General features: G+C 39.4%; 2 protein-coding genes across 2 annotated transcripts; one reads left to right on the forward strand and one right to left on the reverse strand.

Moving 5' to 3' along the window:
• Positions 1-26,204: 26,204 nt before the first annotated feature.
• On the reverse strand, positions 26,205-59,834 carry LOC112995354 (vesicular inhibitory amino acid transporter-like). Its single transcript, XM_026120261.2, has 2 exons — positions 59,526-59,834; positions 26,205-27,356 (listed from the first exon to the last, which is right to left on the reverse strand). The coding sequence occupies exons 1-2, from the start codon at positions 59,832-59,834 to the stop codon at positions 26,205-26,207; spliced, it is 1,461 nt and encodes a 486-aa protein (XP_025976046.2).
• On the forward strand, positions 29,207-37,666 carry LOC135327731 (endogenous retrovirus group 3 member 1 Env polyprotein-like). Its single transcript, XM_064508078.1, has 3 exons — positions 29,207-30,087; positions 34,217-35,788; positions 37,589-37,666. Exons 2-3 carry the CDS (start codon positions 34,235-34,237, stop codon positions 37,664-37,666), a joined length of 1,632 nt encoding a protein of 543 aa, XP_064364148.1. The 5' UTR covers positions 29,207-30,087; positions 34,217-34,234.
• Positions 59,835-66,769: the final 6,935 nt, after the last annotated feature.

Genomic DNA, 66,769 nt, shown 5'->3' on the forward strand with positions numbered 1-66,769 from the left:
ATGAATATGGAAAGAGGATCTAAATATTTCTCATCACAACCTCCATATATCTTGGGAGAGGAGAATGGTACCAATTAAAAAAGGGGAAAAGGTCTCTGAATTCTAGACTTCTCAAAGTTAAATATTGATGTAAGCTGGAGTCCAGTTCAAGAATCTCATTGCCCCTGCTGTAACCATTAAACTAAATCCTGCACCCATTCCAAGAGAAAGTTAATGTATTTAGAAACCTAGTGTACAATGGCGTTAGCTGCTTTCATGTACACCCATGCGTAGCCCTTTTGCAAACAAGGCAGCTTTAAACAAGGCAAGATATAGCTGCCAGGAAGTACAAAGTATTCTGCCCTGTGAGTTTCCTCACTTCCTATTGCCTTTGAGACAGGCGAAAGCATTTGCAGCCCTGCACCTCCCTCACCTCCTCCCTCAGTGTCTTGGCAGGAAACACAAAAATCGAAAGCTTTAATTGCCTCTTTTTAGGAGGAGTTTTGGTGTCCCTCCTGAGCAAGCAATCAACACAAGGTGATTGAATTTGTTGTGCTTGTTCCGGAGAGAGCCGTTAGGGACAGGGCTCTTTTTTGTACGCTCCTGAGCACTCTGGTACACCACAGTGGGAAACAGAATACTTTAACATAGCATTCCTGATCCTCCTCCTCCAACACAGTGAGACCCATTGCAGCCATACCAGGCTCACTGCCATGTACAGTCATATCCCTGTTATCAGGGATTCCTGGAACTGGAGTAACTTAAAATAACCAAGACTGGCATCTTTTAGTCAATAGCATCTTTGCAGATCCTGTATTATAGCAAATTCGCTGTTTATCTTGTTGGTTCATGTGACCTTGTTTAAGTTAAATATCTAGATTGTCAGTCACTGTCAAAATGTCACTAAGTCTATTGAACTGAAATCACAAAAGTCTTTACTCACTTGGAGTATGTTACTCCATGAGCACACCTTGACTGTGGCCCTTCAAAAAGTACAGTAGCAGAAACCAGACATCCTTGTTCCCATACATGGCTGCCTTTGAGTACAAAGTCTAGATTCAAATAGCTGACTGCCTTGCTCACTGGCTGCGCTGACACATTAAATACTTGTAGTTCTCAGTCTGGGGAAAGAGAAAGAGGAAGCAAGAGGGGCAAATTTCACTTTCTGTTTGCTGGAGAGAGGGCTGTTTTTAGGGGTGGTGTTTTGGTATCTGCAGAGTTTGGCAAGAACGGCAGAGATGTGGGAATAAGTATGGTAAGATTTTTTTGTAAACTGAGAGAGAATTATTTGAGGTTAGTTATTATGAAAAGAAAATTCTCTTTGGACAACAATAAAAGAAATGAGAGGAGACAAAAGGGGATTTTTTCTGTAAGGAATTCTCCTCAGTTTAATGACTAAGAATTTGCTATTAATTAACCTGAGTTAATCTGGAAAACAAGGAAGTTGAGTTCCCCATGTAAAGTTATTTGCTAAAAGAAGGAAGCCTGGATTTTCTCTCAGGTAGACAGACGGGAGAAAGGGCACATGTCATTTTCACATTAATTATAACTGAGGCAAAAATCACATGGCGAAAGCATCAGAGAGAAATTTAGACCAGCGATGACTCAGATATATTCCACCAAGGCTTTCCCGAGGTCCTGAGGAGTGTACTTCAAGGACTCCAGGGCTCTCAAAAGAGCTTGTAACCTGGCTTGTGGAGAAATAGCAGATTGCTCTTGCAGCCTCACCCATCCTCTGCCAGAAAGATTATTCACATTAGGAACTGCTGGAGCGGTGATACTGCTCTTGAACCTCAAATTGGGCCTCACCAAAGAGCAGCACGTCTCTATCTGTACTCCTTCCCTTGAGCATCTCAGGTAACTCCTCTGAATCCTTTCTTCCAAAGTAGATATTGCCTCTTTTTTATTAGAGAACATGGAAAATACAACATCTTTGTTATTGCTACTCAGTTTTGGCTCCCAAAGGTTTTGCTTATGATGAGCAACATGACATCCAAAACATTTCATAACTTCCTGAAGAAATTTGAAGTCAGTAATTTTTAGTGACATCTAACATAGCATGGAATTGAGCTGATTGAGAGCCCAGCTCACCAAGGGACTTGAGAAGCATACCACTGAGCTGTGCTCAGGGGAGACTACACTAAAGACTACATGCCTGTAACCTAGCTCTAAGATGCCTTGGCTCTTTATGCACTCACAGAACTTAGCCAGAAGGGAATACCACAGAGAGAAATAGGATGACTTCTTTTCTCCTTTCACAGAGATGAGCATTTTTCCCAGCTGCAAATCCCAGCCACGAATCCTCCCCAATATTAGGTACCTGAGAACCAAGTACTTCCTTTTCTGATGAAGTCAGGAAAAGAAGAGACATGCCTTTTGCTGCTTTACTACTTCTGATAGCTAATGATACGATGGTAAAAATAATCACTGGGGGTAGAATACAGAATACAGCAAATCTATTCTTTGCCTGAGCTGAAGCAGGAATTTGGAGGTCTTTTCAGTATCTCAGATAAACATGTTAAACACAGGCTATAGTGCAATCCAGAAAGTATTTAGAAGCCTTTTAGAAAAGGAGAAGCCAGCTCTGCCACGCAGCTGCTGTGGCTGGCTGGATGCAGGTCACATGCTCTGCCCCAACCCATTTCCACATCTGTGCACAAGAGAAAAATAAAGCCTCAAAGAAAGCAAGAGAGAACAGCTTCAGAAAACACGACAGCCTGGTGAGAAGCATGCTTATTGACAAATTGAGAGACCAACAGTCAAGTGAGAATGGAAGTTCTCTGTGCACATGGTGATCAAGTGGGCGTAAGAGAAGGAGTTAACAGTGAAAAATGCTTCTCCCTTTACTGCCAGAGGGTGTGGTACACACTGCAGAATGACCCAGTGCAGTCACAGCTGCCAATTCCCTCTTCAAATCAAGCTTGTATCCAAGCCTGCTCCTATGTTCCAAGTAAATGCTCTATCAGCTATAATGATCACAAAATCACAGAATGGTCGAGGTTGGAAGGGACCTCTGGAGATCATCTAGTCCAACCCTCCTGCTCAAGCAGGGTCACCTAGAGCATGTTGCACAGGATCGCATCCAGGCAGGTTTTGAATATCTCCAGAGAAGGAGACTCCACAGCCTCTCTGGGCAACCTGTTCCAGTGCTTTGTCACCCTCACAGCAAATAAGTTTTTCCTTATATTATTATTATTGTGATGATGATGATGATGATATAATGAGAGGGATTGCTCCTGTCTCTTCATTGCATTTTGCTTGAATCAGATGTGTTTCCAGGAAATCAACATGACCAGGCTTTGCAAAAGCAATAGTTAGGGCAAGGAAATACCTCACATACAAATTCTACTGAGTTTTGTGGAAACCTTTAACAGTTTTTCCAAAGACTTTGAGTGGATAATGTGAGACAGTTTGGGAGATCTTGGTGCTTAGAGGTTGAAATAAGGTGTCACCCTCTGGTCTTAAACTCAGTGCAAAATTAAGGTCCAAAATGTGGACACAAAAACACATAAAAAAAGTGCTTTTTCGAAAGGAAAATATCCCTAATTAATTAATTTCCCACTCAAAATTTAAAGAAATTTAATTTACCCTCATAATTAATCAAATTGTTCAAAAAAATAGAAACAATGAGTTACAGTGGTGTGAGGAAATACAAGGACTGACAAGGCAAGGCATGAAAAAGGCAGGAATGAAGTTCTGCAAAGTTAGACTATTTCTGGATGTAAATTATTTTATTAAGGCACACAAGAGAGAGAACCTGCTTCCAATAAAATTGTTGAAAGTTCCTGCTAAGCTTACTCTGTTTACTACAGTTGCAGGCTACTAAAAGGTTTTGAGTTTTTTGGGCCAAATTTTGTTCTCGTCAAAATCTCAGATAATCTCAACAGGAGAGTCATTGCTTCAAGCAAAGTTTATAAACAATGGGCCTGCAAAAGCAAGATTTCTAATTTCAGAAAGAGAAATCCTTAGGTCAACTTCACGTTTCCAAAGATGACAGGAGGATTAAAGGAGAGCCTGTATGCCATGGAACTGCAAAGGCAGCAATACTTCATACAATTTTTTATTTTATGTGCAACAGTAGAAAAAGTGGTCAATCTTCGTGCACACATATGCACATACGGCAGTTGCTCTGTTAGTGAGATGACACATACCATACATCAGATGCAGCAGCAACAATTCTAGTAATATTGGACAAAACTTAGCAAAACTAACAGGAAAAAAAATCCTACTTTGCAATGACGAAGCTATCAAAGGAAGGAGCACTTATACCATTTAAACTATACTGGCTATTTTTCTTCCCACACAGGATCTCTCTCTATATATGCATAAATAATTAGGTTACAGTTAGAAAATGGATTTTAGATACAGATCTTCACCTTAGAAAGTTGGGCAGTTTATACAGCAAACACCAAAATTCCATTAACCCAGAGTTACTATTAAAAGTTGCACAGATCTGCAAAAAACTTTAAGAGCTAAGACTATATGGATAGAAGCCAAGTTTCTCTCTACTGTTGGATCACTTTGGTCATCAGGGGCAGGGGACCTTCACTTTGTGAGTGGTGCTTGTAGCTGGATAAGGAGCTGTTTCCTGCAGGACATCTTATTGAAAGCCTGAACTTTCCCTATGGATAATTTTTGTACAGAGAGGAAATACTTTACAGGCCATTGTACACTAGTTTGCCAAATTCTTTCCTTTTCCTAACTGAGAGAGATATAAAGGTATCTGCGGTTGTAGCCCTTTTTCTCCCCGCACAGTCAACGCTAGGAATTTTTCACTTATATTTTCATTTTCTCCAGACACCTGGAGGTTGGAGGTAGATCATGTCCAGAGCAAGAGAGAACTGTGTGTTGTCTAGCAGACAGAACTGGCTACCTAATTACCTTCCTAAATTATTGAAAAAAAATACCTGTTGGAGTTTAGTTCCAGCATAACAATCTGCACAGTTGTTGGAAGACCAAATGGAGCAGCAGTGGACAAAAGCAAGGTCTGCTTCCTCTCAGTGGTTACAATCTCTCTTGCATAGCATACGCATCATGGTCAAGGACCAGAAACCATGCTGATGTTGTGTGCTACCAGGTGAGGTTACCACAGTGCATGTAGCATAGCTCAGAGTTAGCCATAATTGAGGTCTAGTGCTAGATCTCTAGTAAAGTCTAAAAGAACTTGGTTACAAAATGAAAAAGAAGTGTTTGTCTCAGAATCCAGATGCAAAAACTATTCATTCTGTGATGGCCTGCAGGTTCATAGGCAGCCTGCTTCAGAGCTATCTTCACCTTTGTCCTCCAAAATTCAAAGAATTATGATAAAAGTGTAAAATCTGATGTGTCCATTATCTTTTCAGTAAAAGTATATACACAACAGACACTCTCAGCTGAAGCCTAATGGCTGAACCTTGAAATGAGGGGAAAAAAAAGAACATGGGAAGACATGTTCTGCAGAGAAAGAAGGATCTTTTATAAGGAGGAAACAGAAATGATGCATACACTAAGCAAACAGATAAAAGCTGCTCTTTGGGCTTGGCCACAGACCAACTTCAAGTGGTTGTGAAATGCAGGATTAATTAGGCATTGCAGAGATTAAATAGATATATCCAGTGGTGAAGACTGCATTTTCAGGTATGAAAGTCAGTCTCTTTAATGCTAATAGACCAGACTTGGAACTTCTTATACCCTTTCTGAAAATTGAGATTTAGCAGGGAAAAGCAAGAGATGAGCCAAAAGGCCCATGACACCTCTGTTAGCATCAGAGTACAGGATTGAGGCTCAGCATCTCATGACAGCAGCACCCTCCTCACCAAACACCCTCCCTTCACTCTTCTCACTGATCTTTCTTCCAGCTCTCTGCTTGTCAAGCACAAGTCATAGATCAACAGCTGAGTCCAAAAATACCGAGTGTTTATTTCGTGTGCACTAACAGATATTTCCAGATGTAGTGCAGATAATTCCCATTGTTCTGCATTAATTAAAGCTCTTGCTTAATGAGCACTTGTTTGCAATTATGGAAATATCTTGGTTTTTCATTAGTGCAAAATAATAAGAAATAAGCATGTGCACTTTTGACACATTTCATATTAGGAAGTCAGAGCACTTTGCAAATATTAATTAATCTAACACCCCACTTATTTATTGGAAGCAGTTCTCAAAAGTCATAAATGGTGTGTACTGTCTCTGCAGCCTGAGTTGGTGATCTCAGCCACCGCACCTCTGATTAATCATTCTCTTCTAAACAGGCCATGACAGATAATTTCTTCTAATTTATATGTTTGATAAAGATGACATAAATTAATACTATTAATTATTTCAAATGGCTTTAGATCTCATGAATGTAAGAAGCTCCCTTGTAGATTTTTTTAAATTTTTTTTAATAGTGAAATTGTATTAAAGAAATTGAGGGTACAAGTATATTTTTCATACTATACCTTGTACCTCCACATGTAAGTAAGAAGTTCCATGAGTTTCTAAGGAGCTATTCTAGAGTTAAACACATCAGTTTTTTATTTTTTTTTATTCTCAAACCAATGAGTTTAACAGCCTAATCCAACAGGCACTGAAGTTGATGGTGTCTTTTTATACTGGCTTCAGCCAGATCTGGATAGGATCTGATGCAGTGTATCCTCTTCAGCAAGCCAGTTATTATTATTACTAATGTATGCTGGAACCTTATTGCTTCACACTACCTCTGAAAAGAGATTGCCTTGAGAGCAGCCTTAATGTTCAACATGTGCTCAAGCACTTTGATGAACTTTAGTACTTTGAATAATTTACAACATTTTGGACAGGAATCCATATATTAGAAGCATTCAAGCATTAATTAATTATGTTTGAGAAATGGCTTTCTAATGTAACAAGTGCAGGTCAAGAAAAAATAAAAAATGGATTCTTCTATAGAATCATGGCACCAGGATTGGTTAGACTGTGTGTGATGAACAAAGAATAATCTTTAATTTAGATCACAAAACAAGCCTTTCAGCCCCCAGTTCCACAGAGGTATCTGGATAAAAAAACAGAGATGCCTATGGACCATGAGTAAGATTCAGAATCAGAAAGCTCAAAGTTGAAAATTCAAAAAAAAAAAAAAATCCCCATGCAGATTGCCTCCTAATCCCCAAGGGACCCAATATACTGGGCCTTCCCATCTTTCTCTTAGAATTGGAATAGTGGAGAGTCCTGTATTTCTGCCCTGGAGTACCTGGGCTCTATACAGAGCCTGCCAGGGCCCAGGGCAGAGGCTGCCTGGAGGCAATTCAATGTTCAGGCTATGATATTTTTTGATAAACATTTGGGGTGTATAATGATCCCGTGTACTGTATAGGGAGCCTAACTCTGAGTATGTGTCATCTGTAGACACCTAAATCTTTTATTCGATCTGTTTCTAAGTGTCTGAAGTAACCTTCTTAACGTGGCAAATAAAATTCAAGTTGTTATCACAGAAATTGAAGAGAAAAAGATCAACAAAAGTAACTGTTAGAATAAGCGGAAGAAAAAGTAGGAAACCACTCATTGGAAATTTGGGGCATATCAAGATAATACATTGCTGAAGGAACTGAAACCATTTTATAAGAAATGCTTTGATGTGTCTTTGAAACACCATTTCACACAGAGATAGCAGTCTTGGTTCTCAGCTGGTGTAAACTGTCAGAGCTACATTGAAGCCAATTTCCTCCAGCTTCTGTTCTGGCCCGGAGATATCATCTACTGCTATCTATCCTAGTATCATCTATACGGGCATCAGTGCCAAGTGCACGTCTGCACATAGCTCTGTAGCTGACAAAGACTCCGAAGTAAGCTAATAGAGAAGAGAAAGTTAACCAGTACAGAATAAAATGAACATTGACAGCTGAATAGTTGTGTACACTTGATCTTGCACTGGTTGTTCTTTAGTTTCTGCTTTTATGTCTTTAAGAAGTGCTTTTCTTCAAGCAGACTGTTAATCATATTAGCTACACTTACAGACTTTTTCAGCATGATACAAAAGCATATTCCCCATTACCGAATGCAGATGTTGTAGCAACACATCTAATGTACTGCTGCTGTCTCAAGTAGAAGGAATACGTGATGCAGTCAGGAAACTGATGGTCAAGTGGGGTCATCATTGCATTGTTTTTGTCAACAAATAGTGTTGTGCTTTTCCTTCATTTTTACACTTGGACAAAAAAGGTGCAGTTCAGAAATCCAAAAATGTGCAATCTAGCAGTCTGATTTTAAAGACTAATTTGGACCACCTACTGAGGTTAATACAGTTAGGTTAATAAATTAGCCTTAAAAATATATATATAATATACATATATAAAAAATATATAAACATATGTATACATATATACATATAACATATATATAACATTTTATTAAGAGTGTTACAGAGCCTCACAGCCCTCAAACAGGTTTTGTATTGGTGTCTTCCTCTCACAGAAAGCACGTGTGGATATGCGGATGCATGCCTGTACTCCTAAGGAAGTTTTAAAAGATGTTAACATACAGATGGAAGTGATGCCAGCCCGCAAGAATGCAGGTTTGGAGATGTGGGGTAGGATGGTACAAGCTGCATGCCTAGCGCCTGAGGCGAAAGACTCCAGTAATTTTCCTTGCTGTTACGGGAAATGTATTCATATGTCATGCATACTTCCAGTTTTGACAGGTTTTCCTGTAAATGGTATTTGGCTATTGGATGTACCTTTTGCTGGAACAAGGCGCTGCCTCTCCAGCCCTGCTCCGCCAGTCTGCAGCAGCACTGCTGCTTCTGCAGGTGTGCTAGCACTGGTGCTGCGTGGCTCCGTGCTGCAACAGAGTTGGCCTAAAAAGAAAAAAAAATCAAACACCTATTATTATAGCTGGATCAGTTCCCTGCACTGGCTGCATGAATGGCTGTACGAATACTTGCACCAGCAGCATGGTGGGAGAGTGTGAGGGCCGGGAGCACACGTCAGGGAGAGAAGGGCTGGCAGCGTCCTGGAGCGACTCCGCTGCTGCAAAGTGCCCATTGCCCGGCCCAAGCACTGCTGTTCACACTTACGCAGCTGCTGTTCTCATTCAGCTTTGTGCTCAGCTGAGCAGACTAAAAAGACTGCATAAGGTGCCAGGCAAGGGCGAAGTGCGCCTTTTCTTGTGCTCTTAACCTGGGAGGAGACATCAGTGCAGCCCGACAGTGCAGCCGGACGGCAAAGCCCAGGCAAAGTTTTGGTGTGCCACATGCAAAACCAATGACTTACCTCTGGTACCGACTCACTTATCTCCTCTGACTAGCAGCACTAAACACGATTTGCCTACTGTGTACACAGGACCATATTTTTTAACATCTCTGCTATGATTCTGTACATGAAGTGTGTTCTGGCCAACGTCTTTTAAGTGGCTGTATTATCACTGCATTAGCTGGCAGGCAGTTTGAAATAATGTTTGAGAGACCTGTAAACAGACAGACTCTAAAATTTGAAACTTATTTGGATTGTATCGATTTGGCCTGGAGATGGGTGGAAATCTGAGCTCTACCATTCAAACTGTAGGTCAGCATTAGCTCCACAGGTACTTGAGGTCATGTTTGACTACGTTCTGGCACTGAGCAACCTCCTCTCCTGTACCTGAGATACAAGGGCGAGATGTGTGTCAGTAGTTCCTTAGTTTGATCTGTCTCTTCTTAAAAGGAAGATTATAACAGAAGAGATTTTCATTAGATACATGTGTCGGAAATTTGATTCTTAAGACCACGTTTTCAGGCAGTCCACTGTAGTGCCATGGAAGCAGGAGAGCATTGTTTTATATGACACGGTGGTTTAGTTTCAACATATATCCTAACAATCTATGCTATTCTGTATGGCATAAAAAAGTGATGAATACAAACAAAACAATGAAGGCTGGAAAACCTCAAAAATTATTTGTACTTGACCTTTAGAGCTGTAGAAAATACATTTGCAGTAAGAATTCCATTTTCTTTGCTTGTGCTTTGATAGTAGGCAGCACAAGCCTATCCACCAAGCTCTGGCCTAGCAAATGGCTAGAGGATGGACATTTTATCTGTTTGTTAATATACGGCTAAACCCTGAAGTCCATATTCATTTTTTATTCCAGCACAATTCTCACTAAAGTCAAAATAATTTTTCTAAATATGACTTATTAAACACGTGAGGAATTAGACCTGTATTTGTTTAGTGCCAACAGTGTGTTCAGTACTGTCAAATATGTAATTGTTTCTATCTCAGGCATTTAAAATGCTTTATATACTCTAGCATCTACAGACTAACTCAGACAACTCCAGGTTTTTTGATGAAAGACTTATTCAGATTTTCCATAGGACCATACCAATAACCATAATTTCAGGAAGGATTTCAAAAACATTGTGAACAAGTGATCTCTTTTTTTCTCGCCCTGCAATGAAACCCAGTGTGGGATTTCCTTTTTTCTGATTGTGGAATTAAATTATTGCCAAGGCAAGGGAAATAGAAGCTGAAATTCTGGACCTACTGAATCGCTAATTCAGTGCTGCACTCCCCCAACTCTGCCTTTAGGCACATGGAGCCAGGGGGCCTGAGTGCAGACCACGCCGGTAAAGACAGATGCACCAAACTGCTGAGGGCCTCAGCCCCAGGGTGTAGAAAAGACGGAGCTAGACCAACTTTGTATCTGACTTCAGAGTTGGCCCTGCTTTGAGCAGGAGATTGGACCAGATGACCAAACTAAGTTCTTCCTTGGCTCTGTTTTTTATAAAATACTTTTTATGCAAGATGATTCATTTGGAAAACACTAGCATTTTTTCTTGTAGCATCTATTTACAGTTTTTAGATGTCCTCAATACTTAAAAGAGATATTAGAACATTTCTACCACATAGTTCTTCAGCCTTGGATTAATGGCAAATATTTCTGTTTTGGATTTACCTCTGAAAATTTTCTTACTGTATTGATATATGGAAATCTGTTCCTGATGTCAGATTAAAAGGGAGTATGAGAGTCCTTGATCAAGACCACTGGGCTCCTGAGTCACTTGTGTAACTTCGGAGCCATATTTTCCATTGTGCCACTAGCTGAACATATGGGACCAATAAAGCTATACCAAAGTGCTACAATTTCTGAATTAATTGTTGCAGTTGAATGCTAAGACTAACATTAAAGAGGTGTTTACTCTATAGCAGAGATATAACAAGTAAGTGGTAACAAGTATATATGGTAAAATGCATATGATAGATAATCAAAGAAATCAAATAGCTGACAATTAGTATATTAATAATATATTAGTATAGTAAATTTAATGAGTGAAATTGAGTCCTGAAATAAGAAGAATTGACTCAGTTTGTCCTTTGAACTGAATGTAGTTTAATAATAGAGAAAAAAATAGCTGAGCAGAGAAAGCAACGTATTGACTAAATTGTGATACCTTTACTTTCATAACGCTTTTTATTCCACAGATAGTTCTATTAGTTTGGTATAACAAATACGAGAGTGTCACAGTTAAGCCATGCAGCCTTCAGGATTGTCAATGGAGACTTGAGACAAGGTTAGAATTAGTATTGCAAGTTCTTCTATTAAGTCACAAATAAACAGTGTCTCCTCTCAACAGAAATACTGAGGACAGCAGGATGTTAAGTTTTATTGTGTGCCCTGTTTTTAGTCAGGTTAATATTACCTTTAAAACCTTGCAGAGTCTTCTGTGGGCTTTGTGTGAACAGAGAATAGTCACAGGCAGCTATTCTTTCGCTTGTTGAAAATTAGTATCAAGCACTTCTACAATACAGTCTAGACAGGAAATTGCCTTGTCCTTCAGTAGAAAATTGATTAGGTAATTCATTACTTCAATCATCTAAGACATTCCTTTGAAAATTTGTTTTCTGTGGCTCTGATAAAGGTAAGGTCTCCTCTTCTAAGGAGGTGAGTCATCTTAGACTGTACTTTTCGCACATGTTTTCTGAGGATGGCAATTCTCTGTGGCTAAGGCAATTGAAAAAAAAAACACATGAAAGTTATCTGATGCTTATCTGTAGGGTGCTCAGGAAGGATCTGGGATAGAATAAGCATCCTGTGAAGAACTTGGTGAACTTCTGCTCCTCTCCAACTCCCAAGCAATGGCTTTTGTTCGTGTCTGAAATGTTTGTGCTCCCCTAGGAGAATACTCTCTGTAAAACCGAAATCTCCCCAAGAGATTTTCCTTCCGTTACCATCTATTGATTTTCGTTTATATGCATAGATTGCAGCATAGATGTTAACTGTGTAGATCAGCTCAGAAAAATTCTTCCCTATGTGCTGCTCCTGATACATTGGTATTTGCATATTAACCACAGCTATCTGACTTCTGGCATTTACAGTCAGCATGTAACCTAGGTGAACCTAAATACCAGCCACAGAATAAATCACTGAGTAAATAAATGCAGAAAATTATACCAAGCTATGACCAGGAAGAATTCAGACAGCAGGAAAGCATGAACACAACAGTAAATAAGCTGAGTGTGAGTATATAGCAAAAATGAAAACAATGAATAAAACAGTCTTTAAAAAGTGGTGAAGCAAAGCAAGAAAGTAAAAGACACAGTTTAAAAAGAGAACAGAGTTTTTAGCAGTGATTCCCAGAAGGGTTTTGTCCTTTTCTTTCCTGAGTACATAGTTTTACAAACTTGATTTGGACAGAAAGCAATCCTAAAAAATGCTGTAAAAACTTCTGAAGAAAATATCATTAATGATAAACATATCCTTCTAATGTTCTAGCACCAAAAAAGCAGTAAACTGGAAATGAAACCAACAGAAATATAAAAGGAAACAAACTCGTTGCATTTCATTGTTTAAAACAATTAAGAGTCTAGGACAAACATTCAGTGTAAGTAATTAAAAGGAAATTATATTTTGTAAATGATTTATAATGGGAAAAACATGACATGACTGACAGTTAGCATTTTATCACTAGTGAAATCTAGCTTGTTTAGATTAGTAGTTTACATTTTTGCTTATCATAGTTATTGATTAGTCCACACTTCAACTCAGTATAAAAATCAAAGTCTAGTTGCTTTAAAATAGACTTTGAAGTCAGACACTTACTATTAAGTGACAGAATAATGAGATGGAAATGAAACAGAAAAAAATCATCAGCTTGGGAAAACAAAGCAACAAACAATGTGAATAAGTAAAACCACCTCTGCACAAGTTGTGATAGTAGTTTCTTAAAGCAGAATGACTCTTATGGGGTGTTTTACAAGCAATGTCTCTTCACCTTAGCAATTGTTAAAAATGATTTTGTATATTTACATGTTTCTCAGTCCTGGGGTGAAGTTATATTTGTGTTGTGGGAAGGCAACAATGAAAGCACTGCTGAAAGAACTGTGGTTAGAAAGTACTTGTAAATGAAGCTCTCCCTATAGCCATATTTTCACCTATTCACAACAAGCAAAAGCAAGAAGCACTTTTCCACTTGGGGATTTTGCAGGGAAGCAGCTCTTCTCCCTGCTCACTGGCAGGAAGGAGCAGGGACCTTCTCATCCATCCAAGCTCTTGGTCACCACTTTCTCGCCAATCCAGAGAGATGCCTTCTGTGATTAATTGTCACCATTTGGGGCTGAAGTTGCACATGCTAGCACCAAACAAGCCAGAAAAGTTTGTCTAAGAAAAATTTCCACTGTGACTTGATTTTCCTAACTCTAAGATAAGGGAGAAAATCAGCTTTTCATTAGGGATGAATTCAACTTTTTCGTAGTTCAGGAGCTGAACAGCTCAGGGATGTCTTTGATAGGCCTTTCATCTGAGGAACATGCTTCTCAATACCAATCCATTTTCTTCATTTCAGCAGCAAAGTGTATACTGGAAAGAAGAGCACAGCTGTGGTTCTTTCCTTTCCACTCCGTCTTAGCTGAGCTTTCAAGGCAGCACCACACACACAACATCTGCTTAATGGGGTAGGCAGGAATGAAAGTATCTTTCTGAAAAACTTCAGCCATGTCCAAACAAGCGAAAGAGAAGTGAATGTGCACAGCGGCAAGCTAAGCATAATAATACAAATCACAGGCCAACAATAAATGTTTTAGGGGCTACTTGCTAAGGGCATAAAAACTAATAGCAAGCTCTTCCTCAGAGCCATTGCGGGCAGAGAGCCTGGAGTCATTAAGGCCAATTATCATATAAACGAGAGGATAAGATATAGCAGAAAAAAGTGAATTCTTGCATGTTTATTTACACTGGAGGATCTGAGGAGATTCACACTCCAGAACTCTTTTCTACCAGGGACACGTCAGAGGATCTGTTTTAAACTGAAATGTCTGTGGAGGAGGTTATAGAACAAATTTGCAAAATGAACAGTAGCAAACTGCCAGGACCATATGGTATTTACCCAGGAGTTCTAAAGGAAATTGAGGATGAAATAGCTGAATTACAAACTGTGGTGTATAACCTCTTCCTGCCTCTCTCTGAAAGAAATGGAAGGTGGTGAATGTGACGGTAATTTTTTGAAGTGTCTCAATAAGGGATTTTGGGATTGCAGACCAGTGATTTTTATTTCTGGACTGTAACACACAGGGTGGAAAAAACAATCCTAACTTTGCATGCAGCGTGATAAGCTCTGTAATAACTACTACCATTCAGAAGGAAAAGGTCTTGGAAATGTAACACATAGTTCTGTGAAAAAAATCAGTTTCATGTTCGGTAACAGTCATAGAAACAACTACAGACTAAGACAAGATTTTTAAGTAGGTTATTAAGTATTTCCGCTACACTTATTTTGGGGCACATGAACCCCTTCTCAAAATGTGTGCCAAAAGTTTATTTATTTTTTCAGTTGGTCCAATAAACATAATACCTCTATTTCCAAGCTGCTTGCTTTGCATCACTGCAGTGAGAACAATGCTGCCAATAAAAAAGCAGGAAATTATTACTGCAGGAATAGAGACCAAAACAGTGCGTCATGCTATGTCTACTTCTTAAATATTGTGCTGCATTTCTGGTCTACCCTCCCATCTTTCATCCACAGAAGGGATAGGGCAGAACTACAAAAGGTTCAAAGAAGGACAAATAACAGTGATCAAAGAGATGAAATAGCTTCTGTGAGGAACAACTGAATCGGTTAGGGCTGTTCGGGCAGGGAAAGAGACAACTTAATTTTTTACCATTCGCATGGCCTGCAGAAGGTGAACAATGACTTTTTCTCCTAACACAGAAGCTAGTGAGAGATGAACTGATATTTTGTGGAAGTAGATTGAGAATAAACAAAATCAGTTATACTGTGGAACTCTTTCACACAGGATAGCTTAATGTTGAAAGTTTATACGAGTTCAAAAACTTCTGGACAAATTAAGAGAGGAAAAATCTGCCAGAGCCTCTAAGCAAAAAGATAGTAACTCGCATTCAGGAATTGGCTGAGCCACAAATTGCTGGAGATCGGAAATGTATGGTGCAAAAGAAACTGACCCTGAGTATTCTGACCCTGTTTTCACACGATTCCCAAGATACCTGCTATCAGCCACTGTCAAAGACACGCTGCTTTTCTGGATAGACTTTTGATCTTCTGCAGTATAGCCATAATTAGAGTCCCTCATTTGTGTATAAGGATATCTCATACAAGGTTAAGGGATCACTTTTGTTCATCAGCTCTTGAGTAAAACTATGTAAATACAAACAAAAGTGTTTATCTGAAATAGTAAATTATTGTTTTGTACTTATTACACAAATACATTGTGCCTCTGTTGAAGTGTTTGAAATTCTGGGTGATCATCTTAAAGAGACAACAGGGCAAAAATAAAACAAGCCAAGACGCCCATAAAGAAATTCTGGGCCCAAGAGAGACAGCTGTTCAGCACCCAGCATCATCAGAATGTGGGTGAAAAGTAAAAAAGGAGAAAAAAAATCTAAAATCTTTCTTGGGGTTGGATTTCATTTCAACATGCACCAAAATGATATCTCCTCTAAGGCTTAATATCTGTAGACATTGCACAGTTGTAAATTCCATCAGGAAAGGGATGTATCAGTGCAACTCTATTGCCAAGTTAAAGTCAAAAGTTTTATTTAGAGAGAGGTCCTCATGTGTCTTAAGTGTGGTGATTTTCCACACAGAGTTCCTGATGAAGGTGGTAGGAAAAAATTGCTCCTTGACAGTTTGCACTGTAACTGCTGATGAGTTTCACTTTCATGACAACTCTTACTTTCTAAAGGTAAAAATGGATGTAAACTACTACCTTTTGCTTGTTGCTTGGGATCTAACAGGAACTAATTGCAGCCTTTTTGATTTCTAGAATCAACATTCAAACAAACAAACAAAAAAACTATCACTGCCTGGCAACTTTGCCCGAAGCCTCCAATTGCTATGGATCAAATGACTTCAGTCTGATCTCTCCTTTTCTCCTTGCAGACAGCCCCTATGAAAAGTAGCATGGACCCATAGCTAGAGACCTATATACATTTTAAAATTTGCCATTATAGGAAGAATGGGCAGAATATTTGGATGGGTTTTCTTTCTCCAGCCTTGGGCAATTCACTTAGCTGTTCCTCTCTTTTCCTCTTACCTTTTGTCTGCTTTATATATTTACATTGCCAGGAAAGTGCTTTTCTGTTCGCACTGCAAAAATTCCTGATAACCGTCAGGACCCAGTGGCTCTAAATTAATACAATAATCAGTTTTGGTGTAAGTGGACCTGACTGATTTAGGGGGATTTGACTTTACTTAGCGCTGAGACACTAACTGGTTACAACTTTGTAGTTCACTATAGCCTCAGAGGTGGAAGACTTCATATCTTTGCTTGAGATATGATCCAGTGTGCATCAGTGGGGTAATGGGGAGAAAAATCTTCATTTCTTTTTGCTGGACTCCATGTCAAAGCTGGGTAGCATTTGCTCCTGAGACTTGTCTGGGTCTTTCCAGGTGGTTGGTTGGTAGATACTCCGGAGTTTCTGAAGAGTCCCCACAGGTGAATTTCCTTTTTATCCATAAGCACAACCCTCACTCAGCAAACTTACTTAGGAGAAGGCAAACAATAGCGACACCAGCTCGCTTTTCCTGGGGAAAGTACCTCTGTGAAGCAAGGGGCGAAGCTAATGAAGAGAAATTCAGTTTACATTTTTTTCTGCCAACTAATGCACGGGTAATAAGGACAGTACTTCAGTACTAGAACTAATCCAGGAGGACTTAATTTCACAGTGATGTTATTTTGACTCATGTCATGACAACTGGCTTTTAAAATTGCTTTTAAAAGATGAACAATTCTGTGAAAGATGCACAGCTCCAGCAACAAGCTAATAGAGAACAGCTCAAAGTATACAAGCCCTAACTTGCCAATCAACAACAGTCATTCCCAGTTGGTATGATTGGATTATTTCATTGGATTATTTCCCAGATGGGCATTAATGTGTTTGTAGGGCACATTCAGTTAAAGGGTCAATGTTTATTAAAGCTGCAGATAGTGCATTTGCTCCGAGCAAGTAATTAAACCAGCAGATTGCTCTCTGTTTTGCCTTTCATATAGTAGGCTGTATCACAAAACAGCTCTGGATAATTTTGCCACCTGCTTTTGTCAAGAGCTTTAAAGCAGCACATGTTACAGGCTTCTTATATAAAATGAAATAGTGTTTTTCCATAAAGCTAAGATTTTCAAAGATTAGGATTTACACTGTAGGCAAGGAAATTCCATATTCCCTTGAAGACCTCTGTCTTGGTTTTTGGATTGTACCTTCCTCTCTCCAGAGCTCACTGCTTCTGGTATTTTGTTTAGGGGTGAGATCTTCACTGAAATAAATATGGCTTATGCCTATAACGTCTAAATAGATGATACTGTACATACCCATTCTTGCACATCAGCACAATACTGATCATACTGTGATTCTATCATACCTTTTTAAGTGACCAGTATTAGTAGTACTCATTGTCTTACAATTATCCTCCCTAAAATGTCGTGTGCCTGTTGTCAGAAAGATACAAAATTCTTTTCCCTTCCCTATCCTATCTTATCCAATTCCATTCTGTATTTTACGTTATATATTCTAAGATCGTTTCAGTTCAATGGCAAATGAAATTATGCTTCCTTTACGTAACATACTATGTATTATGTATTAGAAATTAATCATTGAGATGAAGCAATCTTTCATCAGTAATTTTAATAGCATTAAGCAGTAAAATACAGTAGTTCCAAGCATTAAAATGTTATGTTCACTGCTCCAATGCACCATTTCTATCACACAAAGTCAGTATTCAAAGGCTTTGTGTCCCTTATTCTGTCTTAAGAGATGTGGTCTCAGAACCACATCCCTAGGTTCAGCCAGGAGGAAATTTGCAGAGCCGAATAACTAAGGCAGAAAGACTTCTTGGTTTTCAAAGTAACCTTTGACCAGATGTCATTAAGATGCTAGTCTCCCCTAAGAGCCCCTTCCAATTTTACTGGCTTAGAGTTATTCCAGAAGCTTACCGTGTCCAATCACTCTAAAAGAATCCTAATTAGTCCTTAGGCTAAAAAGCTGCATTGACAGAAGAGCTGGATAATAAGTAAGAGGTTCCATTTGCTTCAGCTAATGGCTTTGTCAAATAACTGCGTTTCCAATTTTTAAAGTTAAAATAGATGAAGTGTCATTGAAAAGTAAGGTCAATATTTTCTTCCTGCATGGGCAAACAAGTCAGGCATGCAGGTAAGTCTTAAATGGTAGCCTTGAATCATATAAGAGGGTTTGGGGTTTGCAGGATGAGACTGGATGGACAACATTTGGGGACGGTGTTGTGCATTAAGTGCTTATTTAAGAAGTGTGCTTCAGAGCTGCCCATGTTGTCCTAGAGGATGGAAATTCTTCAGGACTTTGTATCCAAGCCCTTTCCTCACTGAGGTCCATGGCCTTAACAACTCTCAAGAGTCCTGTAGTTTGTCTCCTCTTGCCCTGCTTCACAACACTGCAAATACCCATGTTGTATGCCTGACTCCAGCAATACATTAGACACTGGCCTGAAGTTCTCTATTTGGCCAGATTATGGCAAGATTGGTAAGAAGACTTTTATGATGTTGATTTTTTTTCATTTGGGTGAAAGCTTGAGAGCATAAGAAAGCATGATGTTTAGCTGACTGGAATTCATATTCCAGGGCCTGATTGTGTCCTCTGTTTTGCGCACACAGCCATGGTGAAAGGTAAGTTACACAGTAGCTGATCAGAGAGGCAGGAAAGTTCACAGAGTGCAGACTGCTCTGTGCTCTGTGCCCACAGCTGAGTGCGCAGGGCTTCACTGCAAAGAAGCTGTGTGAATACAGATAGCAATGACTTCTATCCAGAAAGAGGATGTCTGTAGGATCCCAAGATAGTTGCTAGTAATGATATAGCAAAGTGATAGTTTGCTTCAAAGGACACATGAAAAAAAAGCACAGAAGGGGGCATACTCACTATGGAAAATATTTTCCCTATCTTATGGTGACTAGTGCACAGATGATAATATAATGCTGGACCTAGATGGCTGCTCGGCTGGTATTGCAATGGCGAATATAGGTAAACCTCAGACCTACCTGCACAAATCAGCTCCTGGCTGGAAGCCCCACAGCCAAACTGCTAAGGCTGCCTCAAGCTTGGGTTGGGTTTACCTGCTATAACTCAAGCAGATACATTTCCTTTGGTAGAAACTTCTCTTGTTTTACATGACTTCTGTTCCTAAAGAACAAAAGTTGATCCCACAGTGGCAAAGCATATGATTAATATGATGAGAAAGATGATGTAAGGATTGACTTCTGGTTTTTCATTCAAATGATAAGCCAGTCTCTAAGTTTTATTTGCCTGTTTGCAGTTCATAATGTAAAAGTAACACATAATCCATTATATAGCCAGGAGAGAAGGTTGCCCATTTAAGTTTCCCTTGCCCTGGCTACTGCACATGGTTAAAAGAGGCATGGGAAGGTTGTTTTTTTCCCCGAGAGCTGTTGAACATGCACAGGGGAGCATCACCTGCAACGTGTGAAAGAGAGGCAAGCAGTCAGCAGCACAAGCTGACAATAAGGGACTTCGAAGAAAAGGAAGGAGCAGACACCTCACTGGGCCTTAACTGTGATGAAAAGTAGTCTTCTTCTGGGGACCAAGGAGAGACTGAGGAATCTAATGTGACCCAGGAAGTCTCTGATTTGCAGGATGGAGCAAGACTGAAAGAAGGGGTCTGCCCTAAAATGGCCTCTGGGACCAAGGAGAAATTTGTTTACAAATCTTCTATATCTGTTCCACTTCATGTGGTTTTTTTTTTTCCTTTTTTATGTGTTTGTTTAAGTTCCTGTGCTCTGATAAAATAGCTTTTAGAAATTGGTGCTTTGAGGAGTTCTGGGAACACTCACAATAAGGAAAGAATTTAAGTTGACCTACCTTTAAATTCAACCCAGTTCAGGATCCCATCACACCATTCTTAATAAACTTTCTCCTGAAGTGTAATTAGCAAGTCTGAGCAGATGAGATTAGTGTTGACTAATAAAACTGATAACTTAATGGCTGCTCTGTGTTCCCATCTGATGCCTCAGCTGGCAACCCGTTCTTCTCTATAGCCATCCCTGTTCAGACTCCTGGGATTAGTTACCAGCTGATTAAACCTTGGGAAAGCCCGTGTATTCAATGGGTTGGGTGCTAGCCATGCCCCTTGCAAGCAGGTGTGGGAGAAAATATTTTCTGTAGATGGATGTTATGCGTCTGCAACCGTGCAGTTTGTTGTGGGTGGTAGGACCAGAGATACAAGCCACAGATGGCAGCAGTGGGATGCAGCTGTCTACTTGAGGCTTACTGTCCCTGAAGCAGCTGCCCTGGGAGTTTGGTAGATGTAGCATGGCTTATGTGTGCTGAGCGCTCTCTGTTAATCCCTCTGCCTTCACCTTATCTTTGCTCATTACATTATTATTGCGAATTGTGAGCATTGCTAAGCACTAACTGTATATGGCAACCTGTTGACATAGCTCTCGGTCTTGTGTTCTCCGGGTTCCCCTTTCCTGGTGCTGGGGAACTGAGGTTAATGTGCTGCCTATTGCCACGTGAAGGAGCTCGCAAGGGCACTTTAATTTGTATCCTGTAGAAATATTGCCTTTTAACGTGTTGTGTCATCTGAGGAACAACAGAGCAACTTTACAGTACTATCTCAGTATTATCTTTTACCAGCTCCACCCTAAATGGGGTTTACCAATAGACACCCAGACCGATCCAGACCATTTCCAAATTGGGAATTCTGCAGGGATAACTGGTTTTGGCCCAAGGTGCAAAAGGTCCTTTGTAGTGGTCGTTGCAAGAGGACTTTTTCCATTTTAGAATCTTTTTTTCACTGGCTTTCAGGCTGCAAGGCAGTGACTGTTTAGGCCCAGTGCATAGCTCTGAATTAATGCTGTAGAAGAGGTCAGAGGAAGGGGAATAGACAATGACATACAGAGAAGTCAAATTTTCTTAGAATATCATTTATTTAGCAGTTTTTCAAATTCTTTTGGAAAGTAGAAAGCATTAAACACAGAGATAATCCCACAGAAATAATAAGGATTTTGTTTTAAATAATTTGAATTCATGAGAGGTTTGGGTAAGTCAGAGAAATGAAAACTGATCACATACAGACTATATCAACTTGCATCAACCAGAAAAGCTTGAATTACTGCTTGCATGAAACTGTAGAAAATATTTGCAGGCAATGGTATTCTTACAGACGGGTTTCTCCTTTTTCTTTTCTCTTCTCTCCTTTTGAACCTTTTCCTCTCTATGATCTTCCTTTTGCTTGTTTTGTACCTTCCTTGCTCTCAGTTTCTCACTTTTTGCTAGTTGCCAGTTCACCCTTCCAGTCTCTTATCTCCCTTTTTTGTTACATTTGCTTCATCTTAATTTCTCTCCCACCTGCCTACTTCTTTTCTCATCACTTCCTAATTCCCTACGTATATAAATACTTAGCTGTTTCATTTCCCCTAATCTCTATATATTTTATATTTTTTTGAAGACAAAAAAGTTAAGTGGGAAAGGCAGCTCCCAGTTAAATATTTAAACTGTATAATGGGCTGCTCACTGTATTATGTACTTTCACGGTATCCTGATACAAACTGGCAGGGAAAGTAAGGATGAAGGAGAAAAATAAAGAAGCACTGACTGTCAGGATCTCTATGAAGGCATGGTGTAGCAAAAAGAGTATTAACCTGGAGCTTCCCAGATTCTCTTAGGACTCCCTTTTGGGTGAGTATACTCTCTGAGCATTGGCCTCACAACTGTAAAATAGAGGTTTTGGTATTTTCCTCCTTCAGAGAGGCAATGTGCAGAAAAATATATTAGAAATTTGAGGGGTGACCATATTGAAAAGTAATGGATAAAAAAGTATAGTAAAAAAGTATAAGAATGATAATTAGTTAACTCCAAAGTGGCTACAACTTGACAAATACTTAAGCACTGGACAAGAATACTTAAGAGGTTTGCGAACTGTGTAGTTTCAAATTCATTATGAGCTACTACAGAACATGATAAATTGCCCAACATTTTGTTTCGCATACGAGCTCTTGGGACAGAGCATTTTACACAGTTAGTGTAAAATGAATGTTGTATATGTAGTTCAGGAATTCACAGAATGAAAATGAAGTGAATAATCAAGGATGAAGAGTTAATGAAGTAGTTTTAGCCTCAAGAACTTCTTTTGCTAGCTTTTCTGACATAGCTTTAACATATCAGTAGCATCAACAGGGAAAACATTATCTCACTGCTGGAAGAAGAGGAACAATGTGATAATGTGGAAAATAATAACCCCCAGTTATGAAGTAAAAGTCTTAAACTGACAAGCTTTGGTGAAAAAGTAAATTGTGTTGTTAATGGGCTATAAATGTTAGAGCCTTGGTTCACTGAAGTCAATGAGAATAGTCCCACTGGGTCAGTGGGAGCCAGGATTTCATCCTCACCTCAGCTTAAAACTTTTGAAAGCTTTATTAAATAAATAGTTGAAATTCCTCAGTTTATCTGCAGGAGATACCTTAGTTTGTGCCTACATTTTAGTTTTAGGGTAATCTTACTGACTTAAAATGCAGAACTACAGTCAGAACTAGGACTGATATCTGCCAGCAACTGAATTCAGGGCTTGGTGTTGGTACTGCAGTCCTTAATGAATGAGAGAGGCATTTTGAGCAACACTTGTGATATTCTTGCTGAAGGAAAACAAATCCTCTACTCAGACTTTAGCAGGCACAACAAATGAAACAAGACTGTTTGAAAATGTTTTATTTCAGCCTATAATTTATTCCTTAGCATTTTCTTCTTGCTAACTACTGTTGGTTGTTTGCTTTCAGAATTAATTTTGATAAAGCATCATCAAATATTAAAAGGAATAATCCAGCAGTGCCCAAAATAGTGGATTAATAATACTTAGCAAGTCTTTCCTTTTTCTAGCTTCAGTGATTCTAATGATTGGTACTATAAATTTAGTGACAAAAACACCTGATAGTCATTTTACAGATGAATACAGTGCTTCCTGGTTCGTAATACATAATAATTCAATTTTTACTAGGTCCTCTGAACATTTTTGATAGCTGGTATTTTAATGCATAATGCAGATAGTTACAAATACTCTATACACATTTGTAATGGAATTTTGCCACTGGAAAGTATTCAGAAATAAGTCTATAACAGAGAATATGCAATTATGTGTTTTAGAAAATGATTTCCAGGGAGTCAGCCTTATACTATGAATATGTATTTCTGTCTTCATCTTGTCTACAGGGTATGTAGGTGTATCTTTGGCTTTCTGAGTTGGGAGGTTCATTTGATCTTCTTGACCCTTGCAGCCACCTTCTCCTGAAGGTGTCTGACCATGGCCTGAATGGGAAGCTCACCCAGCTTTCAGGTGCCACAACAACGGCACACAGTGCTGGCCACAAAAAGGGAATCTTGAAGTACATTTTCTCTCTTATTCTTGTGGTCTCTGTTAAGTGACTTCTCAAACCCTTTCTCTTGGATGACATGTCTTTTGCTTCTGTGCATTCACAGTTATATTTGTTTGTTAATCATAGTCTCTGCTTAATCATATTCCTTAATTGTTGACTGAAATGATACAAATGATTAAATAAGGACAATAATAGTACCTGCCTTACACGACACGAATCATCTTCTCCTATAGGAAAAAGCTTGCATAGGTGAGAGAAAATGATGGCAAGGGTGTGGGTGCGGGTGTGGGGGTGTGTGTGTGGTGGGGGAAATGATCATCTTTGCCTTGAAAGGAATAGACATTGGCTTCTCGAAAAGGCTGAGAGAAGAAAGTCCAACTAAAGACATTTTTGGATCACCCTGATGAGCCAGGAAATTCCTAAAACCCCTATGTAAATAAACTATTTATCCCATTTCTAAGCTTTTCCCAACAGCGAATGCACTGAGGCAACTCCAAGGATTTTTGAACTGTAAGAGACAAAGCACGTTAAAGAAAAGTAGGAGATGGAAAAAAATGATGAACTGTTTGTGGAGAGTGTTAAGTAAACTAGCTGAAAGAATTTTTATAAAACTCTTTGGATTACCTCCTTCTGTCCTCAGCAATTTATATAGGATAAATACAACAAATACTGTTCCTGCATGTTTGTTTATCTCTGAAACTTCTCCACACAAAAGTAATGATATCCTTTCATTGACATCATCCGAGTAATAATATCCTTCTGACGGTGCCATAGGGGTAATAATAAGCTTTCAACTACTTCACTGAATAATATATTTTTGTCATTCTACATAAAACTAAAAAGACTCCTTACAAATACCTTTTGTACCAGCACAAATCTTGATATCAACAAATTAAACTGTTGTGGATTTGAGATGAGTGGAGAGTATGACCCACTGTCCCAAAGCAGTAAAACAAACTCTAAAAACCTCTATTTCTTCAGTTTCCTTGCAATTTTTTAATTATACAATGAATTTGTTTTAATAACCTGTTCATCATTATTCCACATTTGACAAATGTACATTAGGAGACAAAGGAACAAAGTGACATATACAGCTTATCAGAACTCTTCTCTAAGTTTAATTGCATGTTATTTATCATTCAGCAAATTTGCCTTGAGAGGTCACTGTTGCTCATGCAGGCCAGAAGCATTAATGCTAAGATACTACATAGAAAAACAGTGCAGTTAAGCAGCTACTACTAATCTTTTTACTCTGTGATCCAACCTTATGTTGACATGCAGTCTTTTCAATATGACTCAGTACAAGGTTGTGTGAAACTGTTCATAACGAAAATGTAAACTTTCTTCTTTCAAATCATTACTTTAATTGCCTAACATAACATAGATTTAGTACAATAAGATGATTTGTATTCATTAAAGCACTCTGATTAGTTTGCTTCCTATCATAATGAATTATTGCTAATGTGAAATACATTGTGATGTTGATCTTTTTATTAAGCCAATATCTTTTAAAGCTAAAGATGTAGCAAGTTGTACAGGAAGTTAACTGTGTGTCTGTTTATTGAACTTGATTTATTCCATTGAGCTTTTAATATTGTCAGATAAAATAAGAAGATCAAAGAAATTTCCTGCCTAAGAGGGAAAGTGAACTGCATATTAACTTTTTCATGCTACCAGTGAGACTTCTTGTAACCCAACCAATAGAATAACTGCATTGCAGAGGAATGAATCTTAGAAATTAGACTTGCAGAAAAGCTGCAGTCATTAGCTATAGCTTCTTTTAGAACATATACACTTTTCCATGACTCTGAGTTGTTGGTATGCCTATTTTGCTGACTTTATTCCCATCTGAGTTCATGATAGAAGCAGGTTTTCAAAGTTGTTGTAAACTGAGTTCTCTTTTTGGCTACTCATTTAAAAAACAAGTAGTAGACCTCATCTTACATCAAATATGAAATTCTCTGATTTGCTCTGTTCACCTGTTAAATTGCATTCCCTGAATACTGCCAAACTGTATTTCACCAGTTTGCAGTGATAGCTCTCTCAAATACTATCATACCTTATAAGCTCAATTTGATAGCTTTGAGCAGAGTGAACAGTATCTAACACGGAGAGAAATTCTGGAGAATCAGTGAAACCATGTGCAGGAACCATTTTATGATGTGCATGTCATGTATGAATAAAAATATATAGGATTAATTTTAAATTATTTTGATGCCAAACCATCTCAAACACTTTCCGTCCTGTCAACATTTTTCATAGGGGTCATTTCATACATTTTGTGTGGGGAGTAATTTTTTCAATTTGTTACAGTCACATATTTTTATAAGTTAAAGCCCTGATCCTGCAAACTTTTAAGCATATGCTTAATTTTACTTAGTGGCACAATCTCTTCTATATTGGCTTACTGCTTAAAAGTGTAAGATTAGGGCCTTAACTGGCTTTCAGGAAATCTTTTTACCCTCCACCAAATACTTCAAGCAGCCCTTTTATTGAGCAAACTATGCCTGCAAGACTACAAAGGAAACCCAAAATAAAAACAGAAATATCTGCACATTTCTCTAAGAAGGCTAATTTCTTCCATTTCAGTTTTAAGTGGAAGAGAGAAGGAAGAAGAAAAGTCATAGCAGCACCTGTTACACTTCCTGTTAAACCCATCAACAGGGCAAAATGTGGTACAAACATAGCCATCAGCAGAGTTAACAGGAGAAGTGAGCCTCTTACACCCAGAGCAAATAGTGGAGATCTGTAATTGTGATGGTTGCTTCTAGAAATACAAGCATACACAATTTCCGTGGCTGCAAAAAATGGCAGTGGGTAAGAAAGAAGAGCCTTGGTTAAGAGGCACAAATTCACTAGGGTTTGCAGGAATGATGGAAGGTTGTCAGTAATCACTTCCTTTGTCTCGTCACCCCAGGTCAAGAACGCAGTCAGTGCAAAGGCTGATTTCAAGACACAAGCGAAAAAGTGAGTCCAGTTCAACATACTTCTAAATTCCCCTGGGTTTTTCATGTTACCTTCAAGTGTGGGAAGAAATATTTGCGAAGTATAACTAAAAATGATCACACCCACAGAGACCAAGAGGTCCTCAAACTCAATGGAGAGTCTGAACTTTGCCCAGGACCACTGATGTGTTTGTGTCAGACAGTAAGTCATCACCACAAGGATGATAATGAAATGGACCAAGGAGCAAAGCTGGCTGAGTCTGGAAACAATTTTGAGAGTCTTGATAAATACACACGGCAGCAGTGTAACAAATGCAATTACAGACCAAGTTTTCTCTGTCACTGGTACATATGGGAAACTATGTGACAGCAAGTTCCCACTAACAACCAGATACAAAATACATGTCATGATCAGTTCCATCATTTGGGTCACACTGACAACTGTACCACCTAGCTTGGGAAACAGCTTTTTGCAGGAGGCATTAGCAATGTCTTCATATGTGTCTCTCACTCTCATGAGCTGCCCATCTTCATTTTCTTCATAGAGGCAAGCGATTAGGATTTTGCCTGTATAACAGCATAATGCCGCAGCCAAGATAATAAGAAACAGGCCACTGTATCCACTGTGGAGAATAGCGTATGGCAGTCCTAGAACAAAGATTCCCTAAAGAGGAAAAAGAGAAAGAAAAGATAGCACAAAATCCCTGAGGCAAAATGTTGACTAGAAGCCACATTCCCAAACCTGCCCTCCGTTGAGCATTACTTCCACCTAACTGCGTGGTGGAAGCACCATTATGTTCAGCTGTCTAAGTGAATAACAATCATGAGATATGTGTTTATTTATGATAAATGAAGTTATCAGCAAGAATAGCTGCTCCTACTGACACACAGGTAATGATAAGCTAAGAAAGACAGAATGTGAGCTAATGATAGAGTCAGGTTCCTCGTTAATATTTAACGCTGATGGGATTAGAAACACATTTTAGAAGGTTCATAGGCAGTTATTCAGTCAACATGCATATTAATGAAACAGATTCAATAACAATAAAATTAAGCAACTGTAGCATCATCTCTTTAAGTTTCTTTCAAACTAAAAATAACGTTGTAGGTAGATCCAATAATGACAATTCTCTTCAATCTAAAAATTGTGGAGGGTCACTGTTAAAAGATATCTGGAAAGAAAATGGCATTAGAGTGACATCAGAGTTTGATTGTGTTTCTTCTGTGGCTTCTGTATAGCTCATGCAGCTTTTGCTCCTGTTAAGCCTATTGTTAAAGCAATTGTTCTCACAGCTGAGATTTTAGAATGAGAGAAATTATTAGTTGTTTAAAAATATACATGAAATACATAGACATACTTTTCTCTAAACAGTTTCTGAGAAGAACAGAAAATTATATTTCTTTTATCCAATAAAAAACAGCATTTTAGTTTCACAGAACACTGTGTGTATTTCTTTCTCTTTTTTTCTCTCTTCTCTTTCTATATTTAAGGACAAATGACACTTTTGTTGTGGTTTAATTTCCTTCAGCACAAAACCAACAAAACTCTTGAATGACAGTCATTCATAAAAAGATCTAGTTTAGGAAAAGAAGCTTCGGTGACATTTCTCTTTTTATGTCACAAAGTTGAAATTAAACAATACACATTAGTCAGACTCTGGTTGGGAGCTTTTTGTTCTTGACGACTGAAGAAAAGTAGGGAGGAAACAAAATACAGTTAACTAGCTTTACAGAAATTTTTTCTTTGTTATTTCTTATGGCATTGATGGCATGAGGAAATATGAGTATTCATGCATTCTATTCTATTCTATTGGCCATATTCTATGGGCCAACAGGATTTGGATCGATCTCATCTTAACTCTATTTCTGATCAAACCTTAGCAATCCCATTTTGCTCTGCAAAACACGTGAATCCCCAACAGATTTAGGCCTGCTCAGAGAAGGCAGTCAGCTCCACTGTGTTATTCCTGTGACCCTGTTTTGTGCTACTTGATGACTCGAAACCAGTAAGATCTTCCCAGAGAAGATCCTTCTACCTTCCACTGAAGTATTACCCAGGGAAGATGCACATGACAAATTTTCAAATGAAGTCCTTGCTATTGCACACTAACCATCAGTGCCTTTGCTAACATCGCCCAATTAAAAGCCAGGTATCTAGTCTAAAGTGCTAGTTAAGGCTCCCTTCATAGTAAATGGAAATAACCTTCAGAAAGCAGCCCATCTCACCTAGTATGAAATGGCTGAAGTTTGTGGAGATAAATCCTATCCTATGGACTTACTTTTAGACAGAGCAGGAGTTCTGTTGTGTACAATTACTTTTTTGTGACAGTGTTTATTGGCTCACAGCCTGAAGTTTTAGCGCCCATGAAAAATGTCTTCTGCATTTTTCACACCGGGCATGAGTCCTCCACCCTCGTTGAGAGGAGCGACCTGCTCTTCAACCTCTCATTTCCTGAGCAGGTAGTGCCACAGATTGATTTCAGGAGCCAAAGCAGAGGAGTGTGGCGGACAGATGAATGAATTTTTTGCCTTAAACATTTCTTGGTGCATGGGGTGCAGGCAGGCCATAACCCCGAACAAGCCATCTGTCCCTGGCGGAAACAGGACTGGGCTGCTGCGACCCCCGAGATGGTCTCCCTGCGACCACCCAGAACACACCGAGCCTGCACTGAACGAGACCGCAATCGGGCAGAGACTTTGGGATCTGGACTGTAAATTATTGTCCGTTTTTAGCACAACTTCTATAAAACCTGCTTGGCATGAGTGGCTAAATTTGCTGAAGCCTTAGGCCGCACTCCCTAGTACAGTGAGAAAGGGCCCAGAGCTGCTGCAGGCGGGAATGATAAGGGCGTTACCAGCAATTTGCATTCCTGTGCACTGCTGAAACGGTGCTAATTGCTGGAGTTACCACCTCTTTGTCAAGACCTTGAGAGATGATGGTGGGACCCGAGGAAGGAAGACACACCTATAGGAAGGAAGACACACCTGTCTGCAGAAACTGCAACAGAAAAGATAAGGGAGAAAAGAAACAGCCTGCCTAGGAACAACGATGAGATCCAATAAGGAGCAGGAGACCCCAGACTCAAAAATTACTATTGGTCTGAACTACCACGTGGGGGGGTGGGAAACTTAATTTGAAAAAGCTATAATTGCCCAGGGATCTCTTTGTTCAGGGTCCCTCTTTGGAGGTACCCAACTCGAGCTGTAACCACTGCACGCGTGTCATTCCGAGCTAACCTAGGGTCGGACCCAACTCGAGTTGTAATTACTGCACGCGCACCACCAAAACTTACACCCAGGGTGAAGAGGACCCACCTACCACCAGACGGGAGCCCCCCCCCCACTGCCGAGACTCCCAAAGGAAGAGGACCAACAGGACGCCGCTGGATCCACGGGTGGTGATATCTTTCTCTCTCTCTCTCTCTCTTTCCCCCTCTCTTTTGTTGCATGTTGGTAAGATCTGTTTTTGTCTAGCTAGTTGCAGTATTCGCCATTGAATTATCCTATTTGACCACATGCCTTATCTTTGTGTTAATAAATCTTAAAACTGGTTGGCTGGTGTCGTTTCACCTTAATTCAGTCCAAGGGCATCACGAACTTGGTCGTTTGGCCCCAAGGGGAGGGAGGTCGTCCTGAACGACTCCTTTCGGGCCGCGACATAATTGGCGTAGTCGGCAGGATGCCCTTGAGATACTGAACCTACCAGAAGGCACCAGGGCCCTTAGCGTGGCCCCTTCCTTGGGAAGTGCCTGCCAGGAGCGGGGACAGAGGATCTTGTTGTAAAGATCCACACTGGGTACGTGAACCCACAGTAGGCTGAATAATTTGGAGTACAGAGGATCTTGTTGTAAAGATCCACACTGGGTACGTGAACCCACAGTAGGCTGAATAATTTGGAGTACAGAGGATCTTGTTGTAAAGATCCGCACTGGGTACGTGAACCCACAGTAGGCTGAATAACTTGGAGTAGTCTCCTTTTGTGTTGTGTGATAGTTGTTGTCGGGATCGATTTGAGGATCCGACAATGGAGGATAATCCTCTCTTTGAAAAATTGAAGGGCTATAAAGCCCTGCCCTCTCTTCCTGGCATGGCTTGGGCCCAAAACAATTGGCATGACTCAAAGGCGGTGGCAGATAGGATCACTCTTTTGGCAAAGGAACGAAAACTACAAACCGGGAAAGGAAAAGCAACAGTTTGTGCTGTTTTAGGGGCGGCACTAATTGCTGCCCAGAGGGAGAGGCAAGGTGATAAAGAGACAATTGAGTCCTTGCAAGAACAGATAAGAAACTCGCAGAGTCGAGACAAAGAGACAATTGAGTCTTTGCAAGAACAGGTGAGAAACTTGCAAAGTCAACTTGCTGCTGAGCGCAACCATACTCAGCGACTTCAAACAATCTTATCGGACTCCTTAGACCGAGAGAGAATCCTGCGGTCTGAACTGGAAGAAAACAGGCGGGGGTTTGATGATAGTGAACTGGGATTCTCGAATTTGGCAAAACTAGACGGAAAACAGGCATCTGATCTAAAATCCATATATCCAATTAAAGAATTAGAAGAGAGCAGGAACCTCTTTTATCCTGGAGATGGGAACGTAGTAATGAGACCCTTGATTAAAACTGAAACCATTGATAATGGTCAAGGGGGTATTCAACAACATACCACGCGTATTATCCCCTATTCCCCTCAGGACTTGGCTAAAATACAGGAAAAATATTCCCGGGGCTCCCGGGAAACTGAAACTGAGTATGTGTGGAGAGTCTCCCTCACTGGGGGGGATCGCATTCTGCTGAGCGAAGATGAGGCTAGAGGATATTGGGGACCCGGAGTCTTCCTAACCACAAATGATAATAGGGAACCATGGTCCTTGACCCAGAGGGTAGCCTACTGGGCAGGAGGATTAGACCCAATGGAAAGAGGAGACCCTTTTTCTATTAAAACACCCACAGCGGGCCACATTCTGGAAAGCGTGCAGAAAACTGCTTGCCTCCAATTGATGCATGACCGTTTGCTGCTTCCGCAGCAGCCCTCCCCCATGCAGTGTGTGGCAGACCCCGAGAGGTTACATCCTCTGATCAGGGGACTTCCTGATGCTTTAAAGCTTTATGCTGTTCAGCTGCAAGACCGATTACGAACTCCTCGACCGAGGCGAAGGGGAGGCTCCCCTGACATGACTTGGGGGGAAGTGGCACAGGAACTAATTAATTACGGAAGGCGTATGGGATTCACTGGCCAGGGGGAAACAAAGCATAAAGCAGAAATAAGAAGAGTTGAGGAAAGTGGGAGGCAATATAAATCACTGCAACACCCACATCCTGGGAAAATGGTACGGGTGTCGGATAGCAGGAGACAATTATTATGGGCAGAAGGCATTTCAAAGGGAATTCCCAGAGAAGTCATGGATAGGTTACCAACTCCCAACCTGGAAAGTTTGGTAAGAAGTTGGGACAGGATAAGGGGAACCCCATATTCCTCAAATCCCAAAGACCCTGCTCCCTTATCCCAAGAACCTAGAGTAGTAACCCCGTCTGCACCGCAGGAAATTGATGTGGTTGATTTTAAACCCTCGGAGTCGGGAAACCCCCTGAGCCGTCCCTTTTAAGTGAGCCGGGGGATGGCCAGTGGGTCCACTTAAGGAGGCTCACAGAAAACAGCAGAGGAGACTTGTTGATAACTTTCCCACTAGGGCCCTTTAAAACTCCAGTTACTTTCTTAGTAGACACTGGGGCCCAGATATCAGCTCTTCGGAAGGATATTGCTGATAACAATGGAATAGTGGCCGATAAGAAACCAATCTGGGTCACTGATGTTTTTGGTAATTCTAAACCACAACCGACAGCCCGAATTAAATGCTGGCTGCCAGGTGATGAATCTCCAGTTGAAACCACAATGATACTAGGAGATTTGCCAACAAATATTATGGGACTTGACCTACTAAAAGGCCGTACCTGGGTAGACTCGGGAGGAAAAGAATGGACGTTTGGCCTCCCTGTAGCCTCGATGAGGCTGCTTCAGTCAGCACCCGCACTTCCTCCTTCAAAAATAACCAATGTCAAACCCTATGCTCTGCCATTAGGAGCAAGGGAGGGAATTGCCCCTGTAATAACTGAATTACGAGAACAGGAGATAATTATTCCCACTCACTCACCCTGTAACTCCCCTGTGTGGCCAGTCTGTAAACCAAACAGAAAGTGGAGATTGACAATTGATTATCGGCATCTGAATAACAATACAGGCCCACTGACGGCTGCTGTGCCAAATATTGCTGAATTAATAGCGACTATCCAGGAGAAGTCCCACCCCGTGATGGCAACAATCGATGTCAAATACATGTTTTTTATGGTCCCTTTGCAGCCTGAGGACCAAGAGCATTTTGCCTTCACGTGGGAGAGACAGCAATACAAGTTCACTCAACTACCTCAGGGGTACAAGCATCCCCCTACGCTAGCACAAGAGCTCGAAACTGTCCCCATACAGGTGGGAGTCAAAATTTATCAATACATAGACGGCGTGCTCATGGGAGGGAGCCAGGTAGAGGACGTTGAGAGAACACAGTGCAACATTATTGCTCACCTAGAGCAGACAGGGCTGACAATTCCGTCTGAAAAGATCCAAACTCCCTCCAGTGAAGTAAAATTTTGGGGAATCTGGTGGAGGGGGGGGATGACCTGCATTCCCCCGGATACCCTGTCCTCATTAGATTCAATTAAAATGCTGGAGTCCAAAAAGGACCTGCAACATGCTCTAGGGCTGCTCGTATTTTGGAGGAAGCACATTCCTGATTTTTCAATTATTGCCAGGCCATTATATGATGCTGAAAAACAGTACACTACGTGGGAGAAGGGGATGTTTGTAGTCAGCCTCACCCTAAGGGAGGCTGAACGAACTATTCGAAAGCAACCCATAGTTCTCCAAGGTCCGTTTAAGGTGACCAAAGCGGTCCTGGCAGGGACCCCGCCCCCTGACGGGGTGGCTCAGAGAGCCTCTGTACGAAAATGGTACACACAAATACAGCACTATTGCAAAGTCTTCTCCGTAACAGAGGGAGCTGCTAAAGTTTTAAATATACAAGATGAGGCAGACTTGAATAAAGAAACCCCCCAACTCCCCTCTGTAATTCTAGTAGCTCCCCCATTTTCCAATCAGATCCTAAATGCTTCCTCAAAGCAGAAAGGGAAAACCTGGAGATACCAGGCTGTGGCGCTGCAAGTGGGGACTAAGGAGCAGATCATTACAGAGGGAGAGGGCAGTGCACAGGTGGGAGAGCTGGCTGCAGTGTGGAGCGTATTCCAATGCAAAGGCCAGGCTACCTCCCCTGTACACATCTACATGGACTCATATATGGTGTTCAAAGGCTGCCCGGAATGGCTTCCTTTTTGGGAGCAAAACTGCTGGGAGGTTAATAGAATAATAAATATACTTGGAGAGCAAAAGATGCTAGTGGGAAAACCCACAAGATTCACACAAAATGGATTATTCCCTCCTTCTGATCTGAGGAGCGAGTTTGTTCTTATTTATGTTTTCAAGGGTGGTGGTCTGACCAAGATGCACCTACTGCTCTGGACCATCCTGATTCAAGGATGCATCCACGAGGGCAACGAACGACCACTCCCTCTACCTTCCCCCAACTCATTTAATCTCTTCGAGAACAACGAGTTCGTGTTGCTGGTGAAAGCAGTAAGCCAAACTTTCAATTTAAGCCACTGCTGGGTTTGCGGAGGACCGCTAGGGTTATCAAGCTGGCCGTGGACATCCACATCCCTCACCCCAGACCAGATCGTAAGCAATTACAGCGAAACCGTGGACGACATGTGGGACGACAGTGGGACCTGGCCAATTCAGTTTCCAGCCATGGAGCAATATTGTTTAATTCGTACCCAGGAGGGAGGGATCGAAGTGGGGGAAAGTAAATGTCGATGGACACTCACTCATAAGCCGCTCGACAAAAACAGGAATCTCCACCTATGGATGTGGCTCAATGAAACGGGGTGTCATCGGGGACTTGAGGGATACTGGTCAAACAAAAACAAAACTTTAACTCCCCAACGACCCAATTATCCCCCTTACAAGCAAACCTGCAAATGGGAAGGCACTTCTGGGGCTTGGAATTATACCGGCCAAATAGGTGATGGGGCAACCACATTTTTCAGCCCTCTGGGCGACAGAGACACAACTTACTTTCAATTCCCACCAGGGATAAACGGGCCATTTGCTCAGGGCATTGGAGCTAAGAAGGGGCATTATTGGATCTGCAGACACACAGCATATAAATTTTTACCCGCGGGGTGGTCGGGAATTTGTTATACGGGGATTATCAGACCTTTGTTTTTCCTTTTACCAGAAACAGGCGGACCTTGGTTAGGCATAAAAGTATATGATAACCTCGGAGACAGAAGGGTTGCCCGTAAGACGCGATCCATTAAGGTAGATTTGGGTGAGATGCAAAAATGGGGAAATAATGAGTGGCCTCCTGAACGAATAGTTCAACATTACGGGCCTGCAACCTGGAATCCTAATGAACTAATATCGGGGGCAAGAGAACCAATTTACAACCTAAAAGTGGCTCTAGAAATTATTACCAACAAAACCGCTGATGCAAAAGATCTTTTAACTCTGCAGTCCCAACAGATGCGCACGGCAATCCTTCAGCACCGCATGGTTTTAGACTATCTGTTAGCTGAAGAGGGAGAGGTGTGTGGGAAATTAAATATTTCCAACTGTTGTTTAGAAATAGATGATGTAGGGGAGGTAGTTCTCCAGTTAACCAAAGATATCAGAAAAATAGCCCATGTCCCCGTCCAAACCTGGAACGGCTGGAGTGGCAATTTGTGGTCCTGGTTACCGGGGGCACCGTGGGTGAAACAGTTAATATTGTATTTGTTAGGTGCAGTTGCCGCTTTAATGTTTTTACCTTGTACAATTCCTTGCTTTGTTCAATTAATCCGACATGCAATTTGTTCCTACCACCTCACCCGACAGCATAAAGAAAATCCGTGCCATCTATTGGCCACAGCCAACCACAGTACCCATCATTTAAACCCATTCCCAGTTTACCCTGAAGGAGGAAATTGCATATTGACATCCATACCGCATTTGCCAGCTGTTTTATGCCTGTTGTAACAATCACTTACCTTCGTTAACTCAATTTTGATGTGTGTTAAAAGTTGCTAAAATTGTTAAAGCATGAGCTTGCATTGGGAAACACCTCTGTGTAACCACTGTTAAGCACCTTTTACCTGAACCTGTATCGTTCCTTTTACTCTTCCCATGACTTGTTCTACCCTTTCTATACTTCTTTCTGATATCTCTCTCTCTATCTCATATCACCACTGTGGATGAAGACTTCAGGAAGGAGACGTACCAATCAATGTTTAAGTCACGGGGTGGTGTGGCGGACAGATGAATGAATTTTTTGCCTTAAACATTTCTTGGTGCATGGGGTGCAGGCAGGCCATAACCCCGAACAAGCCATCTGTCCCTGGCGGAAACAGGACTGGGCTGCTGCGACCCCCGAGATGGTCTCCCTGCGACCACCCAGAACACACCGAGCCTGCACTGAACGAGACCGCAATCGGGCAGAGACTTTGGGATCTGGACTGTAAATTATTGTCCGTTTTTAGCACAACTTCTATAAAACCTGCTTGGCATGAGTGGCTAAATTTGCTGAAGCCTTAGGCCGCACTCCCTAGTACAGTGAGAAAGGGCCCAGAGCTGCTGCAGGCGGGAATGATAAGGGCGTTACCAGCAATTTGCATTCCTGTGCACTGCTGAAACGGTGCTAATTGCTGGAGTTACCACCTCTTTGTCAAGACCTTGAGAGATGATGGTGGGACCCGAGGAAGGAAGACACACCTATAGGAAGGAAGACACACCTGTCTGCAGAAACTGCAACAGAAAAGATAAGGGAGAAAAGAAACAGCCTGCCTAGGAACAACGATGAGATCCAATAAGGAGCAGGAGACCCCAGACTCAAAAATTACTATTGGTCTGAACTACCACGTGGGGGGGTGGGAAACTTAATTTGAAAAAGCTATAATTGCCCAGGGATCTCTTTGTTCAGGGTCCCTCTTTGGAGGTACCCAACTCGAGCTGTAACCACTGCACGCGTGTCATTCCGAGCTAACCTAGGGTCGGACCCAACTCGAGTTGTAATTACTGCACGCGCACCACCAAAACTTACACCCAGGGTGAAGAGGACCCACCTACCACCAGACGGGAGCCCCCCCCCCACTGCCGAGACTCCCAAAGGAAGAGGACCAACAGGACGCCGCTGGATCCACGGGTGGTGATATCTTTCTCTCTCTCTCTCTCTCTTTCCCCCTCTCTTTTGTTGCATGTTGGTAAGATCTGTTTTTGTCTAGCTAGTTGCAGTATTCGCCATTGAATTATCCTATTTGACCACATGCCTTATCTTTGTGTTAATAAATCTTAAAACTGGTTGGCTGGTGTCGTTTCACCTTAATTCAGTCCAAGGGCATCACGAACTTGGTCGTTTGGCCCCAAGGGGAGGGAGGTCGTCCTGAACGACTCCTTTCGGGCCGCGACAGAGGAGGTGCACTTAAGGGCTTGCATCTTAGTTTCAGACTTCTCCAGGTGCAAGCCTGGACATGAAGCCATGCAGGGACACGTGTTTCAGGCATGCCTCTGTCTTTGGCATTTTCTATCAGCTGTCTTGGATTTTATGTATAGCATGCTAGCCTCTGTGAAACCCAGTCTGGAGCTCAACTCTCCCTGAGATCATCAGGAAGGCAGGCGCCTGTCTCAGCTTTGAAGCATCTGTATCTGGCATCCTACTGGGAAAGGATGCAAGCACTCCAAGGCCAAGGGTTCTGAAGAGGGACAATTTTTCAAACACTAAATAATAATCAATGTGTGAAAGGTATTCTCCTTATCTTCCAGCCATATAGTAACAGTCCTTGTAAGGCAAATTGTGGGATAAGCATCAACCAGGAGAGGAAGATCAGAAGGCCTAATTAGAGCAGTATTTCTCTCTAAATCAATGGGAAAATTAGAGTGCCCATCATATCTACCAGTGGCATTGTGTACATTACCAGGCTTCACTCTCGATACAGATATCGTCGGCATTCAGCTGAATTAAAGCTGGAAGAATCATGTTAAATAAATGTCTTACTATTATCTCCTTTAAAAAGGTCTGTGCCTGCGTGCACTGCAAAAGTACATCAGTTATTATTACTGATGTAATAATCAAGTTATTGACTACACACCTTTTTGTTTTTTTAAATGACTTCGTTTACAGCAGTGTTTTTGTACAAGCTGCAGGTGCTATTTCATTTAGGAGCTGCAACATTCTGCTATGCTGTTTGTGGTACTTCAGTCACCCAGATCTCCCTATTTCACATAGTCATGGCTTAACCCATTCTAATACAGACCTTGTGATTCAATTCGCTTAGCAATTAAATTAGCATTTCTTTTGTATATGAACTTCACTGAAGTGTTCAAAATTCTACCGTTTCTGCCATCTAACAGTCTACTTTCTTAAGATGGCTATGTATCTGGCTGTACCCAGACCACAGGTAGCACATGTCTAACAGCAGCTTTTGATACCATGCCATTTTTAACCATGACTTTCACTCAATGGCTCAAATTAGGCACTTGACTGAAAAACAAAATGTGTTTTCTTTCCTATGAAAACAATCCTTGGAGAACATTTACATAACAGATTGAGTTTAAAAGCATCATAAATAAACCAGTTTTATGAAAAAATCAGTAGGATAAAAACCACAGAGCCATCTTCCATATTAACATATGAACAATGATGTTTTCTTGGTTCCCGCAGTTTGTGGCAAGCTTATCTCCTTTGTTCCATATTCATAGCATTATTATTTTGGCCCCTAACCTGCATTTGGGAGTTCAAACGATGTCTGCTGACCCAAAGGGTGACTGTATAATTAAACCGCAGGAAAGTGTCAGCACAGGCCTTACCCACACAATGGCTTCTCCCCTGCTGAATTTAGTCCATTAATGTTGATATGACTAGCCTCATCCTAGACCAAAGCATAAGTCTTTCAGAGAGGTTATCACTTTCCACAGCCATTTACAGTCCTCCCCACAGGTGTCTGCCTGTCCTTGCTTAATTGTTAATTTAATCAAACCATAACATAACTCTAACCTCTAACATCTACTTTCTGTTTGCTTGTATCAAGTAATTTTCATATAGTTCCTAACTCAGACCACAGGATGATCGAGGGTTTTTTTTGCATTTTCTGAACTCAGACCTTATTAAACAGAACAGTTTTAGCATTATTTATTCTTTCTTAAAATTATCCATCAGTGATTGCCAATTTCAGATCACACAGAATGAGTTTAGAGATTATAACTGAAAGTTTAATCTTGAAAGTTAAACTAAACCTTTCTACAGAAGCCATAAGTTTACCTTTCCCCTCATGTTTCTGATATCTACTTTTTCCTGGAGTGAACAATAGCTGGTGAGATTTGTGCAAGGGACTTACCGTTTCTGTTTGCTTTAGCTTTGAGTTAATAATGGAAAACAAACATTGTGAACATAACTGGTTTTGCAGCTTTTTCGATTCAGAGCATGGTTAGTAGAGAGAAATGGGAAAACCCTGAACATGCCCATGTGGTATGCAGTGTGTATGCAGCAAAATGACAGTGCTCTTGCTACCTTGTCAGTGATGTTTTTTTCCATAAAGGGAAAAAAAAGGTTTCACGTAGCAGCTCATTGCCAGCTTTCTACAAAAGAGCCAAAAAATCTTAGTGTTGGCCATGAGAGCTAAAAGAACAAAAGACCCTTTGTCAGATTTCCAAAGCCATCTCAGATTTAATCTTCTATTCTCACCTCTCCAAAAGCAATGCTTTCTGCTAGGACCATTTCCTGCATGTCATCAAGTTTAAATAGCTTAGTTTCAAAAAAGCAAATATCTTTAGTAAGCACTTATTTTACTGTCAATGTCATACAGCAGCACAGACGGTGAGCCACGTTCCCTGATTTAAAGCTGCTCAGCAACCTTAGAACATTGCTGAGAGTGACTTATCTATGGAAAATTCCTCCTCCATAAAGAAATGCATTCATGGTGTAGTGTTGCTGAAAGTGGCTTTTGTGCCTCTCTCATGAGGAGTGAGTGTAAAGAGAAGGTAGCTGGAGTTTGTCAATATTTCACTGATTTTTTGCTACTGGGACAGGGACGTAGGTAATGCCTACACTGCATATTTGGTCCAGCGCTTCCTCTTAGTGAGTCTTCTGACCCTCTAATCTTGTGCCCAAATAATGACACAGCCAGCTTTAGTTGTGAGGCAGCGATGAAAAATGAGGGGCAAAAGGAGCAACTTCTTAAACTGCCTCTCAGCTGTTAGTTTTGGCGTCTTGTCTGGGAGGTGTGCATGTCTGAGCGGGTTTATTTTCACTCTGCTCTAGTGCAAACTCAAGTAGGTTAGCTCTAAGTGGGCTGCTTAAAGGTGACCTGTTTATAAACTTGAATAGCATGGAGAAGGAGCAGTCATGCAGCCAGGTACAGTGGAGAAGTGGTTTTTGAAGCAGTCCTCTAGCACAGCTCAGCTTGAGTGGCCGTGTTATTTGCCAGCGCTCCATCCTACCTGCATAAGGGTGGCCCCAGGCTCACCCAGCAGCTGAGTCTTCGCTGACCCTTCTCTCCCACAAGGACTGCAAGACTTGGGGATTTTCACCTTAGGTTGAGGATGCAGCAGAGTGGGGTCACCAGCATACATTGCTGGTACACGCACCTGGGGAGAGGGCCACGTCAAACATGCAGAGTGGACACAGCCATAGGCAACCAGGACTAGAAAGAAGAAACCCCTGAGGGCTGAACTGGTGATTAGCCTTTGAAGAAGTGGCAAGGACAAGAGAGGAAAGGGTATGTGAGAAAACATCAGTCCTAGCTAGAAGCTGTTAGCCTTGTCAGAATATCCCCAAGCAGAAGCAGCCAGCTATTGCAGCTGCCACCAGAAATTACTGGTCCACCTACAATACAAAACAAGCAGATCAGACTCTCCAAATCTGTCCAGATGCCAATTAAAAAAAAAATTAAAGATCAAGTCCTTTGCTCTGAAAGTTCCTACTCTGACAGATTTACACGTGCACATTAAGACTTCTCTTGCATTTGTTGATGGTGTGACTGCAATATTTGGACTACATGGAAGTGTTTCCTATACCCGCACGGGGTGGCCGGCTACTTAATTAAAAAGACTAGACATCTGGATCTATGTAAAATGCAAAAAGGGAGCATGTAACAGCAATTTTTACTATCATATGACTTTTTGACAGTGTTTCATCTCAGGGCAAGCACTTCCCCAAGGAACAGACTGTGTTTAGAAAAATACATAAATAAACACAGGCAAGCACTTTGACAAAATATCAAAATTCCTTAATGTTCAGTTTTAAGTCTTTTTATCCCACATCAAATACTTCCTCTTATAGGCATTTCAACCTGGAATATGACACTTTTAAAAACAAAGTGGGATACATAATCAAAAGGTAATTAAAAAGTAAAGACGACCAAATCATAGTCACAGAGCTGGGATGTGCTAACAGACAACTAAATAAAATGAATTAAAAATCAATATTGAGAAAAGAAGAGAGAGAGAGAAAAGATTTCACCTTAAGACTTAATAAATTAAGAAATGGAGAAGAACTTCACTGAAAATTATTCAGTTAGTAGCATCTCTCCCATATGCAGAATACATGCTAATATACCAGCATGCTGGATTCGCTCACCTTTCTCACCATCTGTAATTACTCCACTGGAATGGTTCATTTACGTCTATATTCCCAACTAGGTATTTGATTCCCTGCATGAACTTGGGTTAGGCATAGAACCTATATAGGAAAAATTCCTTCCTGGATCTTCTTGGAAGAACAGAGAGATAAATTTGAGAACTCTGCTTTTCAGTACACTTTCACAAAATGGTGAATTATATTGTTTAGCATTTGTTGTCATTTAACATATATTATTTTCCAGAACTGGTACAAGCATATGTTCCTGTGGTATTTATATGAAGACACAACTTTACTAGAACCAGATCTAGGTTTATAAATACAGTAAATCCCTTAATCTGATGCCATTATAACAGAGCTACTTGCTTGCAGAGGTCCATATTCTCTTTCCTTTCTCATCCACCACTGTGATTAACAGTGATTTTGTATCTGTTTCCAGATCACTGTTGACAATATTGAGTAATACTGGACAAGATACCATTTATCCTACTAGATATCCTACTAGCCCTACCAGAAATTCTTTTCTTTGACACTGAATACTCATTGACAGTTACATTTGGGGGATCTGTCATTTATGCAGTTGTTAATCCATTTAAGATGTATTTTAATGTTGCACTAATTTTTAAATCAGAATGTTGTGTATTGATGCATCAAAACTCCTTTTAAAAGTCTAAATATCTTTGTTATCTTTCACTGCCTATGTTACAATCTCATCAAAGAATTATATTAAGTGTTTTTTAATAAGGACTCAAAGGACTCTTTCTACAAAACCACACTGATTGGTGTTAATTATATTGCTACCTTTTCACTCTGTATCCATTAAATCCCATATTAAAAATTATATTATTTTGCCCAGAACTGTTGACAGGTTTAACTACTCTGGATTTAGCTGGCTTTTTAAATATTGGGATGAGATGAACAATCTTCTGAAACTTCCAAAATATAATAGCAATTGAAAAGGATATTATCAGGCCAGACATATCTTTAGCAAGGTCTCCTTTGTCTCCCAAGAGCAAGCTTTCCATGCATTCTGCTTTCAAAATGCTAATGAGATACATTTTAACCTCCATGTTAGATACTAACTGTAGACATCTAACAGCTAATTAGCCAAGTCTGAACTAGTCATCTAAACTTCCTCTACAGACTGTAAGAAAAAATAGGCACCTCCACTTGCCACTCATACCTATCTTAAGATAGATGGGTAGCCAAGCTGAGGTGATTTCCTACTAGAGATGCCTTTATTTGCTTCCCGGGCAATAGATGGAGTGTAGACAAACAGCTTAGAAATTCAGAGAATTAACTTTCACATGTCTTATGTGAAATAGCATGATGCCCATCCCGGGAAATTGCAAAGTGGCTCACTATTCTGCTGTGTTATGAGCAAATCATCCTGATTCTCTCCCAAAACAAAATACTAATGAAGAGTGGCATCTTTTTTTTACAGTAATGAACAATTTTAGAACCTGACTCTACGGCTAATGTAGGAAAATCAGTGTAGCAAAACTCAGTGTGTTATCTTCTGGAAAGTGCTCTTATATTACAAAATCTCTAAGTAAGTTGATTTTACCCACTTACGCCCACATACATGTCAGCCCCAAGGCATGTGTGTCCCATGGGTCTGGCTGAGATCGCTTGGGTGCAACAAGAAGAATGGAGTGCCAGCTGCTGAGTCCTCACTGTGTCTTGGGTTCTTCCTGGCTGGTGACAACAAACAGATTTTGGACTTACCTTTTACACCTTTTTAGAGTGGGTGCTGTTTTGGTTCTTTTGCCTAAATCTTTTTTTTTCTCACCCCTCATGAACCTTAGGCAAAATTCCTGAATTTCACATATCTATTGTGTTCCTTATCTGGATATTTTATAGGTACAGTCCTGTTCTTAGCACCTATCTTTAGGTCACTTTCCTTACCTCTCCATTTGAATGAAATCACATATATGGTTCTCTGTAGCTGTTAAGGCATACCTTCCCTTTTAACCTTGTTCTGCTGTTTCTTCTGGTGCTTTTACACTTACACACTTAGTCACACATACAGATGCACATTTCCATTCAAACTTAATTCATATCAATATTAATATTTGTGTTTCAATTTTTTACACTAAGCCTATTCAATTTTTCCTAGTTCTTGAAAATTCTTTTCTTATTGTCCTATGCCCTGGTAGATGCATTTTTTTCTAGTGACTTTGGACTCTTGTATCTCTTTGCTATGCTTCATAATTTATAATTTACATTGATTGCTCTCACCCTCCCTTTCTCTCCTTGGTTTTATACATATACATATATATGTAGAGAGAGAGAGAGTTTTAATTGATACAATCACATCAAACCTGAGCTAGGAGGGGTTTTAACACATAACATTACTATTTCTTAATTGTGAGATATGACTTCTGGACATCTCATAAGTTCTTGTTAAACAACTTTCAAATTTCTTTCACAAATTGCTGTATTTGTTCTTCCTAATCAATTATCCGTCCTAATTTTCTCAGGTTTGTAAAATTCACTCTTTTGAAGTACCAAGTATATATAATTTACTGTCCGCTGTTTTCCAATAATGGATATAATTAGATCCACTGATCTGTTCATCTTTATTCAACATAATGAGGCTCAAAATAGATTTACCTTATGTTAGGTTCAATACCTTTTGTGTTAGATAATTATCACCTATCATTTTTAGAACCTTTAATGATATTTTACTACAGACTGCACACAACCTCCATCACAGGTCTTCAAGACTGAAGTCTCCAAGAACAATAGAATTGGTCTTCACACAATAGCTTTAACACAGATAATCATCTCTTTAAAGTAAAGTGCCACCCTTACTTCTTTTACCTACTCTTTTTTTGTAAATGTTTTATCTAATTATTTTAAAATTCCAGTCACATAAATCATCCCACCATGTGTCTGCAATACCAGTTATATCCTATTTCTTCTCATCAGTGAGAACTTCCAGTTTTTCTAGCTAGCTACCATGACTCCTGGCACTGTTCTATAGACACTTGGAAAATAATTCATCTGCTTGTCCCCTCACTTCAGTCTGTTCACAGCTCATCTGATTTTGAATTTGAAAATACTACAAGCAGTTCTGAGGAAAACTTCAAATATTGGCCATGGCCTGTTTGACCTTAGTGGCAGATCCATCTCCTTTAATGTCAGCGAAAAGTCTTCCTTTAACTACAAGGATGGTTGAATTAGGCCCCAATAATCTTATTTTTCCTGTTTTTTCTTATTCTTTCTCTCTGCCAATGCCACTCTGTTTTTTTGCCGCAGGGAGGAAAGTGGCTAAGGTATTTATTCTGTGATTAATGCCTGCAATCTCTTATACACTGAGAGGAACTTCAGAAGTGTTGATCTGTCAGTCCGTCAGGTCCTGTAAACAGATCCAGACTGCGATAAGGCAGATAGACTACTCAGGAGATGCTGCAATAAGACAAGTGAATGAAGGAAGTTGCCCAGTCTGAACTGCAAAACATATGTGTCCATTTGGCCAATAGAGAAGTCACTGATTTTGTTCCTCTGGTAGTGGCCAGATTATTTTCAGGAATGTCCTAAATATTAAGCAAGAGAGTGGAGGAAAGGAAGGGTCTCAACAAAAAAGGAATGGCTGCTATTGAGTGTGACAGCTGATCCCTTTGGTTTTGCTATTGGTTTAAATATTTGTTCTAAAACTGAAACAATATGTGCAATGCTTAATGCGGCATGATTTAATGGAAATTGTTAGTTTGCATAAATTTACAGTTGTCTGCAAGAATGCACTGAATCACACAAAGCAAATCTCCCAAGCAAATTATCTTTTAAGAAAATATATTATTTCCCTTGGTCCCAAAGGAGAAAGCAGGCTTAGCTAAAAGAATGAGGGGCTTTTATTATGTGTTATGTAGAGGAGAGGAAAAAGAGATGAGAGAAGTAAGCAAGTCAAATCTAAAACAAACATCATTTTTGAAAGTTAGTTGTGGCCAGCAATGTTGACTCGCTGGCTGCTTCCCTAATTCTCACTTCAGAATTCAGCACTGATTCTCAGCTTTTACCTGAAGGTAGATGGGCACTCGAATCACCCAGTACAGTGACATGGGAATTGGCTTCCCTGAAAAAGTGGCCCAAAGAACTTAAAGGAGGGAGACAGGAGCCTAGTGCAGACTCTGGAAGCGAGGCAGAGCTATAGAGAGCCCATTTGGCTTGTTAGGAGTTTTTCTTGAATGCTCTCTATATGGGGGAGGCCACAGATCCTCTTACTCTGAAAAAGTAAGGCTGGAAAAAAAAAGATTCTACAGAGACCTTTGCATTGGAACAAATCTTATTGAGATCTGAGAGGTAAAAAGGAAGCTAGGTTATATCTTCTAGAAGATGGGTTATATCTTCTGGATGCAAAATAAATGGTGACTGAATAATTCCCTGGCTGGTATTATCCTCTTCTTTTCTCCACACAGACCCAACCACCAATTCCAGGTGTACTCTCACTCAACTGTTAGGCCTCCTCCAGCCAGGCATATAAAGGGGAAACATGTCTTCTTACAGCACTGCCTGCAGGCAATGCAGTTAATAGTCTGGATGAAACACATAAATAGCGGTATACTATTATTTTTTCTGTCTATGAACCAGTAAACTGATATGGAGTATTATAGCATATTCTCCTTGAATATGTGAGAAAAGATCCTGTCTTACAATTAGTCTGGGTATAGACAGCAAATCTCTACTGCTTTTACTCTCTCCACCTTAATTAAACTTCAATGGCACTCCCTGAAGGGTCTACCTTTAGAATAAAAGAAACAGCAGCTTATTTTACTGGTGACATTTTATCATACACAGATACCAATAAAGTCGAGGTTGCAAATGAATTCCCATAATGGAGGTGTCCCTCTCCCATAATGACATGAAAGATCACAACATTCTTAAAACCCAGCAAAGGTGATTAATTCACCTAATTTCAAGTAGCTTAGACAAAAAATCTTCAATTAAGATAGTCTATATAAAAAGAAAAATTAAAGATAAGAAAAGAAATGTGATTGAGTTTTCTGGTATCCGGAGTAATATATGTAGCAAAACTGAAGTTATTTAATCTCTCCTTTTAGAAGTGACTAATTTTTAAATGTATAATATTGTAATGCACTGTGAGGCCAGGCATATGGCATATCAAATGTACGCTGAAGACTTCTTTGTCAGGTCTCTAGATGTAACATACCTAAAGTATTTTTACTTTGAGGTGGTCTTTATCATTACACATGCACAGACTGTGACACAGTGGTCTTGAGATTTATTGGCGCATAAATAAAAGTACTGGAGTTGTAAAATAAGTCATTCCTTTTCTGTGTTTGCATTCCTTCTTTCCTTCCTCCCTCCCTCCCTTCCTTCCTTCTTTCCTTCCTTCCTTCCCTTGGTCTGCAGCAACAGTGGAAAGACTTGGAGGTAAGATGCTGTTTGGATCAACAGCTGAGGATTTCAGGATTAACAAACTGGGGACTGATTATTCTTGACCATTGGAAAAGTTCTGAGGATTATTTTTATACAGATAAAAATACAAACACTTCTTTCATTACTAAAATGAAGTTAGGTTAGTAATTGCTGTAATTTTTTTTCCATTTAAGAAAAGAGGTTGTTTGTTTGTTTGTTTGTTTGTTTTAATTTTAACCCAAGCAATTCTGAAAGTGCAGGAGAAATTTCTCAGATCTATGGTATTTCACCTTTTTTCAGACTTCTGAGTTGATAGCTGTAGTGACATCATATTTGAGAAATTTATTTTAAGACTGCATTTTGCTTTTGTTGCCTTCTCCTAAATAACTTTAGTTATCTCACATTCAATTTTTAGGCAAAATCCCAGTTTATTTGGGGATGACAGTCCCAGAATTTAGCTGAAAACTCAGGGAAAAGTGACTACTATTTTTTCCTCTGGTCCCCAAAGAAGTGATTGCCTCTTAGTGACCGCAAATGGGATTCATCTCACCAAATCTTTTGCTATCTAAAACACAGACATTTAATCAATGAATACACACAGTCAGAGAAAAGACATGCATGACAAATTTACCTTGTTCTAATACACACTTAATTAGGAATTCCTATTTATCTATTAAATATAGCAAAAAGTAAACCTAATCTGCTAGCTCCAGAGAGGATGGATAGAAACAGTCATCGCCAGAGGGACTATATATTCCAGTCACATAGGACACTTTTAGGATTGGGGAATCTCTGTCAGAGGTGCCTATTTCTCTGTATCATCTATAGAGTGAGATGAATTCCTATGTGAAGGCCATGACAAGACTGTGAGGTGGCTGGGAAGAGCAGAGGAAGTGCAGGAAGCTGGATATCCTGGGAACATGACTGCACTGGGGCAGGCGAGGATGGGGAAAAAGATGTCACTAGATAAACTAAGGCATCCTAGAATATGGCTGGGAACCGTACGAGCTAGCAACAAGGGGAAGGAGAATATGATGGGTGAGAAGCTGTGAGGAAAAATGCCTCAATATGAGAAATATGTAACCATAGGCAAAAGACAGGAGTCAGTAGGATGCTAGAGGGAAAGTATGAATTATGCAGCTGATTATCCATTCTGATTAGGAAAAGAAACCTTCAGGGATGGGATGGCAGCTCCTCACAATTTAGGAGATAGCAGAGAGTCTCTGAAATCCAAACCAAGCAGCGGAGGGAAGCCTACAGTTTTGTGCAGGTATTTTATTTTTAACTTGAGGTGGCAACAATAAAAACTACAAAAGGAAAAAAACTGAAAGCATCTGGCTTCCCAGCAAAAGTGAAAAAAGTCAGCAGGCAAAAGCAAAAGCTACAAGAGCAGGAGTGGAGAACTCATTTCAGACTCCAGATCCCAATTAAAGCTCAGAAGAAGATTTTTAAGTCCCTTAAGGGAAAGTGGCTGGGGAGATGTCATTTGGAGCTGGAGATATCATGCAGACAAAGAGAGCTGTTTTAAAATGTAGTGAGATAGACTTTAGTGCCAGCTTGCAAATATGGCACAGACAGGAAAATGAGGTAATTAACAATCATTTCAAGAGAAAAATAAAATAACATTCTTGCATGATATACTTCTTTTATCCATATTTCCTTTTCTTCAAGCTTCAGGGGAATTATTCATAACTTCTTAAATAATCAGATTTAATTTGATATAATCAAAGTTGAGTGTTTTTTAAAACTAAACACCCCCCCCCCCCCCGCCCCGTACTTATGAAGGAGGAACCAGCCTGAACTAAACATGTTTCTGGAGGGGAAAACTGAGCAGTAAAAAGCCTGTCATGAATGGAAATGCTCATGTACTGTAAAAGCAAAGGTCAAAGCTACCCCTGCTACTGATATCATAAAATCTCAGAAAATGCTTGCTCTAGGGACTTACAAAGCATAATCTGTTGGTTCTGTTATTTGTCTCAATTCAAGAAATGGACTGAGAGAAAATGAAACAGATAACAGAGTACATGTGTATGAGCTGAAGCAATGTTTCCTCACTTTGACTCATATGTTTACATTTTTGAGAAGTAAATATTAAATTTGATTTTTTTTTGTTAGCTATTTAGTGAACACAGTATTGTACATATGGCATAACTAGTGCCACTGGCCAAGAATACAGAGAAACATTTTTATCCAAGAAACATGGTGTGTGTGGGGAGAAGAGGGAGAATAGATGGAAATGGAAGTCGATTTCTTCTGTTTAGCTTTAGGGGCAAAACATTTTATACAGTTCACTATGCTAAGACTAGGGTACAATTTATCATTTTCAGTATTGTGTGTAATCAGTGTTTTGGGCTTTTTATTTTCTCAGATAGCTCCATTTGCTCATTCAGACAGAGCTTATGCCATTTCAGTGCATCTCCTGCTGTCAAGAATTACACACATTGAAGAAAACTGTAGATTAACAATCTATGGATTGTGTGGAAGAAGCTTTATCATTTGGAAAGCTTGCTACAGAAACATTTCTATTACTAATTCTATCAGTGCTTTTTAATACTTTAGATGTCCTTCACTTTCAGCATTAAATGCTTTCATATGCACCTGCAGGTATTGAGGTTGTCTTAATTTTTATTCCTTGATGAGCCCTAAGGGTCACCCTTCTTTGTTATAAGAAAATTAAGACCCTGCTGAAAATGTGCTAATGGCAGTGAAGGAATTTCATATAAAACAGGAAAGGACTCCCTTCTGGCAAAATATTTGACTTTCTGCTGCCTATCACTCTGTTCTGGCAGCAAGATTTCTTGCTCTCTTGTGAGGAATGAGTTATATGTCTAAATGCTGCTTATTAAGGCAAATAAATTCTTTGAGGTTACACATCTCATAAGTTTAAAGAATTCAGACAGCAAGAAGATTCTTAAAGATGAATGATTTCCATCAGTGATAGCTGGTCACTGGTATGTGCTAGATCCTGTAGACAGGCACAAATGTACGCACAATATCTCAGCCACTGAAGTCTGGTAAATAATTATAATAGGTGATTTGGGCTTTGTTTTGAAATATAACTGTCAAACATAATATCACAACAATAAAGCAAACAGATATAATATCTAACAGATACAGAAATTCAAAGTTGCCTAATAATAGTGTTTTTAAAAAGCATGTGACCTGCCATGAATTAAAAAGGGAGACATTATGCCATCTGTTTTCGTTCAGCGTGTTAAAAATGCTCTTAGGGATTGATGAGACCAAAAAACATGGTAGATTTGATTTGATTTTAGTGTAGAGGTAAAGTACCTCAGCTCTTCCCTTCAGCTGAGAGAGCCAGAGATCCTTGTTCTGCAACAAGTCTTGGTGCATTCGGGTCTCCTGGGGAATAAAGCGATGATTGCTTTCAAGCAGCTGACAGTTACTTGATTCTGTTTGGTAACATTTACTTTTTCAAAGGGCATAACTTTTACAAAAATACAACCCTCTTATCTTTGATGTCATAGTTCTGTCATTCTGTTGCTTGGCGACCTGGAGTTTTAAGATGGGATGCCCATTTTAATGGCAGGATGTTATAAAGACCCTCTTATGGCATTAACTTGCTGCTTTATCTCATACTCAGCCCCTACAATGGGTTTCCAAAAGCAAAAAGAATCCATCCTATGTAGCAAAAAAGAGAGGAAATTGGATCAAACGTCAGGCTGATTTATCATAGACCACATTTAAACAATCTTGTTGTTCTGTGAAGAGTCTCTGCAAAATAGAAAACATTTTGAGGCTTACTTTCAAAATCATCTTCATTATTGGAGCACCTAGAAGTGCCAGTCCTAGATCAGAATCCCATTGTGCAGGGCACTGTGCAAGCAGAGAACAAAAAGATGGTCTCTTTTCCACAGCATTTAAAATCTGAGGATAAGATCACAGGAAACAGATACAGACAAACAAGGGAGTCATGGAAACCATGAGTCAATACTGGAAACTGTGAATCAAGAGACTATGCACTGGTTTTAATACACATTAAAATTTTAAAGTTTGGAGTACAAGTATGTTTATGAGAGGCTCAGGGGACAACAGATAAATATCTTCTCATAGGTACGTGGGAATGTTTGTGTTTGAATATTTAACAATTTGACAATGGTAATTGTAACAGGAAGAACAGAGGTCAGAGTCAGCATATGCAGAAAGGTAAATGGTAGATTGTTAAAGAAAAGATAAATAGCTTACACTTGATGGGATAGACAAAGAGGTGCCTGCAAATAGCTGTGAAGGAACAGCTGATAGATGGGATATGGACCCGCAGCAACTTTTCAAGTAGGTGCGCATGGGGCAAGCTTGCCAAGGCCAGGGAATGCTGTGCTACTGTGACCCAGATGGGAAATTATTAGAGCTCAGGTAAGAATATTAGCCTTATGCATTGATAAATCAGACTGTATATTAGTGAGGCTGTACACTAAAAATAAGCAGAAATTGGACAGAATCGGAGCATGAGGATTCAGAAAGGGGCCTGAGTGAAAGATGAAATGAGATGACCGGCCTGAACGAGAGGGAGGACAAAGATGTTCACAGACAGCAAGAAGGGTTGGGGTGGGCATACTCTGGACAGAGGGGAGATGCTCTGCTTAACTGCACCCACTGATTGCTGAAGAGACAGGCCAATATTGTAGGGGGGCAGGAGAGGAATCTGAACGAGCTGTTAAGTTGAACTGGCCCAGGAAAACGTGCTCCATCTTTGGCAGTGCTTCCTTCATCACACGCTCCCACGGGCAGCGAGGGACGCAGTGTTGGCAGCATCTCCAGCAGCCCCCAGAGCCTGTGTCTGCGGCAGGTGATGGCCTTTGGGAGGAAGGCAGGAGGCAGACGTGCAGGAGAGACCACCTCCATTCCTTGTGTGCACAGTTATGGATAGCAAGGTAGAGCAGAGAAAGCTGGTAGTGATCCTGTGTATTAAGTTACATAATGCTTTTCCTTATGAATAATTCTTGCAATTGAAAATACAAAATAGAGTTGTGTAGAGTATATGTGCTTATAGCTATCTATCTATTAATGCAAAAGCTTTTTTAGGCATTAACTGCCCCAGAGCAGGCTATCTCCTCCATGGCTTGAAGCTCCTCCCAAAAAGAGAAAAAAAGAAAAGGAAGGAAATGGCCTGGGAAAAGGCATGATGTTCAGGTTTTTGAAGTGTTACTCACACGTACCATTTATTTTAAATATGTCATGGGGGGAAATAAAAACTGACACAAAGCCTTATGCAAATATATGTAAATGTTCATGTAAGTCACACCTCTGGCACTTGGCAGGTTGCCTGTTAAGCTGTAGTAACACCATTGTTAGTAGGTGGCCTTTGAAGCCTGGGAGAGTTTATAGCTCTCCGGTGGAGATGCACTTTCACTTCATTCATGAAACTGTATTTAAGCTGACTGAGATATAAAGCAGTAGAAATACTGATGTTCTTGCTGGGGGGGCAGGTGTCTGTTAGCAAGCTAAATCTGGCAGCACCCCAAAGATACTAAAAAATTCCAATTAAAACAAAGGTTCATACCATTACTGGCTGGAAGCACCATTATAAGGAGAAGGGTTCAGCTAGTCTCTCCCAGTTAGCCCATCCGCTGAACCAACACAAGGGTGCAGGAGCCCATTCCTGGCTCCAACAGCATCAGACTTGCCAGGAGCTCCCTCTGCCTGTACGAGGGAGAAGGGAAGGAGGAAGCAGGAGGAAAAGAGCAGGAGGCAGCAAGCGGGAGAGCCTTAATGCCAGGCCCCTGCAGCATAGAGCCTCCCTGTGTGTGTCCCTCAAGGAAATAGTGCTCTGGACTGTCACCTCCCACAGCTCAGAAAGCAGTCGCCTGCCCTGCAAGCTGAAGATTCGAAAGGCTGCTTCATGTAGAAATGCTGATTGCCCATAATCTAATTTTTACTTTTGAAAATGTAATTAAAATATTCCTATTCAAAGAACATCTATATGCATTCAAAGGTCAAGCAGTTCAAATTTAGAAAACTGTAGCTTTACCTTTGACCATGAAAGTTTTATTCACAGCCTTCATTGGCAAATGAGTTGGAAAGGTGGTAGAAAATCAAGGGGTTCAAGTACTTAGCTGTCTCTGTGCACTTTTCTTCTCTGTCCTCAAATACATACTGAGTAGTAACAAAACTACCATTCTGCACTGAGATGTAGCAGTTACAGTGTAAGTTTCAGCAAGATCAATGTTACTTGCTAGTTCATTTGTCCTTTCACATGCACAAAATTGTACACATTAGTTCAAGCTATTTTATGTAGCAAGACTATATCCTCTGCTCTAAACTAACTGCTCTAAAAGAATAATATTAATAGATTTAGCAGGCAAGAAGAATTTAAAATTTATACAAAATGTAAACAAACAATAAAAAGCCTCTGCTTACAGGAAACACAGGTATTTGCAAATTCCAGAAGATTTTCCTGACCAGACTGTGACAAACTGAACATGAAAAGCAGGAAGAGTATACTATACATTGCAATGACTTAGTTACCGTTCCTAAATTAATTACCTGCAAAATAATAGGTTGGCTCTAAAACTTAGACACTGAAATATACGGATTTCAAAAGTACTGTGCAAGAAGAGTTTCAGCTAAAGCTGTTGGATGTGATAGATATTTGACACTTTTAAAAAACAAGTGTCAAACACCCTTTTGCAATTTAAGGTTATAAGCTGAGGTTCCTAACAGAATTACTCAGTTTTTTAAACACTATATTGCTTCTGGCTACTGTTATCAAAAGGATGTAATGTTAGACAGTTTGACTTATGTAAAAAATACATATATCTAATAAAGGTATCAGTTAAGAATAAATATATAAAAATATATCTTGTAGTCACCGTAATCAAGATATTCAAATCTAAGCCTAAGGTGGCAAGTTAAATTCCATGTTTGTCGAGTATTACAGATTAGAAGATCTCTCCCTCTTTTGAAACCTATGATAATTTGCTTAAAATCTATCAGTGCCATAAATTAGTCATACATCATCACAGATAGCCAAACTACTGAAGATATTTACGGATAGGATAGAGTCACTTCTGAAGGGGAGGGACAGATATCTCTTGTAACTCTCTTGCAACTCATCTATTAGGAAATGTAGCTTTGGGCTTTGGTACAGGCTAGCATAATCTAAGGACTGCTTTAAGTTCCAGAGCTTTTTAATAGGTCATTTTGACATTTAGAAGACGAAGAATTGCAGTATTTTGATGCATTACTTCTATAGCCCATGTACTTGCTTCTGGAATGCTTGAAGAGCTAGTATGGTGTTTTATAAACCCATTGTCCATATGTTGGGGACTGTCTGTAGGTCCAGGGAACAATTTGTGGAGTGTTTATGTTATACCACAGGTCCTACTTGCTGGCAAATTTGCCACAGAGGAGCTATGGAAAACTGATCTGCCACTCCTAAAATTTCCATAATAGTTACAGTATTATGTGCTGATGTAAATCCATTCAACTCTCCCTCCATCTGTTCATCACTTGTATGATGTGATAAACAACATAAAATACAAAATCTTCAATGCAATAACTTAAATCCCATCAGAATAAGACAAATATTTCTTCTTGAACCAAGGAAAAATCTCTCTATATGTAGAGGTCCTGACTTCATAACATTTTTAGTGTTTCCAGCTGACGCAGAGAAAAATTGATCGATATAATGTGTTCTGTAATGAGATTTATAGGAATGGCAGTTAGTTAACTCAAAATGGGTCCACTGCACAGGGTTTACCTGTCAGATAAACATATTTCTGTGAAATAAATATAATTGCATTGTTGCAGGATCACGCATTTCTTATAAAAAGCTTTTGTGATAAAAAGTAGGGTTGGGAATAGAGAGAATATATATTCAGAGCAGCATTCTCTGTGCTATATTCAATTGTGCGTGAAAGTAAAGACATCTACTGCAGTGTCTGGCCTGAAAAAAAAGGTTATATGAAGTAGTGACCTATGTCCAGAATCTTTTTTTATTCCTTTCCCCAAAAATCCAAAGAGAAAGCCAGGGCGCAAGCATTAGTTACAGAGTCTTCTTCCCTGAGATACACTTATGTTGTGTATTATATAAAGGTAACATGCTATCAAAGGAAAAACAGATTTGAGTTTAGATGGATCTCACTAGGCTCTAAGCTTTTGGGGGCTTTCTGGTTGTGGCTATAATTGCAAATCTGTGAAACATAAGTTTGGCCAGGACTCCAGGTGTATTTCAGCTAAAATCAAATTTAGTGGCATCTCTATGGGCACCACAGAGTCCTATAGTCTTGTAATTTTAGTGTGTGCTGTCCATTTTTGACCAGCTTCATTTGGAAACTTGAATTACTTGCTGCTCCCGGGTTAGATATCAGCATCTGGCATCTCTCTTTAATTCTTAGTATCACCCCTTAATGAGAAATGCAGCTGTCTGTTTCCCCCACACATCTATAATTTAGTTCAGGGTATGATTTAGCTTCAATGTATAATTCAAACAAGTTACTGCTCTGGGCCTAGTACAGGATTGACCCTTGTTGTCAAGTCTAGAAAATAAATACCTTAGATCAAGTACTGCAGTTAAGATCTAAGGGGTTATTTAGTTAAATGTGCCTAAATTATTTAAGGTTAAGGATGAGAGGATTTGTATTGTGGTATATCTAATGACCTGATGGCAAAAACATTTAGCTTTCTAAACACACAAACAGACACCTATTTGTATTTAGAAAATGCTTAAGTACTGTGTCACTGAAGCTTAATGGGAGGTGTGTTTAGGCTCTTTAAGGAGTTGTTTACCTGCCTGTCTTTAGGGACATGCCTGCTAATTCTGCTTTTCAGTGTCCCTGTGCTTTCCACTTAAGTTTCTGGGAATTGTTGATACTCAGTAAGCACTCTAAAGATTTAGTCTTTATTAGGGAGATGAAGGCAGGTAAACTCAGAGGAATCATGGTAGAAAAAATAAATATGAACCATTACATAGTCTCAGGTGAATACTATGCAGTCACAGAAAAAAAGTTGAGCCGGAATGGAAACTAACATGGAAATATATCTATATTGGTATATTTGAAAAAAATATATATCTTCATTTATGGAAACAGTAAATACTGAGCTGTTGAGACTTTTAAAACCTATAATGTACAACGTGCAGAATATAAATAATAAGCATATTTATGATCACTACTGTAATCATTATTAACTTATTATTGTCAATTTTTTGTTTTTATAGATAATGCTAATTGCGTTACTGTTATTCCTAGAAGCATTAGCAGTAGACAAGCATTCTACTGTGTAATTCTGATCACCAAAAAGGAAATGGCTTCTGCCACAGGTAATTCCAATCTTTGTATAACCTGATCTCTGCAAGAGACAGGAGACAAAAGATGGCTACAGACAGAACCAAGATAAAAAAGAAATAGAGAGACAAAGATGCTCAGTCTAGGAGTCCATTGTTTCAGGCTGCCAATAGCTGTTGTCAAGCTTTTTTTTTTTAATATTGAGAAAAAAAGAGTTTTAATTTGGGATTTGAAGGAAGACAATGGAGTATGTTTGCGCCTGGTGGCTCACAGGAACTTGCACAACTAGATAGTTATGGTATGTTGCCCTTAGGTAACAAGGTAATAGAGAAGAAAGAGAAAGACTGTTTCATCACAAGAATCTAGGCAAAAGGGGCAGGGGAGTGGGACCAACACTCCAGAAACATTAAAAAAGGTAAACTGGATACAAAATATAAATTTGATTCCTGTAGATTATGTTATCAGACTATGCTTTGATACAACATCATGTTTTACCAAATGTACCAGAAAAAATCTTCAGCTCATATAAATCAACAAGTCTATTGAAAAATCAACAAGTCCATTGAATTCACAGTGTATGTATAACCATGAACACATGGTGAATGCACATTGATATTGTTCATTTATGTTACACTGTATTTGGAAGATTACAAAAGCATCATAATACTGATAACATTTTAGAGCTGCCTGGTAGAGTGGCTGAGTTTTTTGCACAGTGAAACTTGTTTGTCTCCTGAGACCTGAGAGCAGTTAGACTCACTATGGTGAGATTACAGGTATGATGAGATTAACTTTATTTCATTTCTCGCCAATAGATCTGCTTGCTTCCCCTATTCCTTTCTCTCTTTCTTGGTTTTTCTTTGTTTTTGTGACCTTGTACCCCTTCATGATACTGTAGACTGAGAGGCTTTTCTTGCTTCGGCTTTCTTTTTCGTGATCAAACATTATCCCTACCATTTGCCACAGTCCTTCTCCATATGGCTGGCAAATAAATAGATTTTAGTCTCCTTTGGCTCTGCTGCAAAATGTTGTGCCATTAGAATTCAACTGCCTTCTTCCTTGTAACCATTGTTTTGCACTAGCTTTTCTATCCAGCTCTACTGTACAAGTTATTGCAGAATTTGGGGCCTTTTACTGCTAGATACGAACAAACACAACTTGCATCACTCTGCCAGATGATGCTGTTAATTTTCCCTTTTCAATTAACTCAGCTTTTTAGGCTCTGTCCTTACTTAAAGTTAGATTAGCTGGAGACAGGTTTTCATTTGCATGTACAGTGTTGGAATATGAAGCATGTTTCCCTGGAAACTTTAAATGTCTGAAACAATCATTTACATAAACAATATAGTCATCAAAACTGCACATTCTTCATTTGAAGTGGAAAACAAAATAAGCCTGTCTACCTGTTTGTTTGAAAATATTTTCATTTAAAACACTCTAAAAGATTCCTGTGTTTAATTTCAGGGACCAAAGAGCTATCTGTTCTTAAAACCATTCTGGATTATGAAATAATTTCATTTGTAGATAAATTGTATTCTTTGGAATAACTGTTCAGAACACTTCAGAATTCTGCCTAAACATTTACCTCCGACTGCTATGCAAAACACTGGGTAGGGCAAAAACAACTGTCATTTTAGCATAGATTGTTTTCACCAGTCAAGAACATACAGATTGCTTTAATCATCCTGTTCATAACTCTTTCTTGTCAAAGCTATTCATAGAAATTTCTTCTAACTCTTGCTTTTTATTGACATATGACCATTCAGTATTCTCTCCTTTCTTCTTCTCTCCTGTCTTTCTCCTTCCCTTTTTCTTCTCTTCTCCCTCTTTCCCAAACCCAAATGCCCCGGTATTGGGAAGAATGCATACATATGCACATATATTCATATAGATGCTCCCACAATTTCACAATGTTTCTGTTAGAACATTTCAACTGTACTATCAAGTCAACTGCAGGTCCTTCACTTTGCCATCCTCAACCTGCCTCAGAAGCAAAATTCAATGAAATCGTAGCCTATTGTCTGCTATTTTAACGCTGATTTCTAAAATATTTGATCAGATGAGACTGAATAGCAGGATGCAACACTCAAAATGCTGAGAGTTTTGACTAAGAGTCTAGTTACTGATCTGATTGGATATTTTGGCTTGAATTTGTCCTGTTTTGAAATAGTCAGCTGCATGTTTGATAGTATTTTTACATTCTGTAACAGGTCTATTTTTTAAATTGAAGCTATATAATTAATAATTAATAGCAATTGTATGCATAAAGACATTCAGGAATTTTTAGGCACTTTGATGTATACGGAGCCATTATTACTTTTGTTTTTCAGTCAGGAAAACAATGGGTGAGAGAGAATGTGACTTGCCAAAAGGTCATACAGCAAATATTGACAAAACTGACTTCCAGAATAAAATCTCAGCTTCAGTGAAATCAAAGGCAAAACTCACAGAGACCCCAATAGGTTTCCATCCCAGACTTCTTTCCTGACTAAACGCTGCTGCTGAGGGAGACTGAGGATATAAAGGGGTTACTAGAATGTAGTTTGGGTATTTTAGGACTGTATACTTTTATTCACAGCTGAACACATTGTGTGTACGATATACCACTGTGACCTAAATGTTATTGCATTGGCTTTCTTGTGGTGGTGCTCATGTTTGGAGATACAGCAGGGATACAAATACGTCCTTTTTTCCCTCCTTTGAGAACTGAGGGATGAACGGCATACAGAAACAAATGTTCATCAGCATAATCACAGATTTGTGTAACACTGGAAGGATTATTTTTCTATGCTTAAAGCACTGTACAAAGTGTTTAGTAACAGTAACTGTGAGTATACATGTTTGTGGATACTGCTTTCTTCTCACTATGTCAGACACAAAGTTAGTGGTAATGATAGAATTATGTAAGCAAATGAATCATGAAAAATGAGAAAAAGAATCTGGAACATTTAGTGCTAAATTTAAGGATTCAGAAAAATACGCAAATCCCACATAGGGAATGATGGGACCAAATGGTTCAATTGGACTACTTTCTTTAACCTTGAAAAGTATTATTACACTCACTGTGCTTCATGTTCCACTTCATATCTAGTATAACATGTCAGTAAATACATATCTGACATCAGTCTAGCTCTTACTATGCTAATTTTATTAAATGTTTATCTCATATTTATATGAGCCTTCTTTGTCACTGAATTCAAATATACCTATTAAAGATAATTTCTACACTTCTGAAACAGATGAAATCACCACCTTTTCATTTTCACCTAGTTTAAATACTTTGGAAGCTTTAGCTAACTTCTCTGTCTTTTTTCCCTTTAGAACTGTTTTTTCAGAGTGCTGGTCGAATGCAAAAAGGTTGAAATATGTTAGTAATACATTCATAGAAACCTTTTAGAACATTGTGAAATGATAGTGTAGTTAAGTAAAATAAAGCAGGCTAAGTGGTGACCGGGTGTTTTAAATGCCGATTATAATGACTGAGGAAGTAAAAGGTTACCTGAATGGCATTTGTGACATTCCATCCTGCTTCCCAACTAGTGAGCAGTTTGACCTGGGCACATGGCAGGGCAGCCAGGGACTCGTATCCCGGATCCTGGTGGCAAACATTAAGCTCATAGTTTGGTGGTCCATCGGATTCCTCTCTCTCCGTGCGATGACTCCTGTTCAGTTCATCTCTTCTAGCAAAATTCACATTCTCTTCATGAGTGTCTAGGCAACTGTCCCATCTCACCAGCTTCAAAAAGAGAGACTGTGTTTCCCTGAAGCAGTTAAAAAGAGATGAAAAACTCTGCTTCACATGAGCCATCCTGAATATTTGATATTAGAGCAAAATCTTTCCTTACATGTCTTTATTTTTTTTCAGCAGTTGTACAGTGTTAATCCTTCTGTTAGGCTAGCATCGACATTGTAGCTATGATTAACAAGGTTTGTTGGCCTTTATTCATTTATTTGTGCCAGTTTCAAATGCCAACTAAAGAAATTTCTCCAGGGTCTTCAACATACTGCTCAGAGTAGTCCGCAATGAGATTTCATAGTCTGCAAGCAGAAATTTACAATTCAAATAATTTTTCCTTCTACCTATGGCATCTACGTAGGGCAGTCATTCATGAAGTAGCTACAGGTGGCTGCAAGAATATCTTCCTGGAAATTATGCATGTTTCTAATATGAGTAAATAGTTCTGCCAAAAGGAAAAAATGCTTCATTAAAAACTAGAGTTGACGGACTGACTGCTAACAAAATGCGTGTAAATAAGTTCATTTTTCCAGATGTGAGAATTTCCTGCTATTTTTCCTGCTCATGTCTACAGAGGTCAGCAGAACTTTAAAAATGTTCTTTAAAAAGCTCAAAATTACAAGAAAGAATTCCAGCTTGTTCATAACCATATCTAATTCATATTTGCTGGGGACAGCTAGGGCAACGATACGAAGGTGCGATTATATGTTTATTATAGGACTGTAAGCAATGATACATTATGACTATTCATACTGCAAAATCCTAGAATAAAGTATTTACCTAACATTTCTTTTCTTCCCTTGCATGGCCCATGGAATTTGTGAAATAAAGGGAGAGAGTTTGGTTGCACCATTTTAAGATTATTTATGCCTGTTTTCTTTTGACTGTTTCTCATGCCTGCTCTGTACTTCTCTTCCCTCTTTGTTTTTTTAATGAGAGTATGAGATTTCAAAAGCTGTATTTCTACATCAGGGCACCACAATGCTGATTAGTCTGAAAAGAGTATTTACTTATAGAGGGTCTGAACTTGATCATATGGGTTCGGTTATAATCCTTGTTTGGATTAGCCTGACGTTGTTAGCTGAACTTTTCCAAAGTCTCAGAAGAAATTCAGAAATGCATATTACTGAAAGAGAACTTTGGATCAATGACTTCTTTGTCAGATGTGAACTGCAGACTCTTTAGTAACTCTCAGCTCTCACCCATTTCCAAAATGAGGTGTTCTTCCTCTGAATGTTTTTAGTTGTCTGTATTTCTCGTGTGCTCAGGATTTAGTAAACATGGAGACAACCTGCTTTGTTGTATCTTTTAGGGTCATAGATTGAAATCGTCTTCTCATCATGTAACCGATATTCTGCAGCTCTCCACAGTTTATCAGTATGATGTAAAAATGTTTCAGAAATATCATCAGTACAGAATGGTGTTCCTATACCCACTTGGTTCATGTTGCATCACTGATACCTGGAAATGCCATATCTGGGATTTTATCCCTACATGCTCTAAAATATTTCTTTTATATAGTGTGACATCTGCTAATGCTGAATTTAGCTGACCAACAAGTGGATCTCATCATGTCAAAATATCCATTATTGATATTTTTGATGAATGAAGTGAACAACACTAGTCAGCTCACAAACACATCATAATCTCCTGAAGTGACCTGGAAGGTGCTTGAAACACAATTATGCTTTTTATAGCAAATTTTGACATTAGTCTTGTCTTTTTCTCATTAAAAAGCCATTCCAACAGAAAGCTTCAAGCAGATTTCTGAGGGGAACTGCTCTATGATGGGTCTATATACTGCTTGCATTAAGTAAATCTGGTAGCAACATCTATAAAGTGAAAATAATAGTATAAGCATTACATGGTTGATTTTCCTAACATATATAGAATGGTTTGAGAACCACAAATGAAACCATAGAAAGTGGTAAATATTAATATGTATTTCTGGTCTGTTTTTAAGCATTATTTATTTAATGTTTACATTCTGGACAGAAACATTGTGTTGTTGCCATTAACTTTATCTTATGTGAAAGGTATAATCTCATGAGATGCATAATTAGCATTTTAAAAGCCTTTTTTATTAGATAAAATATGGATAAGAACCATTTTAGCATGTTGACTTAGGAACTGAATTACATCAAATGCAAAACTTTTGTTGTTGGCTTTACAAATGATGAATTACAAGAGAAATTCATTGTTTGTCTGATATTTGTAGATTTCTTTTTGCTTTCTGAAAGAAGTTATTGAGACAGCAATCAGTGTTGCTTGATTGCTTGGATTTTTTTGGAGGGGGGAATTTGTTTGCTTTTCCTTGTAAACTAGTCAGGGTTTCATGCTGCTGTCTTAACAAAGGAAAGTGCAAGCAAGTTTAGGAATAGATAGATAGCTCTGGATATAGAATTACTTCATTTGCCTGTACATGGTTAGAGATGCATTGTCCAGTTTTAGCTAAGGTCCACTGAGACCAGTGGAAAGAATTCCATTTTCAGCTCTTTTATTATCTGCCAGACACTTCATCTACATCACATCTGGAAGTCAGAAAAATTAAATAATAGTTTTAAAGTGTTCTTTCACAGTTACAGGAAAGATCTTAAAAAATACTGTAAACTCTATTTAAATAAATAACTATTAGTTGGTTTAAATTCACTGTTTGTCTACTGACTACCAAATAGAAAGGCAAGTAAGTTATACGTTTCCAGGAATACCTGAATTTTTAGTAAAATATTTATGTTAGATCTCCTAGGCTTGGTAGACTGTTGGGACTATCTGTTTCAATGAACTATCTTTATTAATCTCTGACATAGAGCATAGCACAGGACAATAGAGATCATCACTGTACAGTATTTATTATTATTTATTCACAATACTACCTAGAGATCCTAGCTGACATCAAGATTCCTTTGGATTAGGTGCCTTAAAATCAAATAGCAGAAGACAGCTTCTTTACAGTTTAATGAGAGAAGACAGACAAAGGCTTGGCGATTTGGGAGTCTATCCTTTGTCTACTAGGCATGGATTTTTCATCGTATGTATTATTTGCAGCTTTGATTTTGCAGTCAGTAGGACAAATTATGCTCTTAGTTACATTGGTGCATATCCACTGGCTGTTTCACTGACCTCAATAATGAGTAAAGGAATGTATATCAAATCTGGCTTTGTCATTGCATTAAAAAGTGGTGCCTAGGTGATTGCAGCAAGTTTGTATTTATTGTGCTACTTCCACACCACGAGGAAGAAGCAAATTGTAAAGACAGGAACTGAGAGCACGAATCAGTGGAAGGGCAGTCCAAATCTTCACTTTTGCCATACTTTTCTGTGTCTAGTCATTCTTTTTACAGAACTCTTAAGAGGCTGCAGATACACAGCAGGTCAAATTTGCTACTGCGAAAAGTAAAGCAGAGGTGAGAGGTGGGATGTTAAAATGAATACTTTTGCCATAAAATGAGACAATTTTATAACTGTCAACATCTTGAACTACACAAGCCAATATTATAAGCTTAATTAAAACTTACCCTTCTCTTGTGAAAAAAATTCCTGATCTCGGAGGCCAATAAGTACACTTGTCACCATGCTCTTCAGCTAAAATTTAATCCATCTTCATCCATATCTATTTCAGCACCTGAATCAAGATTAAAATTTTCCTTAGTCAGACTGCTTTCTGTCTTTGCCTTGTTAATCTCTTCAATCATGGCCTAATTAGTTGGTTTGCCAGGTTTATGATGTTTTTTCCACCTCCTCTTCTTTTCTTGACCATATCACGCCCTCATCTAAATCCTGTCTAGTTTTTTTTTCGTTTCTTTCCTCTTGAATTTACTGTGCCATCATCTTTCTTTTGCAATGTTCAGTATCCATTCTCTGTATCACTTTTCTTCTACTCTCAACTCTCCCTCTTTAGCTTCTTTTGCCTTTTTTTTGCCTCCACCCTCCCAGGAGAATCTCCTGGCCTCATATTCAGGAGAAACAAGGATCTGAGGTACTTCTTGACCCTTTCTTATCTCTTGCTGGGTCGAGTTACTCCTGAGCTAAAATGAATAATCTAGTCAGGTCCAGCCAGTCTGCTAATCATGAATGCAAAGCTGAAGCTATGTTCACACTATTTTACCTTCACTTCCTAATTTTAATTATGCTTCTGTCTTGGTTGGTGCATCCCAAGTGATTCTACCATTCTATCTGTCATTTTCTGTTTGATGTACTTGCAGCTGGCTTCTATATTCCTTTGAATCACTTACTGTCTTGGTGGGGAGATCCCCCCTGACAGCACCTCCCCCATATCCTGCTTTTCTTCAGTTAGTCAATCTGTCTACAGATATCTTTCTCTCAGTTCCCTCTTAAGAGGCTGTAGATACTCAGTTTGTGGAATTCACCACTGCAAGAGGTAAAGCTAAGGAAAGAGGACATTAAAAAAAATACTTAGGCTTCCTATGAAGTTTTCTTTGTCTCCACGTAATTTTGTCTCTGAAAAGGAGAACAAAAGGGTAGAGAGCCATTGGATTCAGGCTGGGATTGACTCTCTATGAACTGGGCTGAAACTATGTTATTCTGGAAAGTTTATGGGTATATTGTGATTCTGGTCAATCACAATATAAATCAGATTTAAAACAGTTCTGTGCATTTCTATTCAGCAGAGGGTGAAGGCAGTACCCCATGAACACCAAAATCTATAGAGAAACAGCATCCACAGAAAGTAATTCAGATCTCACATAATCTAAACCATCCCCTGGAGGTGTGGACTTTCTTCCTAAAGAAGAAAGTCTAGAAGAAGCCAGTCACAAGTACATTCCTAATATTAAGTTCCTCAGTCTAGTTCTAGAGGTTCTAATATTAATAGAACAATGTCTGCACATAATATTACTCAATTTGTTTTTTTGGAAAAGCGCATTTTGCGATTTTAGCAAATGAAATATCTTCCCTACAATTAACCTTTATCTTTCCAAGCATACTGTCATGCTACCTGTCACCACTGCTGTGACTACAGCAGAAGTTAGCATGATGGACTTAGATTTAAACTGGGTCAGCTGGCTGAAGATTACTAGTAATTTAAAGACAGTAAGATGTAAAGCTAAGCTTGGAAAACAAAAGTTCTAGATGAACATTTAGCTAGATAAACATTTGAATGGTTAGCTTAAAGTTAACTGACTTTACATTAGAAATTACAACCATGATAGCACTATAGATGTCATCTAACTGTGAACTCTATTTTTTTTCCTTTTTGAAATAAAATGTTTGCATCCCTTGATTAATACCATTATAACTTCTAGTTCCATCCATTGGCAACCTGGTGAATGGACAGTAGCTTCTTCAGAATCTACTTGACTGTAAGATCTTCTAGGTATACCCTTCATACACAGTGTTTCAGAAGAGCAATGAAAAGAAGGTTAACAAAATAGTTTTTTAATTCCAAACACTGTTATCTTACATAGTACTGCAGTTACAGACATTTTTTATAAAATAGACAATGATATCTCTTCCTTATAATGTCATATTAGCCATGAAACTTGAGTTTGGTTCAAGCACTAGGGTAAAGCATGTCCTGGCTGCTTGGCATAGTCTTTTACAAGGGAGAAGGTCTCTCTTCACAAATGAGTATCTTAAATACTCACCTTTCTTAGTTAGGAAGCTAGCTGGGGCCAATACAGGACTTCTAGATATATTAGACATCTATTTCCCCTGGAAATAAATAGAAAATGTATTACTATTTATATAGAATAAATTTCTCCCATAATGGAATCAGTTCACTACTGAAGGACTTTTCTAGTCTTTTCCTTGTCAATTCACTAGGCTTGTGTGTAAACTTGGGCCAGGAGCATGAAATTCTCGGGATTTTGCAAAGATAGGTCTGTGGTGCATTCCAGCAGAATCACCAAGCTGCATGATGGAGGGACAAGGAGTGCAGATGCTCTGCTGACTGTCCATGTTGCACAGTTTAGATACGTCCTGGCTATCCCACTCTCCAGTTCAAGCTTAATAGGGACCTTTTTGGCAAAGAAGCTCTTTTTCAGCATAGCTTTCAGTAGTGCCTGAATGACTTTAGACAAAAATAGTGGGTACTGTGCAAGATGAAAAAACACACAAAATGAAACAGAGTGTTTAGCTTGACAGACATATCCAGAAATGGTATCACAAACTATCCATTCACCTCTTGCCTTATGTAGGTTAACTGTGACTAGAATGAGTAATTTTTTTTTTCTGTAGCGAAATAAGGCTTTCAGTTTTGGCACTGTGGCTCTCTAATACAAACATCTGCAACATTTCTCACACATGTAACTGATTTATCATGAATGCTCAGGTATCTGATCAAAATTCATTTTCTCCAGAGTTTGTGTCAATGAAACTTTATTATATAAATGTAGAAAGCAAGCACAGAGATGGCATAGTCCATGATGAAAGATAGTATTTGCAGCTGCTTGTATGTTTGCGGAAAGGTTTCTTCTGCACTTACTTCTTTGCGGGAGATAAACGGATAGCACGCCAATCAATATGATTAAATGCTGATACTTCATTAAGCCCGAATAGCATCTTTTATATGCTTTAACTGTGATCATGTGAATCAAACTATACAGTGATTGGTACATGTTCATTTAGCACGCACATCTGAACAGTATGTGATTGGATAGCATGTACTGTCAACGAGAAAGCAAAGAAACTCCCCTAAGCCCCTAAATTCCTTACTGAACATCTGGGAGTTGTTTTTCTCGTTCCAAGGACAGTTTCTCACCACATTGCATGCCCTTTAGTAACCTTATCGGTAGGCCGCAAAACCTACTTTCACACTCTTGCTATTAGCATTAGGGCTGGATTGCTCACATGTCCGTTTTCCTCTAGAAAATCCTCCACACTTCTTTCTACACTTATTTGTATGCTTTTGTAATGCTACCCATATTGTTTCTTGCTCTATGCATATTTTTATAACAGATCTTTAAGTAGTTATTTAAAATGATATTCATACATGTGAATATCTATAAATATATAATTGTGCATGGCACTTTAGAAGTGCATGAAAGATA

Source organism: Dromaius novaehollandiae, chromosome 3, assembly GCF_036370855.1.
Source record: "Dromaius novaehollandiae isolate bDroNov1 chromosome 3, bDroNov1.hap1, whole genome shotgun sequence".
Taxonomy (NCBI): Eukaryota; Metazoa; Chordata; class Aves; order Casuariiformes; family Dromaiidae; genus Dromaius; species Dromaius novaehollandiae.

Excerpts from the sequence above, each read along its gene's own strand:
- LOC135327731 (XM_064508078.1), top strand. The coding sequence starts at position 34,235 with ATGCACCTACTGCTCTGGACCATCCTGATTCAAGGATGCATCCACGAG. Across the intron at positions 35,789-37,588 it reads CATCCATACCGCATTTGCCA|CCATATAGTAACAGTCCTTG; the intron begins GCTGTTTTATGC and ends CTTATCTTCCAG.
- LOC112995354 (XM_026120261.2), bottom strand. The coding sequence starts at position 59,834 with ATGGCTCATGTGAAGCAGAGTTTTTCATCTCTTTTTAACTGCTTCAGG. Across the intron at positions 27,357-59,525 it reads ATGTCACAAATGCCATTCAG|GGAATCTTTGTTCTAGGACT; the intron begins GTAACCTTTTAC and ends TTTCCTCTTTAG.